A 69,665-nucleotide genomic window follows, 5' to 3' on the forward strand; every position below is an offset into this window, starting at 1 on the left:
AATCACGAATACAGCAGCCGCGTTGTACAGACTCCACCAATATTCAGGGACATCTCCACCGCCACTCAGGGACATCAACACTACTCAAGGACATCTCCACCACTCACAGCAGGGGCAACGGACACCACCGTTGACATTTCACAGACGTGATTGAGATGCTCAGCAGTGATTCAGGTGCATTTTGATGACTCCATGAGAACCGTTCTTGATCTGCTGAAGTAGCAGCGATAATCCTCGTGCCACTTTTTTATTTCGTCCCAGAGCACCCTTCACCGACCGGGTCGTGACAGTGACAGCAGCAGTAGCGACATCGTGGCGCGTCACTGACACGGCTAAACACACATGAGCGGAGATGTAGTGGCGGCTGCAGGCAAAGGGCATCCCTCACATGAACAATAAATCAAGCTACACTCTAGCCCACAGATATGTCGAAGACAAAGATCCCCCGTAAAGATTTAAGACTGTTTTCACAAGTGCGTTTAGCGAGCGCCTTATGAAGGCTGACATGGCATGCGAGGTAGCGTCAGCTAAATGAGTACCAGGCACTAATTTGAGACTGAGTCGATCACTGGTGTTGGCCATGAGCGGAAATTTAACTCCGGTCGCCGGCTTCGTAGCGCAGCAGGCTAACATGGAAAGGGTGCAGCGATGTTGGAATGTTATTTATTTTGTATTATTTCTTATTTGGGGTGGTGGTGTTGGTAGGGGTCAAGGTGTTTATAGAGTTGGCGTTTGTAGGATAGGTAACGTTGATAGGACTGTTGGTAAGAGTGATGGTGTCGGTTGGAGGGGTCGTATTGGTAGGAGTCATTGTGTTGGTAGGATTGATGCTGGTAGGGTTGGTGTTGGTAGTGGTGTTGGTAGGAATAATGGTGTTGGTAGGGTTGGTGTTGATAGGGTTGGCGTTGGTAGGGTTGGTTTTGGTAGGAGTGGTGGTGTTCGTCGCAGTAGTTGCGTTTGGTCAGGGTAGCGGTGTTGGGAGGGGTGGTAGTGTTGGTAGGTGTGCGGATTCTAAAGGTGGTGGAGTTGGTAGGAGTGGTGGAGCAGGCATTGATCCGGGCCATGAAGAGTGGTCTCTTTGCCCTCATGATCACGAGGCGGGACTCACGCTCAGCTGGGGTGATGATGTGGGAAGGAGTGGTGGTGAGGGTAGAGGAAGTGATGTTGGTCAGGGTTGGGTTAGTAGAGGAGGTAGTGTTAGTAGGTGTGTGGTTGGTAGAGGTGGTGGAGTTGGTAGGAGTGGTGGAGTAGGCATTGATCCGGGCCATGAAGAGTGATCTCTTTTCCCTCATGATCATGAGGCTGGACACATGCTCAGCTGGGGTGATGTGGCTGGGAGTGGTAGTGAGGGTAGAGGAGGTAATGTTGGTAGGCGTGGGATTGGTCGAGGTGGTGGAGTTGGTAGGAGCGGGGGAGTTGGTGGTTGAGCTGGTAGGGATAATTGAGCTTATTGTAGTGCAGCGGGCATTGGTGCGGGCCATGATCATGAGGTGACACCACTCACGCTCAACTGGGGTAATGGTGTCGGTCCTGGTGGTGGTGAAGGTGGAGAAGATGTTGTTGGTAGGGTTTGTAGGGGTGGAAGGGGTGGTGGTGTTAGTCAGGATAGTATTGGTAGAGGTGGTGGTATTTGAAAGTGTGATGGTGTTAGTCGAGATAGCAGTGTTGGTCGGGGTGGGGTTTGTCATGGTGGTGTTGGTAGGAATGGTGCTGTTGGTAGGAGTGCTGGTGTTGGTAGGAGTGGTGCTGTTGGTGGGTGCGCTGTTAAGTGTTGGTGAGCTATTCATCATGGAGCAGCCATCCAGCTGAGTCTTGAGGGATCTGTGGGTCCTCTTGATTTTCATGGGGTGGCGCTTGCCCCGAGCCAATTTCCACATGGATCCTCTCATGTGGCGGCTTCGGTAAACTCGTCCACGTTGCGATGACTTCTGTTTAAAACCGGAAACAAAATCAGTATGAGAGGCAAGAGATTGCAGTCTCCTTCTTCCCCTGTTGGTCACATCCACTCAAATATTTTTTGTCACTTGCCATCTGCCACACCACCACCATTGATTGAACACGAGTGTTGTACTTGCCTTTCAGTCGCAAATATCGGACAACTATTTGTAATCCACAGCATGAACAATGTGTGTGCTTGTAATAAATGTGTGCGACTTTGTCGAGGGTGTGAGTGTGATTTTTTTATTTTTTGTTGTTGTAACGTTCTAACCTGCCTCTCCTGGACATCTGTGAAAAATAGCGTAATAGCTCATCGGATTCCTCCAGTATAAATATTATGATTCTGATTTGTGTCATCTATGCATGTGAGATTATGACATTTGCCTGAGTGATCTATATCCATGATGCCTCTCTGGGTGTGGTGTCTCTGTGTGTGTCTGTTGTGGTGTCCTGCTGATTCTCTATGTGACAGTGAAGCCAGCACACTCTCTCTCTCTCTCTTACCAGTTGATTCTTCGGCCAGACTCTTAGGCTGGTAATGGTGATCCCCGCGCTCTCCACGTCGTAAGTGATGGCCACCGGCCCACTGTGCAGCATCTTCATCAAGGTCGTCCACCTTGAGGGAGACGGGTATTCTCCATCTTGCGGAACCGTCATCGAACAGCCTAAAGAGGAAGCTGCTTGAGGTACCATTTCGGCCAAGTTCGACCGAGCCTTTTGTTTCGGGAGGTTGGTGGTGTGGACGGCCATCTCTGGCATGACAGGAGGTCGCGAACGCCACTGTTGAAAACATTGCACAAGTATTTGTAATGTACAGCACGACAACAAGTATCTTTCCCTCTCTTTAGTTCAGCCTTGACTAACAGCTGGATTCTCGGCAATAAACAAAAGTCATTGGTCACGTGCCATGGCCCTGCGTAGTTTGATCCTCTGGTTTTTCCCTCCACATTTAGAAACATTTATTTCGATAATTTAGATTATTTTGCTGCTATGAATGTCCAAATGATGTCACTTTGTTGATCTATCATTTGTGACCAGGTTCCGTCTGAAAAATAAGTTAGTACCTCAATGGGCTTTGTATGATGGAGGTGGTTTAGTTTTATTTGTTTGTGTTTGGGTGATTTGTTAACCTTTCATGTACTTTGCACTATTATCATGTTTTTGTAGTATTTGTTGTTGTAATGTTCTTACCAGCCCCTACTGGACATCTGTGAAAAAGAACTTCATAGCTCATCGGATTCCTCAACCATAAATAAATAGTATTATTCTGACTCTACTGGCTGGGGAAATAGTTGTCCGCACCAGGGCAACTCACCAACGCCGCACATGGACAGCTGAGTCCAGCACATGTCCCAAATGCCACGCTGCCAGTAACAAAAAACACCCTTAAAGTTGCAGTGGATAATATTTAAGCATAACTGAGCAAGGTGTTTGCGACTTTGTCTAGGATGTGTGTGTGGATGTCATATATACTTGTGTGTGTGGTGTATGTGTAGGGGTGTTACGGGAGGGTGAACAAACACACGAGGGGTGGTTATGCCCGCACGCGGAAGGATGCTTACATTCACGTCCACATCGGTTAGCCCTGGGGGGCTGTAACGGCGCTGTGATCTCCCACGGCCCCACCCCTCGTGGGGGAGTTGCTATATAAGGCGGTGAGCCGGTGGGCACGGGGTTCAGTATTCAGCTTAACTAGTGAAGAGTGAAGACTGGCTAGATAGGCCCTGGGACTCCCCTGGATCGCTGTCCTTCTAAGGACCGACCAGTGCAAGCCAGTGGCGTGGCCCCGAGAGCCCAGAGCCGATGCTCTTGTAAGAGCCGGTCTGGTGGCTAAGCGTGCCGTGATCCTAGCTTGGCCAGAGCTGGATCAGCTAGCCTCCCCTAGCTCTCGAGTGGAGGACCTGGGAGTAGGCTAGCCGGGCTAGAGTTAATGGGGTCTCCCTGTTAGACGGGTGAAGGGGCCGTTACCCCTTCGAGTGTTGTATACATTGGCCTGTGCCGAGTGAAACGTTATAATACGTAAGTGTGCCTCCGACTACGTCGTCTACGTCTCATTGAACCTACTACATATGCGAGTGAGATTCTTAATTCTACGCAAGTGATCTGTACGCGTGATACGTCTCTGCGTGTGGTGGCTCTGCGTGTGGTGTCTGTTGCGGTGCCACACTATGGTCTGTGTAATCGTGAAACTGGCACTCACCACTGCATTCTTCAGCAACACTCCGAGGCTGAGGAGGGCAATCCCCGCACTCGCCACCTCGTAGGCAATGGCCACCGGCCCGCTGTGCAGCATCTCCATGAAGGTCTTCCACCCTAAGGGAGCTGGGTCGTTGTCTTCTCCTCCTCCTCCTTGGGGAACCTCCACGCCATGGCTGGGAGAGGAAGCAACTCGAGGCTCGCTCTTGGCTTCGTGATCTGCGAGCCGGTCGCTGATGTGGACAGCCACGGTCGCTTTGGTGAGAGGTAGAGGCTGCCCAGCCTGTGGCGGTTGGACCTCCCAGGTCCCCCCCAGGTTAACCAGCCAGTTCGGGGAGAAATTCTTCTCCTCCGTGGGCCCAGACGTCAGGAACGCGTAGCTCGTCACGAGCAGCGCCACGAGGGTGCGTGAGGTACTGCGCAGCCCATGAGCCTCCATGGTGACTGCTCCAGGAGAGACTCCAGGAGGCTTCGTGCAGAGAGGCGCTCCTCAGCACGCAGCTCGCAGCGTGGCTCCAGAGGCACACTGGGCGGAAGCGGATATGACGTCAAGGCCCGAGGACGGATGTGTGTTGTGTCTCATCTGTGTGTCTGCATGTCTGTGTGTATGTGTGTGCGGTACCGGTCCAGCTCCCGACAAAGGAGTGGCAGCCTCTCCTCCGCAGTGAGCGTTCGAACATTCCACGTGGCCATCCGTAGTGGCTTTTCATAGTTTCTGGAGGAGCCCCGAGGGTGAAGATTTAATCTCCTGGCTCCGCCAATTGGGGTTTGGCCAGGAGATGTCATAGACGCCTGTCCCCCCGGGGCCTCCGGCACAAGCTTATTAGTTACATATTTATGTTAAATTCGTAGTTTCGTGGTAATAAATTGAAGGTGGAGGGTGTACCAGCCCCTCGCACCCGTCCAGAGCCCCCGTTTAGCCACTGTGGTGGTCACAGACGCCATGAGGGTAGAGGCCAATGGGCATTGGCCCTCCCCCCACAGCACTGTACACGACAGTGTTGCCCATTCGGCACCGCGAGGAGGTAGGGGGTTGTTTTGCCGGACAGTGATGGGGCAGTAGTGGAGAGAGTGGAGAGTTTCCCACACCTGGGCAGTGTGCTTATGACCGGCTCCAGTTTAACAGCAGAGGTCTCACTCCGAATCAGTCGAGCGGCAATATCTTTTCATCGGTTGCGTAACACTGTGTGGAAAAAACCTGGTCTGTCGCTCTGCGCGAAGCTTCAGGTCTTCTCGGCCACAGTCATTCCCTCCCTTCTCTACACTTGCGAAACGTGGACCCCCCTAATGGATCATCTTCGCCAGTTGGAAACATTTAGGCTGGCCTGTCTACGATCCATCCTGGGTTTAACCAGGCTGGATTGTGTGAGCTCACAAATCCTTGAAAGATCTGGGCAAAGTCCCATCAGTGAGCTCCTCCGGCAGGCAAGGCTGCGTTGGCTGGGTCATGTAGCCCGCATGCCCAGCTACCGCATGCCTAAACAGCTTTTATTCGGCCAGATCGAGGGGGCTAAACGGGCGCGGCACAGGCTAGAGAAGAGATGGAGTGATGTGGTACAGGAGGACGTGGAGCTGAGTGGACTTGCCGATGACTGATACCAGCAGTGTCAAGATCGGCCTCTGTGGAGGAGGCTCGTGAAGGACGCTACTGGGTAGTTGGAGGCAGTCGCCCTCCAACAACAACGGAGGGCGGAGCAGCGACGCTCACAACAACAAGCGGAGCGCCGTGTGGCTAAAGCACAGCAAGTTGGTACAATAGGGGGCACAGGTGGTGCATTAGCCAGTCATCTCGGTCATCTCAGTCAGTCAACCCATGGCACCTGGGTCTGCCCCGTGACCTCCTGCCAGCGGGCGTTCGACACTTCACGTGGCCTCAAGATGCACATGGCCTGGCACAAGCGTCGTGGTGACATCACCGCCACTTAGTGGCGAATGGCGGTTGTTGTTGTGTGTCTGCACCTGGTCTGTAGTGATTGGAAGGCATGGGCCAGATCAGTTCAATAACAACGGTAGGAGGCTGCTAGATTTTTGTGCAGCCAATGATCTTGTAATTCCCAACATGCAGTTCTGGCATCGGCGCATCCACACAACATCACGGATGCATGCCAGATCCAAACAAGAACATCTGCTGGACTACATAGTGACGGATCAGCGAATGCGAGCCCATGTCCTTGACACCAGTACCTACCGTGGAGCTGATCTGCCCTCTGACCATCAACTAGGCATCTGTAAGATGCGCCTGCCATTCTTCCACTCCGGTGGTGGATGTACACCCAAGACCCCATTCCAACCTAAGGTGGCCTGGTCTCAGTTAGCTGATGAAAGTTGCAAGCGAGAATTTCATCATCGCTTGCGGCTGGGGTTGGCATCGTCCCCCACTCCTCCTGATGTCGAGAGTAAATGGGCGAGGTTTAGGACTGTGACTCATGCAGCTGCAATGGCTGCTTTGGGTACGTGGTCCAGACCTCCCCAGAGACCCTGGCTGACAGAGGAGGTGTTCAGGATGGTTGAGAAAAAGCGACAGGCCCACTCTTATCGTCTACAGCATCCCACATCAGAGAATGAGGAGGCTTACCGCAGCCTTCGCTCGGAGGTTCGGAGAGCCGTGAGGCGCTGCAAGGATGGGTGGTGGTCACGGGTTGCTGAGGAGATGGAGTCTGCCTCAGTGACCCGCAATAACAAATCGCTCTTTAATTCCATTAAAAAAGTAACCTGCAGCGCCACATCTATTACCATCATTAGGGGAAAGAATGGTGATCCAATCTCCGATCCCCAGGAAAAGGTTTGCAGATTTTCTGAGCATTTCTGTGAGGTCCTGGGGGAGGGGAAATCCCTTACCCACGAAAACGTGGGACAAAGTGGGGATGACCCTGCTGAGGCTGCGGTGCCTTAAATATTGGAAGTCACCCCCTGTGAGTGGCTGGCTGAGGTGCCATCGGTTGAGGAAATACTGAAGGCGATCCAGAGTCTGAGACCAGGAAAGGCACCGGGCAGAGATGATCTCCCAAGCAAAATGCTGAGGGAGGGTGGCGTTTGTGCACAGACTGCCCTACATGACATCATAACAACAGTCTGGACCACTGGACGGGTTCCGTAGGACTGGAAAGATGCCCTGGTGGTCCCCCTCTTTAAGAAGGGGGACCGCACAGACTGTAACAACTACAGGGGCATCTCACTCCTCAGTGTGCTGGGAAAGGTCATGGCAAGGATTATTCAACATCGCCTTGCTAGGCACGCTGAGGAGAGGCTTGCGGAGCCCCAACGCGGTTTCATGAAAGGGCGGTCTTTCACAGATGCCATATTTTCTGATCGTCTGCTACAGCAGAGGTGTAGGGAATTCCAACAAGACCTACATCTCTGCTTTATTGATCTGGTCAAGGCCTATGATACCATCAGTAGGCCTGGGCTCTGGGTTGTTCTTCGTGCTTTCATAGTCCCTGACCCTCTGCTCACGATCATTAAGGACCTTCATGATGGTGAGTGGGCCCGGGTAACACTACATGGCTGGGAGTCAGAGCCATTCCCTGTACACCTTGGGGTGCGACAGGGATGTCCTCTGGCTCCCACATTATTTAACATCTATTTTGACCACGTAGTTCGTGAAGCCTTCAATAGCTGTACCGGGGGAATTTCCATTTGGTACAGATATAATGGGAGGCTGATCGATTCCCGGGTGCGGTCAAGGGATTGCTCCCTAATGGTCAACCCCGTTATGTATGCCGATGATTTGGTAATTGCTGCTCATTCAGAGGAGGAGTTAGAGATGCTTCTGCTGAAACTGGAGTGTGTCACTAAGAGGTGGGGCCTTACCATTAGCCCCACCAAAACTAAGCACCTGCCTGGGTATTTTGTACCATCGGACACTCCACCCCCACAACTCTCAATCGGTGATGGGGCAGTTGTGGAGAGAGTGGAAAGTTTCCCATACCTGGGCAGTGTGCTCATGACCGGCTCCGGTTTGCAGCGGAGGTCTCACTCCGAATCAGTCGAGCGGCAATATCTTTTCATCGGTTGCGTAACGCTGCGTGGAAGCTGCCTGGTCTGTCACTCCGCACGAATTTTCATGTCTTATCGGCCAGTCATTCCCTCCCTTCCCTACGCTTGCGAAACGTGGACCACCACCACTAACACCCCCACCACCACTAACACCCCCACCACCACTAATACACAGCTCGGATCCACTCCTGTCGGCTGATCTCCACACGCGATGCTGCTGCTTCTGCTGTTCTCTCCGCGCCTTTCGTCCAAACTTCCAGAGGCAAGTGGGGGGCGGGGCCAGGGGACCACGCGCTTCGTGACGTCACCGCCTATCAACTCCTCCCCCCCATACCCCCTCCCCCCCCATACCCTCTCCCCCCCCATACCCCCTCCCCCCCCATACCCCCTCCCCCCCCCATAACCCCTCCCCCCCCATACCCTCTCCCCCCCCATACCCCCTCCCCCCCCATACCCCCTCCCCCCCATACCCTCTCCCCCCCCATACCCTCTCCCCCCCCATACCCCCCCCCATACCCCCTCCCCCCCCATACCCCCTCCCCCCCATACCCCCTCCCCCGCTGCTACTTCCGCTTCCGCCGGGGCGAGTGGCGCCAACTTCTGAAACGGTTCGCTGTCTGGGCCTCCTCGAGGTCGACTCAGCCTGAAGGTGAGAACCTCGCAGGGCGTGGACGCGTCAGCAGTGGCGGGGGAGAGACAAAGGCGGCCCACAGCCGTGGGCTTCTACACAGCTGCTGGGCTCATGGCATCGGTTCAAGCAGAGCCCGGCTCTGCTGCTGCTGCTGAGGCACTGAAGGTGGAAACCGGCCCAGTGTGGCGCTCGAGTTGAGCCATCGCTGCTGATGAGAGGCTGATGGGATGAGTCAGAGACTTTGTTTTATCTTTGCAAGGAAGGGGTTATCTTCTTGGTTCTTTCGGTAAAGTCACGTAGAAGGGAAGTAATAAAATAATACAAATAAAACATAATAAAATAATTCTCACGACGTTTCGGCCACAACGCAAGCATCCGTCCTCAGGTGAAAACCAGGTCAGACGCTGTCGCCCCGACAGACCTGGTTTTCACCTGAGGACGGCTGCTTGCGTTATGGCCGAAACGTCGTGAGAATTATTTTATTATGTTTTATTTTTATTATTTTATTACTTTCCTTCTACGTGACTTTACCGAAAGAACCAAGAAGATGAATCCCTGCAGTCACGAAAGCTTTAAATAAAAATGTAAGGAAGGGTTTATTGTGAAGGAGGCTAATCGCCTGCTGGCGGAGTAGACCTCCCCTAGACGCCGCTAATTAGGGTATTTGGTCTACTCTTTCACGCTGATCTACACGTGTTAGAGCAAGGTGGGCGTACCCACACTTTACCCCCACGTTGCGGGTGGTTAGCTCGCTGTATTTGCACTCCAGAGGTGTAGGTTCGATTCCATCGCCCGCACATCCACCCACTCGCTTGCCCATTCACCAACTCACCCACTAACCCATCTATTCACCCACCCACAGGGACACGTGGAGACACATGAACACACGGGGACATAGAGCCTTGATACAGTGGTTGTGTAGGTGGTGTTTGAGCATCAACATCAAGGTGGTTGTTGTGGTTATGTTGCTTGTTATGGTTGTGGTGGTTGAGGTGGTTTTGGTTGTGGTGGCTGTGGTTATAGTTGTGGTTGTATCGGTGGTTGTAGTGGAGGTTTTAGTTGTGGTGTAGGTGGTTATGTTGGTTGTTATTGTGCTTTTGGTTGTGATTATAATTGCGGTTGTGGGGGTTATATTTTTTCAGTTTAACACGTAGGCTTTCGCGACCAATATTGTTCATAATCAACGATTTTTGGGTTTAGATCGCGTTATTTATAAATGTGTCGTAACCCTCCACCACCCGACACGGCCAATCAATAATAAAGTGTCACGTTGACAAAAGACAAATAGTTCACTGCTTTAGCCCACCGGTGTGTTGAAGCGTGAAACCACAACATTTACAATTTGAGTACGACGTTTCGCTGGTAATTGCGGTTTTTAAAATTTTATTCAGTATCTCGGCGGTGACAACAAACCGAAAAACAAACCGAAACCCGAGGGGGGCGCCCCCTCACTCGCGCCCTAAAGGTCCCGCTCAGTCACCGACCCATCCTCTGGGCCGGGATCACCCGTGCCACAGCATCAGAGGGGAAGCCTCCCCTTCCAGCCACGCACACCTTCACCCCTGGATGCCGGCGAGGACCTCCCCCCCCCCCCCCCGCCCTAGCCCACCCTGGGCAGCGGCCACTTCCATCGTTCCCTTGCGGCTTCGCGCCCCATTTTCCCTTGGTCCATCTCTACCACCCTTTCCAACAGTCTCCTCGTAGCATAACATGTCTCCAACGGGGACGTCAGGGACCCCTCCAGCCCCTTCTTTCGCGCTTTCCACAGCGCCTCTTTCGTCGCTCCTATTACAGCCCACACCCGGTCCCTGTCCTCCCTCCCCACCCCCCGCAGCTCTCCCCACATGACGTCCCGTGCCGTCACCCTTGATAGAGCGAAACGGGCCAGCAACGGCTTACTCCTCCTCCAGACTTCCTGGGCGAAAGGGCACGCCACCATCACATGCGCCGCAGTTTCATCCGCGTTGCAGCCCCTCGGGCACTTGGGGGTATGCGCCATTTGGCGGCTGTACAAGAAACCCCGCGTCTCCAACCTGTCTCGGACAGCCAGCCATGACAGGTCCCGCTGCTATTTATCCCGTGTCGGACTCCAGCGCGCGCTCCCTCCTCCTGCCTTTGCCCGCCTTCCCCTTAACCGTTTTCCTCCCCTTTGATTTACGGGGCTTTCTCCGGATCAAACGTTCCCCCCCTTCCCCCCACCTCCACCCCGACTCCCCCGAGTCCGGCGCGGATCCTGAAGGGCTCGTGTCTTCCTGGGGACTAGCTCCTATCAGGACTCTGTCCCGCTTCCTTTTCCTCCCCCCCACTTCCTCCCATGCTTCATCCGCCCCTTCCTCCACCCGCTGCCCCACCTCGCCCTCCTCGCCCGTCACCTCTGACCAGTTCCCCAGCGGCGTTCCCGAGTCCTCCATGCCGTCTCCCCTTCCCTCCTCCGCCCCCTCCAGTGGTGGTGGTGCTCCCTCCACGCCGATCCCCCTCCCTCACCCTCCATGCCGTCTCCCCTTCCCTCCTCCGCCCCCTCCAGTGGTGGTGGTGCTCCCTCCCCCGCCGATCCCCCTCCCTCACCCTCCTCGGGGGGCCGCGGTTCCTCCACCTCCCCTTTCCCTTCCCCTTCCCGCTCCCGGCCCGCTTCCCGTCCGGCAGCCTCCGTCGCCTCCTCCACCTGGCCACTCCGCCATGCCCGCGCCCTGTTAGCGTAGGATTCTGGGCAGGTCCTGTACAAATGCCCTCTGCTGCCGCACAGGTTGCAAAGGGCAGGCTCCCCGCACTCCTCCACCGTGTGGTCCAGCGCCCTGCACCTGTAGCAAACGCGTGCCACGCACGCTGCCGCCAGGTGCCCCCCTCCCCCACACCTCCTGCACAGCTTGGGCTGTCCCGCGTACACCACATAGCCCCTGTTTCCGCCGATGTTCAGAGCACTCGGGACATGCTTCAGTGCCCCCCCCTCCGTCTTCAGACGCACCCTCCACTGCCTGGCCCCCGTCCATATCCCCGCCGCATCCAGCACCCTCTTGCAGGCCGACAGGACCACACAGTGCTGCCGCAGCCACACCTCCACGTCCTGATCATGCAACGCTTCATTATAAAGGAACACGGTCACGACCTTCGTCTCCAGGTCCGATAGCAGCCGCGTCCTCATAGACGCCAGCGGCTTCTCCCCCGCCTTCTCCTCGAAACGGGCAAGGTATTTTTGCAGCAGGATGTTGGTGGTGAAGCTCACGTCGAATGCCCTCCCCCCCGGCAGGGCAATCAGGCAGTACAAGTCCTCCACCTCCACCTGCAGCATTCCCAGCACAACCGACCTCACGAAGGTCGTCCTGTCCAGGGTGACCCCCTCTTCCACATCTTCCTTAAACTCGACCCGCACGCAGTTGTGCCTCTTGGCCTGCAACGGGGTCAGGCCCGCCCCAGCTCCACCGCGCCACCTCCCCGCTCCCCCGCCGGGCCTCCCCGCACCCACCGGGCCAACCCCCGCCGTCTTCTCCCTCCACTGCCCCCCTCCCGGCCCCTGGGCTGCGGGCGCCTCTCCTGCCCCTTCCGATCGGGGGTACTCCCACCCCCTCCTCCCGGCGCTCCCCCTCGTTCTCCTCCCCGCTCCTCCCTCCCCGCGCTCTCCAACCCCTCCACCCCCCCCACTCTCTTCCCTTGTTGCGCCTCACCCGACATCACCTCCTCACCAGACGGGCCCGCCCCGCTCCTACGGTCTCTCGCAGCGCCCCAGGCGTCTTCCTCAGGCTGCGCCGTGCGCCGCGACTCCGTCTCCATCTCCACGTGCTCGCTGCAGCTGGGTCACTCGTCCCGCGGCGCCCGTGGCTCACCCACCCTCCAGCAGCAAGGCCACCCCAGACCACCCGGTCTGGGGCCCTCGCACACCCCGGGGTGGCTGGAGAACCCACGGGACACCGCAGCAGTGTATCAGGGAGAACCGGTTCAGGAACGCGTTTCGCTGGTAATTGCATCCAGCATCATCGGGCAATTCGCCAGAATGGTGAGGCTCTGCTGTGTCTCCCGTTCTTATATAGAGCAGCAGCAGTGTGACGTCATCATTAACTCATTAACTCATCAGGTGCAAAGATTTGAGGGGGGGGGGGTTATTGTAATTATATACTTGATTAGTAATAAGGCTATTGTTACGATGCGAGTTGTAGATTAGTAATCATTTGGAATGTGTTCTATTGTGATTATGCTACATTAATAATCAGTTAGTGCTTGTTTCCCTTATAAGGAATTGTAATGCATCTTATTTAATAATACGCTTCCAGGCCGCACTAAGCCTGTAGCTGTCTGAGCGATTAAAGTTATTTCTGTTTCTCTCAATCTCAATGGATTCTCTAATTAGTCTTTGCCAGTAGTAACTAGTTTTACACAACACTTCAACGTTGTCAAAATCAATTGAGTGTCCCTGTTGGCAAGCATGTTCAGCCACTGCTGACAGTTGTGTTTGCGATAGTTTAATATTTCTCTGGTGTTCTTTTAGTCTTATACTAACGTTACGCCCTGTCTGTCCAATATAGCATCTGCCACATACACAATTAATCCGATATACACCTTCTGTTGATAATTTAGGTAATTCGTCTTTAGTGCACGTTACTAGTTGTTGAATTTTGTGTACTGTACCAAATCTTACTGTAATGTTTTGCTTTTGCAAAACACGGGCTAATTTGTCAGTTACTCCTGAGATAAATGGTATTTTTATTGTTTTAATAATCTGATCGCTTTCAGCAGTGTTGCTTTGCGATCGTGATTTGGCATTTAGTGCTCTGTTAATTTGTTGCTATAGTTGTGTACGTGGAGGTTGCGGTGGTTATGTTATGGTTGTTGTGGTTATAGTTGAGGTTGTGATGGTTGTAGTTATAGCTGTGGTGGTTATGTTCTTGTTGTTATACTTGGGTTTGTGGTTATATTTGTGATTGTGGTCAAAGTTGTGATGGTTATGTTATGTTTTTTGGGGTTATAGTTGTGGTGAAGATGGTTATGTTGGCTTTCATGGTTGTTGTATATGTAGGGAGCGGTAGAGTAGCGGTTCGCATGCCATGCCACGGACCCGAGGAAGTTCGATTCCCGCTCACGGCCAACACCAGTGACGATCATCTGAACCAGTCTAGAGCTTCCCCTAGCCAACTGTGCTAACCGGAGATGTGGTTATAGTTGTGGTTATATTATGGTTGTGGTTATAGTTGTTGTCCATAGTTTTAGTGCTGAGAGTTGTGGTTGTAAATATGGTTATAATTGTGGTTATAGTTGTGGGTGTGGTTATAATTGTAGTTGTTGGTTTTGGTTACAGTTGTGGTTATAGTTGTGGTTATGGTTGTGGTTTTATTTGTGGTTATGGTTGTGGCTGTGGTTACATTTGTGATTGAATTTGTGGTTATAGTTGTGGTTGTTGGTTGTGGTGGTGATGCTGGTGCAGGTGGTGGGTTGGAGGCCACGTTCTGTGTCCCCTGCCCATGCGGTTCCAACAGCGATGGCTCCAGCCGGCACTGTCGCCCCTGTGCTATGTGGGTCACATGAACTTGTCTCCCAGCATGCCTTGAAGTCATCATTATAGGAGCCCTCGCCTCCTCCACGCACTCCTCCTATCTCTCCCCTCTCACCTCCACGCACTCTCCTCCTCCACAGACTCCTCCTGCCTCTCACCTCCTCCCCGTGTCTCCCCCTCTCTCTCCCTGTGTCTCCCTCCTCTCTCTCCCCGTGTCTCCCCCCTCTCTCCCCGTGTCTCCCTCCCCTCTCTCCCCGTGTCTCCTTCTTCTCTCTCCCCGTGTCTCACCCACTCAGCCACCCACTCAGCCACTCAATCACTCAGCCAACTGACTCAATCAGCCACTCACTCAACCACTCAGTCACTCAGCCACTGACTCATTTAGCCACTCACTCAACCTCTCACTCACTCAACCACTCACTCACGCAGCCACTCATCCACTAACTCAGCTATTCACTCACTCAGCCACTCACTCAGCCAGTCACTCACTCAGCCACTTACTCACTCAGCCAGTCACTCACTCAGCCACCCACTCAGCCACCCACTCAGCCACCCACTCAGCCACTCACTCAGCCACTCACTCAGCCACTCACTCAGCCACTCATTCAACCACTCACTCACTCAACCACTCACTCAGCTGCTTAGTCACTCTGCTACCCACTCACTCAACCACTCACTCATTTAACTACTCACTAACTCAGCCACTCACTCCCTCAACCACTGACTCAATTACTCACTCAGCCACACTCTCATTCAATCACTCACCTAGCCACCTGCTTATTTGTTTATTTTACCAGCTAAGGCCCATAAGATATATATCTATTTTTCAGACGTGACCTGGCCACATATTATTGCCAAATTAAGTGGCTTTTTACGTGTAAATTTATATCAGCAACTATAAATGTGGAGGGACAAATAGAAGAGCCAGACATAAATTCACACGACAAAGGGGAGAGTGAGAGAAACATGTAAACTCCAAATATACAACAGGCATCAGGGTCGGGATTGTTGTATATATTGTCTTGAAATTTAATAAAAATCAAATGAAACATGTAAAAGGTGTAATTTTTCAAAATTAGGTAATTATGTCAATGTATGCAATGATGCTAATTAGGTGCGGTTTTGTTGTCTAGGGGTATTACTAATCGTGATACTTGTCAGTGATGTGTAGGGTCTGGGTTCATATTTGTCGTGTCACTGGGGTCTAAAATAGGCTGGTAGGGTGGGGTTATAATGGCCAGGTAGGGTGGGGTAAAATGGCCTTGTCAGGAGTCCACCTCCTCCACCACCAGTTCCACCTCAACCTCCTCCACCTCCCACCTCCTCCTCGCAGGAACCCACCCACTCATCCAACCATTCAATCACCCATCCACCTACCCACTCATTCATTCACCCATCCACCCACCAAGTAACTCTACCACCCAACCACCAACTCACTCTAGCACCCACCAAATCACTCTCCCACCAATGACCCATTCGCCTACCCACTCATTCAGGACGTCATGGGACAGACCTAACAGGTGCCATGGGGGTTGACTGCTGTGCCACGCTACGTGCAGGAGGAGGAGCTCATCACTTGAATGTGACATACAGTGACCTCACCACTTGAATGTGACATGCAGTGATCTCATCACTTGAATGCGACATGCAGTGAACTCACCACTTGAATGCGACATGCAGTGATCTCATCACTTTTTTCACTAAAACACTCACTAACTCTCACACTCAATCACTCTCTCATGCACTCACTTTCACTCATTCTCACTCTCTCCTCACTCTTTCACTAGAATACTCACTCTCACTCAATGTCACTCTTTCACTAAAACACTCACTAACTCTTACACTCACTCTCACTCATACTCACTCTCCCATTTACTCTGACGCTTACTCAAATTCACGAACTTTTTCACTCAAGTCTCACCAGTCACACCACAAATCGTTGGGGGGTCACGTGGCCACTCGTTGAGCGGGAGGGGTCTGAGGGTCTGACGCAACAGAGATAGGGCGTGGCCATAGCCGTGGAGGTGTGACGTCACTGCACGCGTGTAGTGAGACGTGCAGAGGAGAAATTGGCAGCAGTAGCAGCAAAAAATTAACCCGTAAAAACAAAGTTTTTCACTATAAATCCTTTATATGCGTGGCATCGTTTTTATTTTATTAATCATTTCTGTTTTTCTTGAGTAAGAGTTTCATTTTTATTACATTGGTATTTTAAATGAAATATAAGGAAAATCGTATATAAGGATTATAAGGTTTTCAGGTTTTGTATGATTGTTTATATTGTACATTTTTGTTGTTTTCTTGAATAATTTTCTGTGTTTAGGGAAAATATATGATTGTGTTAGTGAAATATTTTTTTTCCTAAAAAGTGGAAAATTTTGGAAATTTTTTTCACAAAAATAAATTGTCACGCACAACGAGTCTGTGCAAAATGTCAGCTCGATTGGATCACGGGAAGTGGGTTAAAAAACGACCGAAAGATTTGCACGGTCGTAAGCGCGCAAGCAAGTGAACTTAATATAAAGGATTTAAAAATGGATACGTATTTCCCCCTTTCGTCCCCTCTGCTTTATCAATGTTGATTCCTGTCACCAAAGTACACTGATTTCACACTCTCTTCGATCGGCACAGTACCACCTTCGCTTATCATCGTCATATTCATAAACTTGACGTCTACAAAATGAACAACTTTCTCTCAGCTACCTCAGGTGGGACTCGAACCCACAATCCCTGGCTTAGGAGGCCAGTGCCTTATCCATTAGGCCACTGGGGCTACATGTAGCATGATGAAAACCTGGCTTATATACAGACTTCTTAAATAAACTCGCAATAATAATAGAAATGGATATGTATTTTCCCCTTTTATTCTCTGCTTTATCAATGTTGATAATTGTCACCAAAGTACACTGTTTAAAACTCTTGATTTGAAGCTTTCGTGACTTCAGGAATCCATACTCTTTGGTTCTTTTGGTAAATTCACGTAGGTATAAAATAAAATAAATCACGACGTTTCGGGCTCAACACAAGCGTCTATCATCAACACAAGCATCCATCATCATCATCTGATGATGGACACTATACCGACGTAACTTTACCGAAAGAACCAAAGAGTATAATTGAACACTGTTTTAAAACTCTCTTCTATAGGCACAGCGCCATTTTGGCTTTTCATTATCAGATTCGTTAACTTGACATTTTGATTTTACAAAATGAACAGCTTTTTCTCAGCAACCCCAGGTGGGACTCGAACCCACAATCCCTGGCTTAGGAGGCCAGTGCCTTATCCATTAGGCCACTGGGGCTACATGTAGCATGATTAAAACCTGGCTTATGTACAGACTTCTTAAATAAACTCACAATAAAAAAAATATATATGTTTTTCCCCTTTCGTCCCCTCTGTTTTATTCATGTTGATAAGTGTTTTTTTCCTAAAAAGTGGAACATTTTGGAAAAAAAATTTCACGAAAATAAATTGTCACGCACAACGAGTATGTGCAAAATGTCAGCTCGATTCGATCACGGTAAGTGGGTTAAAAAACGACCGAAAGATTTGCACGGTCGTAAGCGCGCAAGCAAGCAAGCAAGTGAACTTAATATAAAGGATTTAAAAAGAGCCGAGCTCTTGTAATAATAGGTTTTTACCCTTTCAACTGGTACAAAAACTGACACCTTTATACAAGTCATCATGTTTGCAATAACCACAACACAAGCAGTCAAAATACAAGCAAAAAGAAACAACTCTGATGATAATGATATGCACTGTCCTTGAAGTTGATTGGTCCACACCCGAGACAGTTGAAAGGGTAAACACCTATTACTATATTTTGCCACTGGTAAAGAGGTCTCATAGTGTAAATGCTTACCCCGAGCTCTCAATACTCTTGTAGTAATTACTCAGGAGGCTTGACGACGGGATCGGAGGCACACTTATTTATTAACACAACTTGTATACAGTTAGCGAGTATACACAGGACCTAAGGGGTAACGTCCCCTTACTCGGCTAACAGGGAGACACAACATCTAAGCCCCGCTAACCTAAGCCCAAGTCCTCCACTAGGGAGCTAGGGGAGGCTACCTGTCCCAGCCCTGGTCAAGCTGGGATCCGACCCCCTGAGTTCCCAGACCTGCTCGTCAGTCTGGGCTCTCGGGGCCACGCCACCGGCTTGCCCTGGTCGGCCCTGATAAGGACAGCGAGCCAGGGGAGCTCCGGGGCCTATTCTAGCTGGTCTTCCGTCTTCGCTGGTTAAAGCTGATACCTCGACCTCGAGCCCTCCGGCTCACCCCCTCTTATAGTCCGCGGCCCCCCCGGGAGGGGCCCGTGGGGGATGCAGGTGCGGACGTCGGTGTGGCCACCTCCTATGTGTACGGCCCTAACCACGCCCCTTGTGTTTGTTTGCCATCCGCTCCCATACACAATTACACCTCTACATCACCCCCCCCCTGTACAGCTCGCAGCCGTCCCCGGCTGCAACAAAACCAGAATAAAGGTGCATGCCTCCCCAAAACCGTGTGTGCCTCGCGTAAATTTAACAAGAACGATAACAGTCATAACAACAACAACAACAAAACAACAACAGGAACAGGTAGAAGAAGAAAGAGAAAAAAAATAACCCGGCGCACCCTCCCGAATAAATACCCCATTCCGCAAACCCAACATATATACACGCGCTCCGGATGCCCCTCCCCCACTGTCCGCAAGGGCCCCCCAACGGCCGACCTCACAATAGTCTGCGCGTTTTGGCGCGCGTTCTCGCGGCGGGCCCGTCACAAGGGCTCGACCCGGCACGCTCAGTGGTGGTTGGTGACGGTCCGGGTGCAAGAGAGTCTGGCGTCGCTGCCGAGTGACCCCCGACCCCTCCGGGAGGGGTTGGCGGGCGTGGACCCGTCACTCCTGTTGCACCTGGAGATGGAACAGTTGATGTCATGTTAGGCGAGAGCAGCGACGTCGGGGAGTCGGCGGACCCCTCACACGTTTGGCCATGCGTGTGTGTGTGTGAACCACGGGCCGGCGCAATGAACGGTTTCAACCTTGAGGGGTGCACGTACCACCGACGCCTCCCCCATTTGACGCGAACACATTGCGGCCGTAAGACCTGTACGACCTCCACTGGCCCCCGCCACGGCCGTACCAACTTTGACGAGGTTGCCAGTGGCACCTGGGGACAGTGCAACCATGCCCTGTCCCCTGGTTTCCATTTGAACACATGTACCCGCCCCAGCCGAAGCCTCTCGTTCGCCTTCTGGCGGAGTTCAGAATTTTGCACGGCCGCTTCCCGCGCCTCAGACAATTTGCTGATGTTAAATTTAACGTGTTCGGACAAGGTAGACTTCGCCTGAGGCGCCGAGAGCTTCAGCTGGGTCGTCACAGGGGGGTTAGCCTCGCGGCCATACATTAAAAAGAAAGGGGAAAATCCGGTGGCCGCATGGGGAGCCATCCTGTAGGCCTGCAACACACCGGCTATGCGAAGGTCCCAATCTGTCTGGGATTCGGACACCTGTTGGGACAGCATAGACGTGATGGTCCGATGTAGCCGTTCCACCATCCCGTCAGTTTGAGGGTGATACGGGGAGGTCCGAATTTTCTCCGTACCTAAGAGGTCGCACACCTCGCGGAGGAGTTTTCCCGAAAAATTCTTACCCTGGTCAGTAAGCAGCCGTTCCGGAGCACCTTTGTCGAGGACATAGCCCTGGACAAAGGCCTCCGCGATGGCTGCTGCCGACTGGTTGGCCAGGGGCCAGGCCATAGGCCATCTCGTGAAGTATTCGACCCCTGTCAATAAATACCTATTCCCCCTGGGTGTAGCGGGAAATGGCCCGAGTATGTCTAGCGCAACGAGCTCGTTAACCCGGGAAACCTTTATGGACTGCAGCGGAGGGTTGGACCCCCTAGCTGGTGGCTTTCGCTGCGCGCATTGCGTGCACGACCCCAGGAGATCCCCCACGTCCTTTGCCATGCCCGGCCAGAAGAAATCGAGCTGGAGCGTGGCAAAGGTCTTGTGAACCCCCAAGTGCAGAAGCCGCTCATGAACAGCCCATACCACCTTACCCCTCAATGCTGCAGGCACCACGAGCTGCTGGCGGCGGGTTTTTCCGTCCCAGTGCATTAAAAGACCCTGGAACAACCCCCACGAGTCAATGTTCGCCACCCCCTGCCCAACCCCCCCTGCGCGACGGCGCAGAGCGAGGAGGGAGGTGTCCTCCATTTGGAGGCGTCCCCATTCCGCGACCGACAACCCCAGCAACGAATCCCTCCCTTCTTGCTCGATAGGACCCGAAGCCAAAGGCGCATCGGCGGCGGCCACGAGGACCGAATCGGTGGTGACGTTCGGGGGCCTACAACGCCCCGAACCCAGGAGGCAAGCGCACTCCGAAGTGGGTGGCAACCATGACAGGGCGTCAGCGTTCGTGTGGCGGACGCCCTTACGATATGTGGTGACAAAGTCGTAGTCCTGGAGAATCTCCAACCATCGAGACAGCTGGCCCGATGGTTGTTGAACCCGCAGAGCGTACTGTAGGGCCGCATGATCTGTACGGACGGTGAAACGCCGACCGTACAGATATGGGCGGTACTGCTGAATGAAATAAACAATTGCCAATAATTCCCGACGGGTAACGCAGTACCGTTGTTCCGCTGGAGACAGTACCCGACTACCGTAAGCCACCACATGCTCTACGCCCCCAATGAGTTGGGACAGCACGCCCCCGATGCCCGTGTTACTTGCATCTGTATCGAGCAAGAAGGGTTGTGAGAAGTCGGGGTAATTCAACGGCGGAGCCCCCACCAGGGCATTCCGGAGGGCGTGAAAAGCAGCCTCCTCCTCCAGCCCCCAATGAAACCTGACTCCCTTGGACGTCAAGGCATGCAATGGTTTCGCGATCGTAGCGAAGTCAGCCACAAACCGTCGATAGTACGACGCGAACCCAATGAAACTCCTGACCTCTCCCACCGAGGTGGGAGTCGGCCAGGAGCTGACGCATTCCGTTTTGGCGGGATCAGTGGATATCCCCGAGCGCCCAACAATGTGACCCAAATACCGCACCGATTCGCGGAGCAAATGGCACTTCTGCGGTTTAAATTTTAAATTGGCAGCCCGCATTTTGAGAAAAACAGCACGCAGCCTCTGGAGGTGTTCCTCGAAGGATTTGCTAAAGACGATGACATCGTCCAAGTAAATTAAACACGAATCCCATTGTAAGCCTGCCAAGACCAGTTCCATTAACCGCTGAAAAGTTGCCGGCGCAGAATGTAAGCCCATCGGCAAGCGGTTAAATTGGAAGAGACCTTGCGGTGTCCGAAAAGCAGTTTTAGGTTTTGATTCGTCATCCAGAGGAAGCTGCCAGAATCCAGATAGTAAATCGAGGGTGGAAAAGAATCGCGCCCCCGCCAAGGCATCGAGCGACTCATCCATTCGAGGAAGCGGGTACGCATCTGCCACAGAAATTTTGTTCAATCGCCGAAAGTCGACACAAAACCGCAGTGAGCCGTCGTGTTTTTTCACCAAAACGATCGGTGCGCCCCACGGGCTGTTGGAAGGGGAAATGATATCGGCGGCTAGCATGTCATCAACAGCCGATTTGACATGATCCTTTTCGGCGGGACTGAGCCGAAAGGGATTTTGGCGGATTGGCGCGCTGTCACCCGTGTCAATATGGTGTCGCAGCAATTTAGTACAACCAATATCAAATTTGTGTTTACTAAAAACGTCGGCAAATTCTTTCAGGAGAACTCGCAGCTGCGCACGCTGCGTGTCGGACAGATCCACAGATCCCGCGCAAAGTGCATCCAGCCATCCGTCATCACAGTCCGAATGCGGTCGCGACGGAGGATCGGTGGTTACCTGACCCACGAGTGGTTCCTCATAGGGCGCCGGCGTTGCGTGTGCAAGCACGGTCCCTTGAGGAACCACGGCCGTTCGCGATCCTACATTAAGGACTGCAATGAAGGGGTCCCCATCCCCTTTCACCATGGTCTGAGCCGCTAGCAAATCGGGTCCATTGACCCCGGCCCGAGATGGTCCCAACAAGACCCCCCGATCCGCAACCCCTTTAGCAAACGGCCGACGCAACCTAAGAGGGACGAGCATCTGAGCCCCCGGGGGTACGCGCACAGTTTTTGTCACGAGCGCCTGCACGGTGGCAAACGCCCGACGCTCCGTGGTGGGGGAAGACAAAAATGTAACACGTCGGCCCGATGGGAGCTCGATGCACCCCTGGTCAATCAAGATACGGATGGGCATTTTGGCCAAGAAATCCGTCCCCAACAGGCACGGAACCGCGAGTGAGGAGGAAACCAAAACAGGCCCGGATAATTTAATGTCTCCAATGCAAATTTTGGCGCGGATTTGCCCAATAATGCCCAGCGAGCCCCCGTTAGCAGCATAGCATGGCACGTCAACAGGGAGCAAGGGACGACTTTGAACGGGAAGGATGTTATAAATCAAATCAGATATAATGGTCGCCGATGCCCCTGTGTCAATTAAAATCCGCACCTCTACCCCATCAATATGACCGACCACAACCGATGATCCCGCCGACGCAGCAACGACACGATGGGCGAGCTCCGACCACTGACCCGGTTGGAGCGCTCGCCGCATTTCAGAACAATCGCGCGCAGACCTCCTCTGATGGGAGGGCGGTGGCCGCCATGGCATGGCCGGCCACCCCCTTGGCAGCCTTGCGACGCAGGGACCTCAAGCCCCCGTGGATGTGGCGCGCGACCAGCAGGGACGACATCTCTCCGTCGTCTTGAGCCAAGACGGCGATGTCCAGCTCATCGGCGAGTAGCAGCAGCTTTTCAGCCACCATGGCGTCCACTCCCTCCTCGTCCATCCGCGGGAAAGCTGCCTTTGCCAGGGCCAGGAGAGCCGTTCGGAAGGCCAGGGGCGATTCGTTGGCGCCCCGATGCCGATCGTGGAACAGCTGCCTGCAGTCCGAAGGCGGCCCATAGACGGCTGACAGCAGCTGCAGCGCCAGGTGCAGCGTGGCGCGCTTTTCCTTAGGCGCCGAGGTGAGGGTAGCCAGGGCGTCGTCGTCCAGCATCGCCGGCAGCGCGCATAGTGCCTCGGCGTCCGTCCAGTTCGCCATCTCTTGATGAGCAATGAACCGCCTTTTGAAGCCGCCCCAATCTCCAGCCGCTCCCACGAACTCCTTGAGAGGCGGCAGTCGCTGTTGTAAGGCGACGTCCGTGGCTGCGGATCTCGCTCCCTCGTTCCCAGCCGACGTTACAGTGTGGGCGGGCTGTGAGCATGGCATCGCCGGTCGCTCCGTTGTTGACGCGCTGGCCGGCGTTGATGATGTCACGGCTCGTGCTTGGCCCTCAGCAGTCACCTGACGCAGGCCGGCCCCGCCCTCTGCTCGCACTGTAGTGATGGCGGGAAATTTAACCGCGAGCCGCGTCGGGGTGGCGGGAAATGCCGGCGTGCGTCGGCTGCTGCCGTCTTCCCGCGCAGCCCCTCCAGCTCCCAGCCGCGTGATCTCCTCCAACACGGCGGCCGCGGCGTAGAGCAGCTCCGCCAGGCGGGAGTGAGCCAGCCGAAGTCCCTCGGCCGACGCATCCCCCCCCTCCTGTCGTAGCGGCGCGGGTGTACTCGGCCCCGGCTGCTCCGATCCGACCTCGGCCATCTCTGGTGGTGATTCGGCCGCGGTGTCCTCCCTCTCCGACTCCCTGGTACGTGTCGTCCCTCGTGTGTCCATCTTTGGACGTTTTACTTCTGACACCAGATGTAGTAATTACTCAGGAGGCTTGACGACGGGATCGGAGGCACACTTATTTATTAACACAACTTGTATACAGTTAGCGAGTATACACAGGACCTAAGGGGTAACGTCCCCTTACTCGGCTAACAGGGAGACACAACATCTAAGCCCCGCTAACCTAAGCCCAAGTCCTCCACTAGGGAGCTAGGGGAGGCTACCTGTCCCAGCCCTGGTCAAGCTGGGATCCGACCCCCTGAGTTCCCAGACCTGCTCGTCAGTCTGGGCTCTCGGGGCCACGCCACCGGCTTGCCCTGGTCGGCCCTGATAAGGACAGCGAGCCAGGGGAGCTCCGGGGCCTATTCTAGCTGGTCTTCCGTCTTCGCTGGTTAAAGCTGATACCTCGACCTCGAGCCCTCCGGCTCACCCCCTCTTATAGTCCGCGGCCCCCCCGGGAGGGGCCCGTGGGGGATGCAGGTGCGGACGTCGGTGTGGCCACCTCCTATGTGTACGGCCCTAACCACGCCCCTTGTGTTTGTTTGCCATCCGCTCCCATACACAATTACACCTCTACACTCTGATAGTGCACTGTCTTTGAGTTGTACGCCTTTTGGCGTCATCTGGTCCAACACCAATGGAGACTAGGCTCTAAGAAAAGCTGTCTCGGGTGTGGACCAATCAACTTCAAGGACAGTGCATATCATTATCATCAGAGTTGTTTCTTTTTGTTTGCATTTTGACTGCTTGTGTTGTGGTTATTGCAAACATGATGCCTTGTATAAAGGTGTCAGTTTTTGTACCATTTGAAAGGGTAAAAACCTATTACTATATTTTGCCACTGGTAAAGGAGGTCTCATTCTTTACGGGGAGTGGAGACGAGGAGGAGGGAGCACAGTGAGACTCACGCTCACTCACTCCCACACTGTCAGACTCGCTGTTTCACTCTCAAACTCTGTCTCACCCTCACTGTAATCACTCTCACATACTCTCTCATTCACTCACTCATTCTCTGTCACATGCACTCTCTCACTCTCCCACTCACTCTCACACTAACTCACTATCACACTCACTCTCTTACACTCCCGCTCAATAACTCACGAGTATTTACTCTCATGCTCACATTCACTATCTTACTCATACTCATTGTCTCACTCGCTCACTCACATGCACTCTCACACACACTCTTACTCTCCCGATCAATAACTCTTACATGCATTCACATTCACACTCACTAACTCACACTCACTCTCTCACTCACTTTATCATGCTCCCACTCACTCTCATTAACTCCCCCACTCACTCATGCTCACATTCTTTCATGCTCACTCACTCTCTCACTCACTCTGTCTCACTCGCACTTACTTACCATCACACTTACTGTAACTCTCTCATTCACGTTCACACACATTCACTCTAACACTAACTCTCTCACTCTCCCATGCACTCTTACAACATCAATCTCACACTAACTTTCACACTCATTCTCACTTTCACACTCCCTCACACACTGAATCTCACACTCACTAACTCTCAAATTCACTCACATTTACTCTCAATCACTCATGCTCACTCACTAACTCTGACACTCATCTTCACACTATCTCACTCTCAAACTCATGCACTCTCACACTCACTCTCACTATCTCACTAACTCTAAAACTCATGCAGTCTTACACTCACTCTAATACTTACAAACTCTCACACTCACGCTCACTCACTCTCTCATAATCACTTTATACTTCCATGCAATCAGTCACACAGGGTTGGCATCGTACCCACAACTTCCTGCATCCAGGCGAGGGAGATAACATCTTAGTCTACATTATTGGAGGACTAGTCAACTGGTAGACTAATAGTCATCTGGTAGACTAACAGTCCACTGGTAGACTAATAGTCCACTGGTAGACTAACAGTCCACTGGTAGACTAACAGTCCACTGGTAGACTAATGCACAGGGACAAATGCCACTGGGAGTTCCCAATGGCTGGACCACGTAGCAACTTCGCCCCATATTGCCAAAGCCTGGTCTTCCTCACTATGGAACCCAGGGCCCTCAGCGATGTTGGCTCATTGCTCACTTGCTGCACTTTCCCCAAAAGATTGCTGAAGGTTATACCGGGTGACCTGCATCTTTGTCTGTGTGTAGATGGCCAATGCTGAAGAGAAGGTGGGCTCCAGGAGCAGCATGCAATGGAGTGCGCTGCCCACATCGGACAGCATTGCCATCGCCAGTAGTAAAACCCCACGAGGTGATAGATATGATCAGAGATGTCATGGTGGTCACAGTTGAAAACAAAAACAAGCATGTGAATGGCTATGGAATAAAAATGTCGCGAGGCAGGGTGGCACAGCAGGAACACTCCTCGTGCATTTCTCTTTGGAGTCGGGATGATTTCCCCCTGCTCTGCATGGGATTCCTCCGGGTTCGCCATTTTCCTCCCACAGCTAAAGAAAATTATTTAAACATCCCAATGCAAAAAAAAAATTAGTGTTAGTGATTATATGCAGTCCAGGGACTCAGTGGAGCTTTCTTTGGTAAACAAGCATCGTATATTTTATCATCATTTCAGCAGGAAGGGCCAAATAAGTGGCTAGGCTATGTTTCTTGGGTGTCCTACGATCGTATGGATGTTAAACAAGTCTTCATGACAAAAGCGCGGTTTCATACAGTGAGGGAAATAGTATTTGATCACCTGCTGATTTTGTACGTTTGCCCACTGACAAAGAAATGATCAGTCTATAATTTTAATGGTAGGTTTATTTGAATAGTGAGAGAGAGAATAACAACAACAAAATCCAGAAAAACGCATGTCAAAAATGTTACAAATTGATTTGCATTTTAATGAGGGAAATCATTATTTGACCCTCTCTCGATAAGAACGATTTCTGGCTCCCAGGTGTCTTTTATACAGGTAACGAGCTGAGATTAGGAGCACACTCTTAAAGGGAGTGCTCCTAATCTCAGCTTGTTACCTGTATAAAAGACACCTGTTCACAGAAGCAATCAATCAATCAGATTCCAAACTCTCCACCATGGCCAAGACCAAAGAGCTCTCCAAGGATGTCAGGGACAAGATTGTAGACCTACACAAGGCTGGAATGGGCTACAAGACCATCGCCAAGCAGCTTGGTGAGAAGGTGACAACAGTTGGTGCGATTATTCGCAAATGGAAGAAACACAAAAGAACTGTCAATCTCCCTCGGCCTGGGGCTCCATGCAAGATCTCACCTCGTGGAGTTGCAATGATCATGAAAACGGTGAGGAATCAGCCCAGAACTACACGGGAGGATCTTGTCAATGATCTCAAGGCAGCTGGGACCATAGTCACCAAGAAAACAGTTGGTAACACACTACGCAGTGAAGGACTGAAATCCTGCAGCGCTCGCGAGGTCCCCCTGCTCAAGAAAGCACATATACATGCCCGTCTGAAGTTTGCCAATGAACATCTGAATGATTCAGAGGACAACTGGGTGAAAGTGTTGTGGTCAGATGAGACCAAAATGGAGCTCTTAGGCATCAACTCAACTCGCCGTGTTTGGAGGAGGAGGAATGCTGCCTATGACCCCAAGAACATCTCCACCGTCAAATATGGAGGTGGAAACATTATGCTTTGAGGGTGTTTTTCTGCTAAGGTGACAGGACAACTTCACCGCATCAAAGGGATGATGGACGGGGCCATGTACCGTTAAATCTTGGGTGAGAACCTCCTTCCCTCAGCCAGGGAATTGAAAATAGGTCGTGGATGGGTATTCCAGCATGACAATGACCCAAAACACGGCCAAGGCAACAAAGGAGTGGCTCAAGAAGAAGCACATTAAGATCCTGGAGTGGCCTAGCCAGTCTCCAGACCTTAATCCCATAGAAAATTTGTGGAGGGAGCTGAAGGTTCGAGTTGCCAAACGTAAGCCTCGAAACCTTAATGACTTGGAGAAGATCTGCAAAGAGGAGTGGGACAAAATCCCTCCTGAGATGTGTGCAAACCTGGTGGCCAACTACAAGAAACGTCTGACCTCTGTGATTGCCAACAAGGGGTTTGCCACCAAGTACTAAGTCATGTTTTGCAGAGGGGTCATATACTTATTTCCCTCATTAAAATGCAAATCAATTTATAACATTTTTGACATGCGTTTGTCTGGATTTTGTTGTTGTTATTCTGTCTTTCACTGTTCAAATAAACCTACCATTAAAATTATAGACTGATCATTTCTTTGTCAGTGGGCAAACGTACATAATCAGCAGGGGATCAAATACTTTTTTTCCCTCACTGTAGGTGGTGATACCAAATTCGTTATCAGTCTGTTCTTCACATGTTACAGGAATACGGAACTGGTTAAAAATGCAATGAAAAAAAAACACGACCACATTGCTTAGTGAACAAATTAAAGAAACGAAAATGTTTTATTTGACAAAGCAATATTATAATAGGACAATATTAATCATCATTGTTCTTATGTTTGCAGAAATCTTGAAGCTCTTTGGGGATTTCCTGACCCCCACCGAGAGAAGCGAGGTCCTCAACGTGAATAACGTCTGGTATTTCGGAGCCCATAACAAAGGCTTTGGCACTCAAAACCATGGCTACGATGATGTCTACAACCATTATGTCTCGGTACGACTCTCCTCAGGTCACGTAACACGTGGAGAACACACAAAGTCTGCACACTGACAAACACCATAATAATCTGCAGAACAGGCGGACAGCATACCCTACACATTCACACTAACTCTTACACATGCCACACATATATTGCATCCATACTCAGTGACTGAATGAGCAGTGATTGGATCAGTATACTTAGTTGATGTGATTGCACCGCAGGTCGAGCATGAGCATCTCCATTTCCGATATGAGGTGCTGAAAAAGGTGGTCGGACCTTACAGCCAGATCTTCAAATGCCGTGACCACAAGACCAACACCCGAGTGGCTGTGAAGATGTGGAGACAGTCATTCAGGTAAGACTTCACAATGGCTTGCATGGAGAAGGCAGGACAGTAAATCAATTCCATATTCACGTGGGTAGTGTTATGGTGCTCATATGTGTGGGTTTTCTCTGGATTTATGTTTAACTTCTTTCGCGCTGTACGTAGCCCACTGTTAATCGCAGATGCGGTGAAGGACAACTGTCTTTGAGAGTGAGCGACAAACTGTTACAAGGGTCAATTATTGTAATTAATATGAAGCTGTGGATTTCCGCTGTTTAGTGCCGAGGAAGACCACAGCCAGTGGATGGAGTACCACATCTTGCTCCAACTTCAGGGCTGGGCCAATGATGATGTCAACGTTGTCAGAATCCTCGACTTTTTCACCTTCAGGGGTCACAACTGCCTCGTCATGCAGCTCATACCGAAGTACGTACCCTGCTGTCTGAGCAGAGACATGTAAAGCTGGCTGCTCCACTCCATTTTCTTCTCCAGCCTTGCTAATTTTTCGATAGCCACACCGACAACCGTCAGTGTGACGGCAGTGGTAACACTCGTGCATCATTCCAAGAGCTTGGGTTTGATTGCTGACTCGGATAAGTGTCTGTGTGGAGTTTGTTCTCCACTTGTTCTGCATGGAATTTATCCCCATTCTCCGCATTCCTCCAATAGCGAAACACTCGCACATAATTTAATTGGCATCGGCCAAAGTTGCCAGTGCTGAGAAAATACCTTAAAAATAACTCAGTTGGGATTACACATCGGAACAATGTCACCCCGACAGGAGAAACTTGGCAGGACCCTCAGGAAAAAAGTGTTTACATTTAGTGAGGCTTCCATGGATAAACGAGTATAATAATTGTTGATAATTTTAATTGCTTACTCAGCCCTTTAAAGGATGGCACTGACTTTGTGTTGTTGTCTCCTTAACAGAAGACGTCTGTTAAGTGCCATTGATTGCACGGCACCCCAGCACATTGAGATGACAATGGTGAAACTCTTCACCAAGTCCATCCTCAAATTCCTCATTCATCTCCATGCAAAGGGAATCGTGCATGGGGATATCCAGCCGGTGAGTGGACACCAGGTTCCGCACAACTGCAGCATTAATTTGAGTTCCCGTTCGGGGCTCGTCTTCGTAGAACCTATACCCATTGATCAAAGCGTTAATGCATCTGCTCTGTCCAACTGTCAGTAGCTGCGGGTCATGATAACTGTCGTACAGAGGGTTATATATGGGTGAAACTTGAGTTTAAAGTTTTGTTGCTATTAGGGACTCGCACTAGAGAAAAGCAGACATGTCGAAACAAAGCATTGCCCAAATCATGGAGACACAAACCAGTGCAAGTAAAAGGACGCTTTGAAATTAAGCAACTGTGCTTTAACCTGACAGCTGCCCACCTGTTTCCATGCTGCTCATGCGCATGAGAATGCGTTACCAACTTCATGCATGTGCATGCTTCTGCCTAACTAACACTCACAGCTACAAGCTCCGTTCGGCCCTCTTGTAACAATCGTCATACAGGTATGATAAGAGCGCCCTCCTTTATGCCGGGCACCCCAGAGTGCTCTATATGAGATTAGAGATTGGAATAATCTCATCTAAATACATTTGAAAGGGCACCCCAGTGGCATCCGTCAGAAAACATTCTCTTGAGTTGCGATGAATAACCTTGGCAAAAGCGTGTCATCTCAGATTCCTCTTTTAATATTTATTGTGGTATTTTGCTACATGACCAATCTGCTGCAGGCTGAATAGTTGTGCATGCCTGTAATCCAGCACTGTAGAGCCGCAGGTTGGTGGATCACACCAATGGTGTGAAACATCATCTGTGGCCCCTCCTCGTGCCTCGGAGTGGTTCTCTCTCTTCCAGATAGAGTGAATACTGCATGGCATTGGCGTATTACAAGTTGACATTATTTATCATGACCTCTGAATGTGAATATCTTCTGCTGCCTATCGTCTAGAGGAACATGTCGATTAAAGAGCCTGGGGCAGGGACCATCCGGATGATGAGTTTTGAAAACAGCTTTTTGGTGGGACGCCAACGTGAGTCGTGAGTGTGTGGCTGAGTATGAGAATGTGTGTGTATGCAGTTCAAGGAGCGGTAGTGTAGTGGTTAGCACACTGCATTACGAAACTGGTGACCCAGGTGAGAGTGGCGATTTTCTGAACTGGTTGTGAGCCTCCCCTAGGTAGACTCAGTCTCAAATGAGTACCTGGTGTGGTGTGTAAACAATGCCACTCAGGAGACAAAGGCATGGTGCAGGCCACCCACCCCCCTCAAGTGTCGTTTTGGACTTCATAGGTGGTCACTAATTGCACCTGCCCCAACAATGTCTAAGGCTACACGGGGGAACTTTTCTTTGTTTATGCAGTGAGGAACCGTAGTGTTGGGGTTAGTCGACAGCACTACAATCCTGGTGACTGTAGTCAAATTTGCGTTCATGAATATCTGAACCAGTCCTGGGCCTCCCCTAGGTCGACTCAGCCATAAATGAGTACCATGTGTGGTGTCTAGGCACCACCAGTTTAGAAGACAAAGGTGGCTGGGCGTGGTGCTGGCCACCCATCTTCGTGTGTGTTGTTCAGGCCTTCATTAGGTGCTCGCTAAAAGCAAATGCCAGATAAATTTGTTAAAGGCTATATGGGGACGTTTTGTGTGTGTGCACACGTGTTTGCGTCTCTTCACCTGTGTGTGCATGTGTCTAGACCTATGGGTGAGTACATGTGTTTGTATACATGTTTTTTCGTGCCTGTGTGTTGCTGTTAAAGGCTATATTGGTTATGTTTGTATTTTGTAATTCACAGGTTCACAGATTTTTGGTTCCCCCGCGTACCTTGCCCCAGAGGCATACCTGGGCCACATGTCATCTTTCCCGGTTGACATGTGGGGGCTGGGGTGTACAGTGGCCGAGTTGGCTACCGGGCGCATCCTCTTTCCGGCCATCAACAAACACGACCAGCTCCCGTGTTATATGGAGGTATTGCCCACACAGCAGTAACACTGACAATTCCGTTATTGAGTGATCAATTTCATGACCAATTTGCTCTTGAAATCGCGCAACTCAGTCATTGCTTCTAACCATGTTTTTCACTTCTCATCGAGTATTTCCGCATCAAGGGTATTAAAATAATATTCAGAATTGGTATGACCAATTGAACATGCGACAGGAAATACTTCCTTACAATTCCCTGAGCAGACCACTTGAGTCGTCTCTTCTGTGAGAAAGAGGCGTACGACTGCTCGCGACTGGTTGCATGGTTGTCCACACACAAGCTACTGAGTTGCATACAACCGCATGACAGAACCAATTACTCAGGCGTAGACCTGTCAAGGTAACTGTGAGCGGAACGCATAGATTTTTAGAGCTGGTGTTATGACTCGTGATAGATTATTGCATGAGGCCACGGATTGGCCAAATGTAACCCTACACCACCTGCAAATAATTTGAATTGTCAGATGAACGAGCATTTATCGCGCCAATTATTGTTGTTTCATCTCAACTGCTTGTAATGAAGAAAATTCTCACAACCATATAAGCTATTTCAAATGACGCCACGGGACCCATTACCTCCGCTGTGAATGAGGCAGATGGTGCATAGTATTTTGTGGTTTAATACCGCAGTAAAGACCAGGGCAGTCACTGGGATTGATCCGTGAACTTCTGCAACGTGCGGCGTTCGCGGTTTTGCTGGGCCATGCCAATAACACTGCCCCGTGCCTGCATGCGAGAACCATCGGGAGCGGTAGCCGAGTGGTTAGCACCCTGACCGTGTGGTGTTGAATGTTGGACCAGTCCTTGGCCTCTCAAATATCGACTCAGCATTAAATCAATACCTGGAGTGATTTGTAAAATAGTTGCTGTGGTGTGGCCTTGGGTGCTGTGCCATCATCAGTAGGTGCTCACAAACAGAACTTTCCACACAAGTGTGTCAATACTGTATGGGTGATCATTGTCTCTGTATGAATTGTGTGTAGATCCTCGGGATGCCTCCTCAGAATTTGATTGATGACGCGCCTGAGAGAAACAAGTACTTTGGTGAGTGAAGGGGCGTGCGGGGGAATCGCGTTAAGTTTGAGGGGGAGCTGGGTCCGTTAAGAGTTTAGTGGGGCATTACTTTGTATATTCAACTACTTCCACATGTGTTTTGGCAGTCAATATGATTCGTAATGCATTTTTGGGGAAGGGTTAGGCCTCATGGTGATCTGCCCAAATTTGTGTCATTAAGGTTCTCCAACCACCCGACAAAGGCAAGCAAATTAAAGTACCATGAGTGCAAGCGATTAAAGAGACGCCAGTTGTGATTATAATCATAATTATTTTTGTTGAATCACCTGTAATGTGAAGGGTAATGTTCAAAACCACGTTTAACAATGAGATCAGACGTTTTTGGGATGCTGCAGAGGCGAGGAAACGTTACCTCCCTTACCTGCAATGCAGAAGATAGTAGCGTAGATCCCCACCCTGGTTGCTGTACATTGCGGGAACTTATCTTCTCCCTTTTGCCTGGTCGCCTCTTAAAAAGAGGCAATAGTTCAGTGGGCTTTACCTGGTAAAAAACAATGTTTTGCTTGAAAGAGGTTAAATCAAAGTTAAAAGAGCTTTTCTTTTTTACCTCTAGGATCTATCATAGTTAATACTTATTGAATGCACTTGGTATTTGCACTATCATTCTTAGAACGCAAAGCTACCACAAAGGATGGTGCTTGCTGTGTTTCACAGACACCGTCTGCAGTCATTTTTCAGTAGCGGGCGTAACACCAGCATGATAATCTTATGACTTCACAAGGTCTGTAACGTTCCACTTTAAACCAAACAGCGCAAAGCATCGTATGGTTATTACTGAAGTAATTACTGAAGTAATAACCATGGCGGCTTGCAGAATTTGAACCATGAACTTCTGCAACAAGAGGTCAAAGTACTCCCACTGGTCTATGTCATAGCACTATAAGATTGTGTTTCTGCGCTGTGGGTGTACAAGGGTGCTGTGGTTTGTAATGATGTTTTACCTGGTCTGCATCATCCCTGCAGATGGTTCGGGGATGCCTTTGATGTCCGGACAAAGCAGGGTCCCAGGCAGTCACTCCCTCTACCTGGCACTCGGGAGCCAGGACTCGGAGTTCCACGACTTCATTAGCCGCTGCCTGGAGTAAGAACCCCCCCCCCCCCCCACAGAGTGGTTTTTCCCAGTCAGTCACCTGGTAAAAAGAAAAGAGTTTAATAGTTTAGCATCACTGGCGAATGCTCCTCTTTGATCACTAGCTCCACTCTCTATTCTGATTATTCTTTATCTTCCAAGCCATATATCCCATTAGACAACCTTGTCCATAGACTTGCATGTAAAAACATGCACTTGCATAGAGACCCACAGACTCACATACACTTACATGGTCCATACACGTGTAGTGACTCAGTCGGAGACAGGGTTCTTAAGGGACCTTCCTTATTCCACACGTCAGGAAACCACATGTGCCCCGCGTGTCTACGCTATAGTCACACATCCATGTCCTTGACGGCACTACCTAGCTGGAGCAGTCTGCAGGCTGTCTAGCTAGCGGCGTCAAAGGTGGTCGGAGACTGCGGCGACGAAGGTGACGAATGGCGACAGAGCGTGGGGATCCACTTCCAGCAACAGCCCCGAGCTCCTGTCCCGGGCCCCCTTTTATTCCCCTGGCGTGGCCTCGCCCCGCCTCACTACGCCCTCTTTCTCGAACCTACTAGTGGGTTCTCAGGCTTCCAGATCGATTTCTTCCTGGGCTTCTTTTTAGATCTCCCGCTGCTGACGTGTGCACTGCCCCCTGCTGCCAGTACCGCTTTCTTGTCAGCAGCCCGCGTTATTACACTACACGTGTATAGAGAGACCCATAGACTCTCATACACTCACATGGTCCATACCAATACCGTCATTTGCCCCTAAGTGATGGTGATGTGACCATGGCGCTTGTGCCAGGCTAGGTGCACTTTGAGACGTGGAGTGCCGAAGGCTCGCTGACTGTAGGTCATGGGACATACCCAGCGGGTGCCATGGTTTGGCTGATTGAAATGACTGACACATGCACCACTGTACCTCCTACTGTGCCAACTTATTGAATTTTAGCCGCCTGGCGCTCCACTAAGTGTTGTGAGCATCACTCCTCTGCCCTCCGAGGGCGGCTGTCTCCACCTGCCCAGTAGCGTCCTTCATGAGCCTCCTCCAGAGGCCGATCTTAACACTGCAGGTAGCAGTCTTCGGCAAGTCAACTCAGCTCCACATCCTCCCGTACCGCATCAGTCCATCTCTTCTCCAGCCCGTGTCGTGCCAATTTATCCCCCTCGATGCAACCAAACAGAAGCTGCTTGGGTATGCGGTGGCTGGGCATGCGGGCTACATGACCCAGTCAATGCAGCCTTACCTGTCGGAGGAGCTCACTGATGGGAATGTGTCCAAATCTTTCAAGAATTTGTGAGCTCCTCACACAATCCAGCCTGGATAAACCTAGGATGGATCGAAGGAAGGCCAGCCTAAACGTTTATAACAGGCACAGATATTCCTTTAGAGGGGTCCACGTTTCACAAGCATAGAGAAGAGAGGGCATGACTGTGCCCGATAAGATCTGAAGCTTCGTGTGGAGCGACAAACCAGATAGCTTCCACACAGCATTGCTCAGCCGATAAAAAAACGACGCCCAATTGCTGATTCAGTAAGACCTCTGTTGTCGAACCGGAGCTGGTCATAAGCACACTGGCCAGGTATGGGAAACTCTCCACTCTCTCCACAACTGCTCCATGACCAACGGGGAGCTGAGGGGGTGGAGTGTTTGATGGTACAAAATACCCATGCAGGTGCTTAGTGTTGGTGGGGCTGATGGTGAGGCCCCACCTCTGAGTGGCAATCTCCAGGTTCAGCAGTAGTGCTTCCAACTCCTCCTCTGAGTGAGCAGTAATCACCAGATCAGCATACATTACATGATTGACCAATAGCGAGCCATTACTCGACCCCACCCAGTCTCCCATTATCTCTGTACCAGATGGAAATTTCTCTGGTACAGCCATCAAAGGCTCTACAAACTACATGGACGAAAAGATGTTAAATAATGTGGGATGCAGAGGACATCACTTTCGCGCACCCCAAGGTAAACAGGGAATGGCTCTGACTTCTGGCCACGTAGCTTTACCTGAGGTTGGCCACCATCATGAAGGCCCTTAATGTCCACACACTTACATAGAGACCCACAAACTTGCATACACTTACATCAGCCATACATTTACAAATAGACCAATAGACTCACGTGTACTGACATGGTCCTTACACATATAAAGACCCAGACTCATACACTCATATGGTCTCTACAATTATAGAGACCCATAGACTCACATACCCTTACAGAAAAGCCCTTAAAAGGAACATATATCGATATATGTATATCATCTATGTGGAGGGGGCTCGTGAAGGATGCCACTGGGCAACGCCAGGCTACTGGGCAGTTGGAAGCATTGGCCCTCCAATAACAATTGAGGGTGGTGGAACGATGTTCACAATGAGTGGAGCACCAGGGGGACAAATACATCAAGGTGGCACAGTGGGGAGAACAGAAGGTTCATCTGACAGTCATCACCAATAGTGGAGTATTTCTGCTTCTCTTTTTTTTTTTTATATAGTCAGGTCCTGCAATTTTTTAAAATCAGGGCTCTATGACACAATCAGCCACTATTGAGTCATGACATAGCCAACATCGTGGTGTATTCGATTATTGCAACTCACTAGTCTACGGGACGTCTGGAAAAAGCATTAGGAAGCTGCAGCATGTACAACTTTTTTTGCAAGATTCAACCATGTCCGTCCAGTGTTCACGGAGCTGCATTAGATTACATTTGCTGAACGAATACATTTTAAGGTCGCACTCATTACACACAAAGTGCTTACCACAAATGAGTCACAATATCACTGGGAAATTAACTTTTAACTCTAGATTGAAAATTACATCTTTTTATAACTCAGTATTGAATGTAGTTTGTTGTCCTTCACCCGCACCTGCAATTGGCTATGTACGGTGCGAAAGAAGTTTAACATACACACTTAAGTTAATGGATACAGTGAGAGAAAGAAATGCACATAAATCCTTACATCATTATCACCCTTACCACGTGTGCCACATATTTCTGTGTCTCAACAGATGGGATCCAGCTCTGCGGATGACACCAGCAGAGGCACTGGCGCACAGCTGGCTGAGGGATGAGGAAATGCCGAGGGATGAGGAAGTTGCCGAGTCCGTGTGTGCCTCTTGTGGACACATCAATCCACTCAGAGGCATCCGCCAAGGAGGAGACGAGACAGGGGGGTGAGCCCCTGCAGAAAGAGAAGAAGCAGTCACATCTGGTTCGTGCGTACAGGGCCGTATGCTCATTCTTCCGTGGCTTTAAGAAATGCACCGCATGCGACCGTAATGCTCATCCTGGGCGTGTACACATTCCACACACCGTATACACACACGCTCGTCTAAACGAATACATGAGCAACTTCCGGTGCTAGCGTCAATATCAGATCCCATCTACTGAGTTTTCTAACCCCACATAAATACAATAAAACCGCTCTTAACGACGGTAATTGGTTCCATGAATACGGTCATTAAGTAATTTGGTAATAAAGCAAGTACAGTCGACCCTTACACATCGCGGGGATTAGGGGTGCAGGCCCCCCGCGATCTGGAAAACCCGCATAAAATGTTTGGTCCCCTTGGCGAGCGAAGCGAGCACCTCCAGTTACTAAACTTTTTAAGTTATCTCTACATGTTCAGCCTTTGCGTGTCGTCTGATGGCTTTTGCGTTCTTTTAGAAAACTTTAACTTTTTACAAAATGTAACGTAAAAAAATGTATTGTGTATATTTATGGTATTAAAAGATACAATAGATTAATGTTATACAGTACTGTACATATATTTTATGCATTTATGAGTTACTAAACTTTTTGTGTCGTCTGCTGAGCTTCGCATGTCATCTGTGGCTTTCGCAAAACTCCCAAAAACTCCCCAAAAATTCCCATTTAATTTCTTATGCCGACCCCGCGATATATTGAAACCGCGATGGGGAATGCCGTGATGCAGAAGGGTTGACTGTAATTTAGTCATTAAGCAAGCATAGGAAAGACATGTTAAAGGCTTAATTTGTTTCCATAGCATCAAAAGTTACACCTTTTTCACCCAAAAAACGTACTTTATAATGTTTAAAATTTTTATATTAGCAAATAAAGTTACTAACAACATGATAAACACAGAATATTTGAAAGAAACTTGGTTAATTAATTCATTAATATTGCATTGTAATAAAAAATCAACAAAGTTGCATGATAAAGCGAGACAAATACAGCAATACTGTATAGAGTAAAACACAGTCTGCGATGACACGCGAGATGCGTATGTAGGCTGAACAAAGACTGAGGTGCATGGGTAGCATCTAGAAGCGCCTTGCATCGTGATGTTATGCCGAGGCAGCCATACAACCGCTTATTTCTACTCGCACGGCGTAGTTCTGTTCACTCAATCGCGTTATAAAAAGAATGTGTTCCTTAATACATTATTAGCGTGATCAAAACACACGTTATAGCAGAACTGACTGTACACACTATACACTACACACGCTATACACATGGGACTAGCTCATTAGTGTAGTTAGCCCTACGCTGGGCCCTGCCATCCTGGTTTTCATCCGGGCAGTCCTCAGAGGATGACCTCGCCACGGTTTCCAGGACATGGAAGGGCATAGCTGAACCAGCATTTGAGAGCTGAGGTGGCCTGGTGATATAACAGATGAAGCCAAAAAGGGCAAGTACCAAGGCCACCTGTTAACAGTTAAGATTAATCTTATTCATAGTTGTATAATTATCATTGTTGGTTTAAAAGACGTAATAAAAAATCTAATATTGGTAACGTCGACTCAAACTCGTCTGTATGTCATGCAACTCGGAGTTCACATGAGCGGGGGGAGGGGGGTTTGGGTCTGGGCTTCACCGACTCCCCGTTGAGACCCACGGTGGGACTTGTGCCTCCTCGTCATGCATAGAACAGTTCCACTCGATGTGGACGCTGATGCGCAGTGGCTCCGATGAGTCACTATCGGCATGGTCTGATTAAGGGCCCTTGCAATTAATCAACTCAGCCGCCCAACTTGACTACCACTATGACGTGTTTACACACACCACGTGGTGCAGTTTTCTCCTCTGGTCCAACAGTGTCCATTCCCTCTACCACACCTTTAGGCCCCAGGTGCCTCTCAAAAACCTCTATCAGCTACACAATGCAATCATGAAGCCTAGAAGCCTCACGCAACGCCATGAACGTGTGGTTAAGATGGTGATGGCTTTTATGTCCACACGTGGACCTCCAATTAGTACGGTTGGCTACGTATGCTTCAAAAGAAGTTCAACATACATACGTGGGCAGAATCAAACAGCCCTTTATGTTCATGCAGGGCGATGGATACTCACTTTAGTTTGGTAAACTTAGCATTCCACCCACTCCGAAAAGGCAAATACGCACACTCCCACCTCCTCTGATACTCTGTAACACTCAGCTTGCTATCAAGGCCGATGAAGACAAAGCATCAGAGGGCCTCTGGCTCACTTTAACCATTTGTTCTTACAAGTGTTGTGTGGTTAATCTTGACACCCAGAGAATCTTGTAGAACCACACAGAGACAGAGCTTCTGGTAAGGGCTTGCGCCAGTTGTTTTATTAAGGACTTTTCTTCACACACGACTCCGTGTACTGCACGCTCTCTGCCTACAGTCCACACCCCAGGGGAAGGGTACAGGGGCTAGCACTCACACAGGCTACCCTAGCCTGGTGCTAATTTCCCCATACCCTCGGTCCCAACTTCAACTTCCCACGTTCCTGGCTCCCCGTAACACGTCACGGGTCCGACCCTAAATATCCCCGGGAGACATGACGTCACCGTCCCACCCGCCGTGCATGACGTCACTCTCTGAGGTCACTGCACCGGAGGGCGAGCGTGACGTAACGTCATTATTTACTACTCTACACAAGTAAAACTCTGGACCGGTTTTAACATTCAGTGTCTCACCAAGAGTCAGGCTTGCTTGAACCATTTTTTTCAGTTCCAGCAATACTCGGGACCGGTTTTGACTTTCATTGTCTCATCAGCAGCAGATTCACCTTCATCAGGCCCAATCGAGCCTGACTCTGCCGCTGATGAGAACCTGAACGTTCAAACTCGTGTGAAATGTGATTTTCATCGGGCCCCAGGCCCATGGTATAAACCAATGCAGCCTCCAGCTCTTAGCATCCAATCTGCCTCTCTCCTGGCTTCTCTGTGCATGTGCTATGAAAAGAAGGGAAGTCCATTTCCAAAAACGTCGCCTATTGTGCCTATTGTATATTTTAATCCAGTCTAAGCCTCACATGCTACGCTATTATATATGAAATGCTGAGTTAATTGGATGATGACGTTTTCAGATGGAGAGGGGGTAGCTTCCCTCACCTGAAAAGATTGCAGAACACTCAGTGCAAGAGACACAGACACAGAAACACGAAGACACAAACAATAACACGGTGACACAGAGACAAAGACAGAAACAAAGGTACAGAAACATACAGTCAAAGAAACACCGCAAAAAATACGAAGAAACAAAGATACAAACGCTTAAACAGAGACACAAAAACAGACAGAATCACAAAGACAGAAATACAGACAGATGCACAGAGACACAGATACACAGATGTAGTGGAGGTGTATGTCTCCCCCTTTAATTCTACTAACATGGTCCATCCGGCACTCACCCTGGATGCAAACAGGACCCTGCGGGTTGGGCTGGTAGGAATAATACTAATACCGGTACAGGGATATCGACCGCACACACACGCGCACATACACGTACACACGCACACACACACGCACACACACCGCACGCACACACACACGTACACACACATGCACGCACGCACACACACACGTAATGAAGTTGTGTTGCTACGCTTCCAGTTCGCCGTGAATAACGATCCGAAGCCCAATAGCGCCCATTCATCACGCCGCTCGAGTGGGCCGGACACGCACACACGCACGCACACACACACGCACGCACACAGTCACACATATACACACGCGCACGCACACACGCACACACAGACACGCACACACACGCGCATACACACGCACACACACGCACGCAAACACACACGCACACACACACACACGCGCATACACACACTCACACATATACACACACGCACGCACACACGCACCTCTCACCTGCAAGGCAGCGGTCGCCGCTTCTCCTCCCACATCTCTCGTCGCGGCAGCTGTAGCGATGGTGCAAGTTTGTTTTTATCATCAATTCCTCCTCCTCCACCCCTCCCCGCCACTGTTCACCCACCAGAATAAATGAGTTCGCCCATAGTCAGTCGATCAATAATAGGTGGATTATTACATCGCAGCAGGATAAGGGCGTGGGGGGGCGACGGCTTGGGGTTGGCGTTCATCCAGCAGTGGATTTATCACGGCTGCGACCCCGCGTCACCGCGATCCTCGTGTCCTCCCCTAGGTCGACTCAGCCTAAAATGGCACACCGGGATTGGTGGCACAGACGTCTTAGCACACTCACGAAGCCTTCTGCACTAGGCCTCGCGAAGCCTTCTCTGCAGTAGACCTCGCGAAGCCTTCTCTGCAGTAGGCCTCGCGATGCCTTCTCTGCAGTAGGCCTCGCGAAGCTTGCCGCACTAGGCCTCGCGAAGCCTGCCGCACTAGGCCTCGCGAAGCCTGCCGCACTAGGCCTCGCGAAGCCTTCTCTGCAGTAGACCTAGCGAAGCCTTCTGCACTAGGCCTCACGATGCCTTCTCTGCAGTAGGCCTCGCGAAGCCTGCCGCACTAGGCCTCGCGAAGCCTTCTCTGCAGTAGACCTAGCGAAGCCTTCTGCACTAGGCCTTGCGAAGCCTCCTGCAGTAGGCCTCGCGAAGCCTTCTACACTAGGCCTCGCGAAGCCTTCTCTGCAGTAGGCCTCGCGATGCCTTCTCTGCAGTAGGCCTCGCGAAGCCTGCCGCACTAGGCCTCGCGAAGCCTTCTCTGCAGTAGACCTAGCGAAGCCTTCTGCACTAGGCCTCGCGAAGCCTCCTGCAGTAGGCCTCGCGAAGCCTTCTGCACTAGGCCTCGCGAAGCCTTCTCTGCAGTAGACCTAGCGAAGCCTTCTGCACTAGGCCTCGCGAAGCCTTCCCTGCAGTAGGCCTCGCGAAGCCTTCCCTGCAGTAGGCCTCGCGAAGCCTTCTCCGCAGTAGGCCTCGCGATGCCTTTTCCGCAGTAGGCCTCGCAAAGCCTGCCGCACTAGGCCTCGCGAAGCCTGCCGCACTAGGCCTCGTGCCGTGCTTTTCGTGCACAAATAAGGCGATTAAATGTATCTCGTCTCTGTGTTAATAAATGTATCTTGTCTCTGTGTTAAAAAAACGTGCTGCGTTTCAGTAAAGTAAATTTGAAGCGAAGTTTAAAGTTTCGCCGTGATCGCAGGGGAGCGGGCGGCCATCTTGTCGGACAGGGTCATGCCAAGTGTTTGCAGTAGGGGGCGATGTTGATACACGGACGGACGGACGGACACATTCATCTATTGGTGGTCTGGTCCACTTCGTTCCTACCAGTATAACCCCTTTTTATTAACTCCAACACAACCACCACTCAGTCTGATAGTTGGGGCATCCCTAATCCTGATTGGCCAGGCGCATCGGAGTAACAAAGGGAAATAACACAACTAACGATTTACCACAACACGCCCGCACGGTTGTACGTACCTGCCATGCCAGTCCCACAGAGGTCCAGTCTGTGGTTTCTCGCTCTGAAGAACACGAGTAGCCAGGGCACAGCGTGAGCAGAACAGGCCCAGGGTGGAAAGTCATGGATGCGTGTGAGCAGGGGGTGTATGGAATCTGCCAAGGGGAGTCACGATGTCTCAACGCATACGACTGGAAGCACGCAGTGGCTACGAACGCCTGAAAACCTGATATATTCAGCCAAGTGTCTATCGTTATGCTGACAATGCAGCAACGTGATAAGCTGCTTTGTATCTATATTCCTGGGATTCCCCGCTCCATGTCCCACAGGATCATGGTTCCGAGGTTAACAGAGTTAGCCTAATAAACCTAATAAACATTGTACACAGTTACTACGGTTCGTTTTCACACTGGGACTCACTGTCACAAGTTCGATTTGATATCCTGGACCTTGCTGATCACTGTCCTCTGTTGCTCCTATATATCCTGTTACTGGGATCACTATCACTCTGTCTCTCCCCATATCCCTGTGTGTCTCTCTCTGTATCCTGGTGCCTGTGTCTGTTTTTCCATGTCTTCCTGTGCTCTGCGTATCTACCTGGGTCTCTCCATGTCTTCCTGCGTGGCTCTGTCTCCCTGTTTGCTGTCTCTCTGTCTTTGTGTATCTGTATCACAACGTTGATGTGCCTCTCCGTCTCGCTGTCTCAGTGTCTCCCTGTATCACTTTTTCTGTGTGTCTGATGCTATCTCGGTATTTGTCTAACTCTGTATCTGCGTCTTTGTCACTGTCTCTGGGAGGAAGACAGCAACCTTCAACTGGTCTTCCTGTTAAATGAAGTTTCTCAATGGGAAAGCTAATGCGAGGGAAGCTGATCATCACACATTTTTACAAGCCACCAAATGACCTCTGGCCCGATATGCAATGCAGCCTTCAGTGCACCCAACCGTCAACATTGACGACTTCAACAGCCAACACTACATGTGGGGGTATTCTAACAACAACACTGCACAAGGACAACTGTCAGATTGGTTCTCCATGCACGACCTAAACATGGTGTACAATGCAAAGCAGTCCGGCACATTCAGTTTCATCAGCTAGAAAGACTACTCGCCTCATCTTTCTTTCACGAACCACAATAGCAATGACCGACTGCTGATGCGCTCCCGACAAATGCTGCCCATCCTCTCCCAATCCAAATATTGCCCAAGTTGTCACCCAGTTCTACAGAAGGTGAGTGAGTGGAGTTTGTATGATCTCCCCCTGTTCTGCAGAGTGAGATTGAATGAGTAGAGTTTGTATCTTCTCTGTCTGTTATAAAGATTTAGAGTGGAGATTGTATGATCTTCCCTAGTTCTACAGAGTGAGTGGAGTTTATTTTCTCTCCCCATTCTGCAGAATATGATTGAGTTAATGGAGTTTGTATGATTTCCCCCTGTTCTGTCGTAAGAGTGTGTGAGTTGAGTTTGTATATTCTACCCCTGTTCTACAGTGAGTGTAGTTTGTATGATCTCCCCTTGTTCTGCAGTGAGAGTAAGTTAGTGGAGTTTGTATGATGTCTCCCTGTTCTGTAGTGTGAGTGGAGTTTGCAAGTTCTACCCCTGTTCTGCACAATGTGAGTGAAATTTGCATGATCTCCCCCTGTTCTGTAGTGTTAGTGAGTGGAGTTTATATGTTTTCCCCCTGTTCTGCAAAGTGTGAGTGAGTGGATTTTGTACATTCCCCCCCATTCGAATTGGAGTTTGTATGATTTCCCCCTGTTCTGTAGTAAGAACTCGTCATTGTGCCCAGCCATGGGCCGGGGCACAACGCCAATATCCCTGCTTGCCACGGGGCTGGGCACAACACCAATATCCCCTCTTGCCATGGGGCTGGGCACAACGCCAATATCCCCTTTTGCCATGGGGCTGGGCACAACACCAATATCCCCCCTTGCCACGGGGCTGGGCACAACACCAATATCCCCTCTTGCCATGGGGCTGGGCACAACACCAATATCCCCCCTTGCCATGGGGCTGGGCACAACACCAATATCCCGCCTTGCCACGGGGCTGGGCACAACACCAATATCCCCCCTTGCCACGGGGCTGGGCACAAAACCAATATCTCCCCTTGCCACGGGGCTGGGCACAACACCAATAACCCCCCCCCCTTGCCACGGGGCTGGGCACAACATCGATATCCCCTCTTGCCATGGGGCTGGGCACAACACAAATATCCCCTCTTGCCATGGGGCTGGGCACAACACAAATATCCCCTCTTGCCATGGGGCTGGGCAAAACACCAATATCCCCCCTTGCCATGGGGCTGGGCACAACACCAATATCCTCCCTTGCCACGGGGCTGGGCACAACACCAATATCCCCCCTTGCCACGGGGCTGGGCACAACATCAATATCCCCCCTTGCCATGGGGCTGGGCACAACACCAATATCCCCTCTTGCCATGGGGCTGGGCACAACACCAATATCCCCCCTTGTCATGGGGCTGGGCACAACACCAATATCCCCTCTTGCCATGGGGCTGGGCACAACACCAATATCCCCTCTTGCCATGGGGCTGGGCACAACACCAATATCCCTCCTTGCCATGGGGCTGGGCACAACACCAATATCCCCCCCCCCTTGCCACGGAGCTGGGAATAACGCCAATATCCTCCCTTGCCACAGGGTCTGGTTGTAGCTCACACGCCAGGGTGTAGTTTCGGAAGCAGGATCTGCAGGAGCGCGAGTTCATCCCCGCGGCGCCTGTGTTCAGGGATGACGACGACATTCTTCTCACCACATGCTCGCCACGTGCTCTGCTCCAGGCGCGGGCCGGTTTAGACCAGCAGCGAGTGGTGACGCAACTATGGAATGTGGGGGGAAGGGCAGGGTTAAGTTACAATAGTAATTACAATATTAATATTAATACAAAAATAGCCCAGAAATGTGTGTAACGCGCGTGACATCACTCCACATGCCACACCTCCCCCCTTCATTAATAATAAAATAATCATGAGCGGGTGGAGTTTTACACTCAAGCGGAAGAAGGTCGAGTGGAAAGATATTTTTTTCGCAAAGTCGCTTCAAATATAACGTTTCTTTACAGAAAGTGACGGTCAAAAATAAATGTATGCAGCACCGTGCTACATCCGTACGTGACGTTACTTAAAAAAAAGCCCCCCCCCTTCATTAATAATCACGAGCGGGTGGATTTTAACACTCCCGCAGGTCGAGCGGAATTTTCTTTTTAATGAAATTTGCTTCAAATTTGACGTTTCCTTATTGAAAGTTAATCAAATAAATAATTATACGCATCAAAGTGTATTTGGTGTCAATCTTGATTTGAAGCTTTCGTGACTGCAGGGATCCATACTTTTTGGTTCTTTCGGTAAAGTCATGTAGGTATAAAATAAAATAAATCACGACGATTCGGGCGCGACACAAGCGTCCATCATCAGGTGGGAAAGCATGGCTATGTTAATGTGAGAGATTAGCATGATGTTAATGTGAGAAATTAGCTTGTAACTGTAAGATAGGATAGTGGCCTCCTCGACGAGGGCACGGAAGTGGCTATGTTAATGTGAGGGATTAGCATGATGTTAATGTGAGAAATTATCATGTAATTGGAGAAAAGAAGGAGAAGAGCGGCCTTCTCGACGAGGGAGTGCAACCCAACGGGTGCAATGCAAACGGCCTGTGAGTACGAGAGTGCAATACAAAGGACATGTGAGCATGAGTGCAATCCAAAGGCATGAGAGTGCAATGCATGAGAGATCTAAGAGAGGGGCATAGAGAGAGACACAGAAAGTTGGAAATAACAGCTGACATAGGCAGGTAGGATGGAAACATCACAGTCAGTTCAGACTTTACCTGGTTAATAACGTCCTTCCAATGATGCTCCGTTTGTACCCATCCTCTCGCTTGTGTCGGGTATGTAAAGCGCCGCTGGGTCAGATGCCATTGATTACCACACATTTTCAGAGGTTGCTGTTGATTTGATGGGGCCCTAAGCATTGTCTGGGAAGGGATACAGATGTAATAAACGACTGGACCACGATGTCTGGCTCAGTGTCCTTTATTCGGTTCGTGCTGTACACCCACACGGCTGTCTTTACTCTGTAGCTTCTCCACGGTGCTGACTCCAATGTCGGCCCGATCCACAACAGCAGCCCCGCTGCTGTTTCTCTCACACAGCCCCCCTTGGCTGTACTCGCTGCAACTCCTCTCTCTCCACCTCCTGGCAGCCTCGTGCTGTCTCTCTCTCTCCGCAGCTCCTCCTGGCAGCCACACCGCTGCCTCTAACACGCAGCCCTTCTGGCTGTCTCCTCTGCAGCTGCACACCACTCCGCAGCTTCCTCTTGTCTTCGGGGTTGGCTCCCGATAGCCGTCGGTGCCTCCCCCTCTTCTCACCCGCCCGCGTGGCCTCACTCTTTTCCGCTCACACCCCGACTGACTTCCCCTTCCGGTTTACCCGCTTAAGGACCCGAACCTTCCACCCACGTCACATGACTCCACCCCCCGTGACGTCACATCCGGAAGGTCGCTTACGCCCGCATTACACCACCCTCCCCCGTAGAAAAATCCCAGCCGACCTCGGCTGACCAATAGCCAATCGTAATGCGGCGAACCGAGCTTCCCCCCCTAAAGGACACTAAGCATACAATGTAACAGCAAGAACAACAACAACAACGCATTTAACATCAACGAACGTACAAAAAGCATGCAATAAATACAACTGTAAGAAAAAAATAACAAGACAGCAACAATCAACGAAACGTAAGCGATTTGGAACGTGTGCGGGTCGCCGGCCCGTCCCGGACGGTCGGCGGCCCACTCGCAGAACGGGAACGCGATGAAAGTCGAGGAATGACAGGGGGTAATCCCCCTGTCGCAGCTGGAAGTCCATCGCCGTCCCGTGTCCCTAAAGAGTTAGTCTTGGGCTTGTCCTGTGACCGTGCCCGCAGCTGGGTCGGAAGGGCTGCAGGGCTCGAAGGTCCCGCAGACCTGGCAGGCGTCCTCCGAGCAGGGCCCCTCGTCCCCCGCAATGTCACGGCCGGCCTGTCTGGAACAGGTACGACAGGCGCTCTAGCAAGATCAATGGACGCAGGCAGGGGAGAGTCAGCAGCAACAGACCCCGGCAAGGCAACATTGGGGGATGACGCATCATGTAAGGGAGCAACATATGGTTTCAAGCGCGACGTATGCACAACCCAGCGACGAGACCCAATCTGGACGCGTGCTGACTGTGGGTTGGGAACCGCAATGAGGCGTACGGGACCATGCCAGGGTTTGTGCAATTTCGGCGAGGTCCCCGGACGTACCTGTGGACAATGAAGCCAGGCTAGGTCCCCAACCTTCCAAGGGCACTCCCCCTCAGACCGTCGCGCATATCGCTCGTTCCGGGCCTGGGCTTTGGCCGTAGCCACGCGGGCATTCTCCCGCGCCTCCGTGACTCGGCGAACCGTGTCCTGAATGTATTCAGGAAGTGGTTTACGAGGTCCCTTCACCCCAGTTCCCAATTGCACATCCACCGGCGGCACGTTTTCCCGACCATACATAAGGTAAAACGGCGAATATCCTGTAGCCGCATGAGGCGTCATCCTGTACGCCGAAAGCACCCCGGGGATGTGCAGATCCCAATCTGATTGTTGTTCACTCACGGTATGGCAAAGCATGGCAGACAATGTCCTGTTCAGCCGTTCAACCATACCATCCGTCTGCGGATGGTATGGGGATGTCCGTACTTTCTTAGTCCCAAGGCCCGCGCACACTTCCGCCAATAATTTAGAAGAGAAATTCCTGCCCTGGTCCGTGAGGAGTCTCTCAGGCGCCCCCTTATCCATAATATACCCAAGCAAAAAGGCGTCGGTAATGGCCGCGGCCGACTGATCGGGCAACGGCCAGGCCATCGGCCAACGGGAGTGGTACTCAACCCCTACCAGCAAATATTTATTACCCCTCGCCGATGGTGGAAAAGGTCCCAATATGTCCAGTGCCACCAATTCATTGACTCGAGACACCTGAATCGACTGGAGAGGCGGCACGTAAGGATGTTTCGGCGGCTTACGTCGTGCACACGCAGGGCACGCGCGCACGTGCCCTACGACATCTGTCGCCATGCCGTGCCAAAAATAATGACGTTGCAACGTCAACAAGGTCTTCTGCACCCCTAAAAGTAAGAGAGTGTCACAATGGAGGGTTCTAATCAACTCGAATCGCAAGGACGTTGGTACCACCAGGCGCCAACGTTCCTGGAACCCCTCCCGCCACATAAGCAGACCATCTCGGAGAGCGGTTTGCGGCCCCATAGCCGTACTCGGACTCCCATTGTCCCTAGCAGACCGCTTCCGCAAGGACACCAATGACTCATCCATCATCTGTTCCCGGATCCAGACAGACCGCGGCAGATTCAAAACCCCGTCAGCCGGTCCCGGTTCCATCGGAGTGTCCGACTTCTCGACGGCCAACGTAAGCGGCTGAGGGGGGTTTGGAATCGGCGAACACCTATGCGTCCCCGACTCACATTTACAAGGGGCGTGCCGCGGTAATCTGGAAAGTGCGTCAGCGTTCGCATGGCGCACTCCCTTCCGATGTTGAATTTGGAAGGAAAATTCCTGTAGCATGTCCAACCAACGTGCCAACTGTCCGGATGGCTGGTCAATTTTAAGGGCATATTGCAAGGCCGCATGATCCGTACGCACAATAAAAGAACGACCGTAGAGGTATGGTCGAAATTGCCGTAGGAAAAAAACAACCGCCAATAGTTCTCTGCGAGTGACACAGTAGCGGGTTTCCGCAGGAGACAAGACTCGGCTACCATACGCCACGACACGCTCTACACCCCCTTTAGACTGTGATAACACCGCCCCAATACCTGTGTCACTCGCGTCCGTATCTAGAATGAATGGGTGATCGAAATCGGGATAATCCAATGTTGGGGCCGTGGCCAATAGATCACGCAGACTCCGAAAGGCCGCCTCCTCCGGCTGTCCCCAAACAAACTTCCGTCCTTTACCCGTAAGGAGATGCAAGGGCCTCGCAATCGTCGCAAAACCCGGCACAAATCTTCGGTAATACGAGGCAAATCCCAAAAACCGCCGAACATCCCCCACGGTGGCCGGAGTCGGCCAATCCCGGACGCACGCCGTCTTTTCCGGATCCGTGGACACTCCCTCAGCACTCACAATGTGCCCCAAATAGCGGACGGACCGTTGCAGTAGGTGACATTTCTTTGGTTTGAATTTCAATTTGGCAGAACGCATCCTCGTGAACACTGTCTCCAGCCGCGTCAAATGTTCATCAAATGTGCGGCTGAAGACAATAATATCGTCCAAATATATAAGACACGTCTCCCACTGCAACCCCGTCAAAACGAGCTCCATCAATCTTTGAAATGTAGCAGGGGCCGCATTCAATCCCATCGGGAGACAGTTGAATTGAAATAACCCCTGCGGCGTACGGAATGCGGTTTTCTCCCGTGAGGACTCGTCAAGGGGAAGCTGCCAAAATCCCGAAGAGAGGTCCAGTGTGGAAAAGAACTTAGCCCCCGACAATGCGTCGAGGGAGTCATCCATACGCGGCAGGGGGTACGCATCTGCCACCGATATCTTATTCAATTTGCGGAAATCAACACAAAATCGCAATTTGCCATCCTTCTTCTTAACCAAGACGACTGGAGCGCCCCATGGGCTGTTAGATGGCGATATAATGTCCGCAGCCAACATGTCTTCCACTGCCCCCCGTACGTGTTCTCGCTCCGCAGGACTCATCCGATGCGAATTTAATCGAATAGGGGCAGCATCGCCCGTCTCAATGTGATGGTAAAGCAACGAAGTGCGGCCCAAATCCAAATCATCGGAGCTGAACACATCGGAATATGTCAACAACAATTTACGCAGCGCACCACGTTGCTCCATGGACAGGGAAGAATTTCCGTCACATAAATGAGCAACCCAACGATCATCCGAACTCCTTGGCTCGGAAACCCCAGCAACAACTCCCCGGCTATGTGGACAATCATGGGTCGCAAAGGCCGTAGTGGCATGTGCCACAACCGTACCGGCCGGGACACGGACGTTTTCTCCCCCCGCATTAAGCACCTGTAAAAACGGTAATTGATCCGGCCGGACGATGGTCTGTGCCCCCACTAACGCCAACCCGGTTGTTATCGTGGCGGACGGTGACAACAAGACCCCTACTGCTCCTAGCCGATCAGGCAGGGGCTTCCGATACCGCAAGGGTATAAGCATCTGTGTACCAGGTGGGATGTCCACAGATGCGACGGACAGCGCCTGCACTTGTACGGCCGAAGCAGGTCGCCCCCAGGACGACGGCAGAAACGAGATTTGACGGCCCCCCAGCAGTTCAATACAATTCTCATTGATTTTGATCAAAATGGGCATCTTAGCCAAAAAATCGGTGCCTAACAAACAAGGAACCGCCAAAGATCTCGATATCAACACAACACCCGAGGCGACACATCCCCAATAGATATCTTAGCATCCACCTGACCCACGATACCCATGCTACCCCCGTTCGCAGCGACGCACGACCCATAAACCGGACGCACAGCCCCCGGCGGGATGCCCAACAGATGGAAAATGACATCCGAAATAATAGTCGCAGACGCGCCGGAGTCGACCAAAATGCGTACGTCCACCCCTTGTATAGACCCCGGTACAGTGGACGAGCCCGTAGCGGCCGCGACGACTCTCCGTGCCAACTTGCGCCACTGCGTGACCGAGCGACAAGGCCCCGTCGAAGGGTATGCTTTAACCACAACGTTAGGATGGCGCAACGACGGTGATGGGTGAGGTGTAAAGCCTTGCCGAGTGTCTGGTGCGTGCCGACATGCCTGTTTCGGAGGATCTTTAGCCGACTTGACCGGTGCCGAGGCCTCCTGCTGCGGCGGAGCCGGGAAGCGGGCCCAGCAGTCTCTGGCGTAGTGGCCCCTACGCCCGCAGCGGAAACATTCGGCCTCGTTGCGCCGAAGCGCAGGCCTCGCCTCCTGACGGCCCCGTTCTGGTAGCGCCGCGCGCGGTCTCGGCCCGCCGCGTCCCGTCCATGGAGCGGAGGCGGCCGTCAGTTGTTGAGGGCCCCGGTCATCCGGAACATAGACAGCCTGCGCAGGGTTCCACCCCAGCGCATCCCCTTCTTTGACGGGCCCCCCCGTCCACGCCGTCACTTGTTTCCAGCGACGGAGGTTAAATTGCGCATCGAGACACTTAGCAGCCGTCCGGGAAGTTAGCTTCTCATGCCCACACACAGGCATGGGGATCCCTAGATCCCGAGACAGCTCCAACATTTTCCCTAATATGAGAGGCTCGAGCAGGTCCTGTGGCGTCTCAGGATAAGCTGCCATGGCCAGCTCCAGCACCGCACCCCTGAACGCCACGGGCGACTCCTCTGGTGCTCGTTGTCGTTGAGCGAATCGCCGATGCGCATCATCTGGTGGCTCATAAGCATCGGCCATTTCTTGAAAAACACCACATAAAGTTGCCTTCTTATCGGTCGTTATGGAACGGAAGAATCGGACAGATTCGTCGTCCAGGAGAGTCGGCAACACCTCCAAAGCCTCCGCATCGGTCCATCTTGCTGTGCGTACCGCCGCCAAGAAGCGGCAGGCGAACGCGCTCCAGTCCCCACCGACGGAAAATTCTTTAACCGTTGTAAGGTGGCGACTCCGACTCCTCTTCCCGCCGTCTTCCAATGGTGGTGGTTGTGATGGCAAATTCAAAATGGCGTCGGCCCGCGGCGTGGCCAAGATGGCGGTTTGGCGCCACGGAGCGCGCAAAATGGCGGCCTCTTGCCGCGTGGGCAATGGCGGCGGCAGGACAGGCAACGTAGCGGCCCGCGGAGCACCAATTGCATCATCCATCGTCCCTGGCGCGACGAGATGGCATAGATGTGCCAGGACGTCCTTAAGTGCCTCCAGTTGTACCGCCATCGCTTGCCATCGTTGATCCGCGTCTGATGATGTCGACGGACCCGCCACCGCGCCAACATCCTCCACTCCCGTTCCCGTGGTCGCCTCAGCCGGGCTCTCCTCCACCACCCCAACAGGATCCGAGGTTGGAGGGAGTTCGTCGTCGTCGGACGAAGAAGCCGATGCAGGCGCCGGATTAACTTTCTTCCTCACTTGTTTCGACATGCCGTTGCACTTCCGACACCAGTGTAATAAACGACTGGACCACGATGTCTGGCTCAGTGTCCTTTATTCGGTTCGTGCTGTACACCCACACGGCTGTCTTTACTCTGTAGCTTCTCCACGGTGCTGACTCCAATGTCGGCCCGATCCACAACAGCAGCCCCGCTGCTGTTTCTCTCACACAGCCCCCCTTGGCTGTACTCGCTGCAACTCCTCTCTCTCCACCTCCTGGCAGCCTCGTGCTGTCTCTCTCTCTCTCCGCAGCTCCTCCTGGCAGCCACACCGCTGCCTCTAACACGCAGCCCTTCTGGCTGTCTCCTCTGCAGCTGCACACCACTCCGCAGCTTCCTCTTGTCTTCGGGGTTGGCTCCCGATAGCCGTCGGTGCCCCCCCCTCTTCTCACCCGCCCGCGTGGCCTCACTCTTTTCCGCTCACACCCCGACTGACTTCCCCTTCCGGTTTACCCGCTTAAGGACCCGAACCTTCCACCCACGTCACATGACTCCACCCCCCGTGACGTCACATCCGGAAGGTCGCTTACGCCCGCATTACACAGATATACCCTAACTGTGGTGGACTTTGCGACACGATATCCAGAGGCACATCCTCAAAGGTTTTGACACTGGAAGTGGCAGGAGCCCTGGTCGATATTTTTTCTCGGGTTGATGTAGCTGTAGTGAGTTCAAGGAGACGTAGACGACGTAGTTGGAGGCACACTTATTTATTCAACCAAAGGACAGAACACAATACTTGAAGGGGTAATGGCCCCTTCACCCGTCTAACAGGGAGACACCCTTAGCGCTAGCCTGGCTAGTCTGCTTTCAGGTCCTCCACTAGAGAGCTAGGGGAGGCTAGCTGATCCAGCTCTGGCCAAGCTAGGATCTCGGCACCCTTAGCCAACCAGACCGGCTCTTACAAGAGCCATTGGTTCTGGGCTCTCAGGGCCGTGCCGCTGGCTTGCCCTGGTCGGTCCTTAGAAGGACAGCGAGCCAGGGGAGTCCCAGGGCCTATCCTGCTGGTCTTCACTCTTCGCTGGTTTAAGCTGTAATACTCGACCCCAAGCCCACCGGCTCCCCGCCTTATATAGCAACTCCCCCCCGAGGGGTGGGGCCGTGGGGGATCACAGAACCGTCACAGGCCCCCAGGGCTAACCGTTGCGGACGTGGATGTAGGCACCCTTATATGTGCGGGTGCAAACACCTCTTGTGTGTTTGTTTGCCCTCCCGTAACACCCCTACATCACCCCCCCCCTGTACAGCCCGCAGCCGTCCCGGCTGCAACAAAATTCAACAATAAAAGATGAAAACCCCCCAAAACCGTGTGTGCCTCGCATTAATAACAGCAACAACAACACCGAAAAAAAGACAACGTACCCCCAATAAATACCCCATCCCATAAAGAAACCAACATATATACAATACAAGTCTTCCCACCCTGAACGGATTTCCCCCGTGACCACAGCAAGGGCGCACAAGAGGCCGGCCTCACAAAAGTCGGCGCGTTTTGGCGCGCGTTCTTGCAGCGGGACCGTCACAAGGGGCAACCCCGGTCGGCCCAGCAGTGGGTGTCAACAGTTCGGGTGCGAGAGCGTCTGGCTTCGCGGACGAGCGACCCCCCCGGGAGGGGTTGGCGGTTGCGAGCGCGTCAGTCCCGGTGCACCTGGAAGTGGAAGAGTCAGTGGTAAATCAGGCGCATGCAGTGAAGTCGGACTACGGGAGTCAGTGGACACCTGACATGTTCGGCCATGTGTGTGTGGAGTAGGAACATGGGGCACAACGAACGGTTTCAACCGCGAGGGGTGCACGAACCAAAGTCGCTTCCTCCACTGAATACGGACACATTGTCGCCGCAAGACCTGCACCACTTCCACGGGCCCCCTCCACGGCCGCAACAGTTTTGACGAGGTTGCCAGTGGAACTTGGGGACAGTGCAACCACGCTTTGTCGCCCGGTTTCCACCGGTGCACATGTACCCGGCCCAGCTTGAGCCTTTCATTCGCCTTTTGGCGGAGGTCTGAATTTTGGATGGCCGCCTCCCGCGCCTCTGCCAATTTAGAGATGTTGAACTTGACATGGTCGGCTAATTTGGATTTAGCATGCAGCGTGGAGACCCGCAGCTTGTTCGCGACAGGCGGTTCAGCCTCACGACCATGCATTAAGAAGAAGGGCGAAAATCCAGTCGCCGCATGAGGAGCCATCCTGTAGGCTGCCAAAACCCCCGGGATATGAAGGTCCCAATCGGTCTGGGAATTAGACACCTGGTGAGACAGCATGGACGTGATAGTCTGATGTAGACGCTCCACCATCCCATCAGTTTGCGGGTGATATGGGGAGGTACGAATCTTTTATATACCCAGGAGCTCGCACACCTTGTGGAGAAGTTTACCAGATACATTTTTCCCTTGGTCGGTCAGCAGCCGCTCCGGAGTGCCCTTGTCGAGGATGTAGCCCTGGACAAAGGCCTCAGCGATGGCTGCTGCCGACTGGTTGACGAGGGGCCAGGCCATAGGCCATCGCGTAAAATATTCAACGCCAACCAATAGGTACTTATTACCCCTAGGTGTAGTAGGGAATGGACCCAAAATATCAAGTGCGATGAGTTCGTTAACCCGGGTAACCTTAATAGACTGCAGCGGTGGGTTGGACCCCTTTGCTGGTGGCTTCCATTGCGCACACTGAGTACAGGACCCTAGGAGATCATCCACGTCCCTTGCCATGCCCGGCCAAGAAAAATCCAGCTGGAGCATGGCAAGGGTTTTGTGAGTCCCCAGGTGCAGGAGCCGCTCGTGAGCAGCCCACACCACCCTACCCCTCAGTGTGGAAGGCACCACCAGCCTGTGGCGGCGGGATCTCCCATCCCAATGCATCAGGAGACCCTGGTACAACCCCCATGAGTCGATATTCGCCGCACCCAGAACAGATCCCCCTATGCGACGGCGCAACGTGAGGAGGGAAGTGTCCTCCATTTGGAGGCGCCCCCACTCTGCAATTGACAACCCCAGCAAGGAATCCCTCCCCTCTTGCTCAATAGGACCCGCAATTGAAGGTGTATGAGCGGCGGCAGCAAGGACCAAATTAGAGTTCTCATTCGGAGGTCTGCAACGCCCCGAACCCAGGAGGCAAGCGCAATCGGAAGTGGGCGGCAAACGCGACAGAGCATCTGCGTTCGTGTGGCGAACACCCTTCCGATATGTAGTCTCGAAATCGAAATCTTGAAGAATCTCCAACCATCGAGATAATTGTCCCGAAGGCTGTTGAACCTGCAAGGCGTACTGTAATGCCGCATGATCTGTGCGGACGGTGAAGTGGCGACCGTACAGATATGGGCGATATTGTTGAATGAAGAAAACGATTGCCAATAGTTCTCGACGGGTGACACAGTACAGTACCTTTGCTCCGCCGGAGGCAAAACTCTACTGCCATATGCCACAACATTCTCTACGCCCCCAACAACCTGGGAAAGCACACCACCAATGCTCGTGTTGCTTGCGTCCGTATCGCGCAAGAAGGGTTGCGAAAAATCGGGATAACTTAATGGCGGGGCCCCCACTAGGGTATCCAGGAGGGAGTGAAAAGCAGCCTCCTCCTCCTGGCCCCAGTGAAACTTGACCCCCTTCGATGTTAAGGCATGTAAGGGCTTAGCGATCATCGCGAAATCGGCGACAAACCGCCGGTAATACGACGCAAATCCAATGAAATTCCTGACCACCCCCACCGAAGTGGGAGTCGGCCTGGACCTGACACATTGTGTTTTGGCGGGATCTGTGGAAATACCTGACCATCCGACAATGTGACCCAAATACCGCACCGATTCGCGGAGCGTATGACATTTTTGCGGCTTGAATTTCAAATTAGCAGCACGCATCTTGAGAAAAACAGCCCACAACCTCTGGAGGTGTTCCTCGAATGTTTTACTAAAGACGGTGATATCGTCTAGGTAAATCAGACAAGTATCCCATTGCAAGCCAGCAAGAACCAATTCCATTAAGCGCTGGAAGTTGCTGGAGCTGAGTGGAGCCCTATCGGCAAGCGGTTAAATTGGAATAGGCCGTGCGGCGTTCGGAAAGCCGTTTTTGGTTTAGATTCATCATCCAAAGGGAGCTGCCAGAACCCTGACAGCAAATACAATGTGGAGAAGAACCGTGCCCCAGCCAGGGCGTCAAGAGATTCATCCATCTGAGGGAGCGGGTATGCATCGGCCATCGAGATTTTGTTTAGGTGACGAAAATCGACACAGAATCGCAAAGAGCCATCGTGTTTTTTAATTAACACGATGGGTGCACCCTAAGGGCTGGTAGAAGGGGATATAATGTCTGCAGCTAGCATGTCATCTACAGCCGATTTGACATGATCCTTTTCCGCGGGACTCAACCGAAAAGGATTTTGGCGGATTGGCGTGCTGTCACCAGTGTCAATATGGTGTCGCAGTAGTTTAGTACAGCCAATATCATATTTGTGTTGACTAAAACATCGGAAAAATCGCGCAAAAGGGTTCGTAATTTGGCACGCTGTGAGTCGGACAGGTCCGATGATTCCGCACAAAGCACATCCAGCCACCCCTCATCACGGTCCAAATGCAGCTGTGATGGCGGAGCGGTGCTCGCCTGCCCAATGACTGGTTCCTCACAAGGTACCGGCGTTGCGTGTGCAAGCACGGTCCCTTGAGGAACCACAGCTGTTCGCAAGCCAACATTGAGGACTGCGATGAAGGGGTCCTTGTTCCCTTTAACAATCGTCTGGGCCGCTATCAAATCGGGTCCATTGACCCCGGCCCTAGATGGTCCCAACAAAACACCCTGATCCCCAATCCCCTTAGCGAAGGGTCGACGCAGCCAAAGAGGCACGAGCATTTGAGCCCCCGGCGGTACGCGCACCATTCGCGTAACGAGCGCCTGTACCGTCGCAAATGCCATACGCACAGTAGCGGGGGAGGACAGGAACATCATACGTCGGCCCGAAGGGAGTTCGATGCATCCCTGGTCGATCAGTATTCTAATTGGCATTTTGGCCAAAAAGTCCGTCCCCCACAGGCACGGGACTGCCAGAGAGGAGGAGACTAACACTGGCCCAGATAATTTGATGTCCCCAATACAAATTTCTGCGCGGATCGGGCCAATAATGCCCAACGAGCCCCCGTTGGCAGCATAACACGGAACATCAACCTGGAGCAGAGGGCGGCTTTGAACGGGAAAAATTTTGTAAATTAAATCGGACACAATTGTTGCCGATGCTCCCGTATCAACCAAGACCCGTAACTCTACCCCATCGATATGTCCCACAACGACCGATGACCCCGCCGACTCGGCAACAATGCGGTGGGCCAACTCAGACCACTGGCCTGGTTGGAACGCCCTCCCCATCACGGCACAGTTCGACACAACGACAGCCGATTTTCAAAACCCGTTCGTTGCAGCACGTGAGTGAGTAGCAGGTGTGTGCGTAGGCCAAACATGTGGGGTGCCACGACTTGCCGGAGTTCGCTGCGGAGCCTTGGGAAGAGGAGCGTCGTCCGGCCGAAGTGTTGCACCGCGCTGCCGAGGAGCCCGGCATCCAGTTGTAGCACCGTGTGAGCGCCCCAGTCGGCTTGGGCTGATCCTGGTGGCTCGGCCCATCCCGAGCTGGTCGGTCACCGGATCTCCACTCCGTCGGGCGACCCACAGCGCAGACCTTTGCCGATGAGAGGGTGGTTGCAGCCACGGTGTGCCCGGCCGCCGCCTTGCTAGCTTTACGACGTTGGGACAGCAGGTTAGCATGGATGTGCCGTGCTGCCCGCAGGGAACACATCTCCTTGTCGTCCTGCGCCAAGACAACGATGTTCAAATCGTCAGCCAGCAACAAGATTTTCTCCGCCACCATAGCGTCCACTCCCTCTTCATCCATCCGCGGGAAGGCCGTCTTCGCCAGGGCCAGGAGAGCCGTGCGCTACGCCAGGGGCGATTCCTTCGCGCCCGGTTGTCGTTTGTAAAATAGTTGTTTGCAGTCGGAAGGTGGTCCGTAGACTGTAGGCAGGAGTTGAAGCACCGACTGCAGTGTAGCGCGCGCCGATCTCGGCGCCATAGTGAGGGTGGCGAGAGCGTCGCTGTCCAGCGTCGCCGGGAGCGCGCGTAGCACCTCGTCATCCGTCCATCGTGACATTTCTTGGTGGGCGAAGAACCGTCTTTCAAACGCTCCTCAGTCGCCGCCGTCCGCCACAAACTCCTTCAGGACCGGCAACTGCTGCTGGAACGTGGACTCCGCCGCTGAAGATCGCCAGCCGCCATTCCCGCCATCCTGTACAGTATTTGAGGGAATAGCGGACGCCAACGGCGGTCGCACTGCTGGTGACGCGCTGCCGTTGATTGGCGCTCGCCACAGTCGGCCGCTTTTGATGACGCGGCGGCCGCTGAATGGAGGCAGTAGTGATCGGCCCTCGTTGATGATGTGGCGGCCACTGGTTGGTGACCATCGGCCACCTGATGTGCCCGGGCCCCGCCCTCAGCACTCACTGTATTGATGGCGGAAAATTCAACTTCCAGCCCCGTCGATATGGCAGGAACTGGCGTTGAGTGTCGCCCGTCATCGCACCGTGCTGCTCCTCCAACCCCCAGGTGAGTAATTTCCTCTAGCGTGGCGGCTGTCGCGTATAGTAGCTCCGCCAGGCGGGAGTGAGCCACCCGCAGCCCGTCAGCCCGTCAGCCAACGATCCCCACCCGTCCGGCTGCTGTGGTGGTGGTGGACTCGGCAGCGGTTGCACGGGCTCGCCCTCGGCGAGTTCAGGCTCCGAGTCAACCGAGGTGTCTTCCTCTCCAGGTACCCCAGTACGGGTCGTCCATCTTGTATCCATTGGTAACTTTTAGAAGACCACTTCTGACTCCAGTTGTAGTGAGTTCAAGGTGACGTAGACGACGTAGTCGGAGGCACACTTATTTATTCAACCAAAGGGCAGAACACAATACTTGAAAGGGGTAATGGCCCCTTCACCCGTCTAACAGGGAGACATCCTTAGCACTAGCCCAGCTAGTCTGCTCCCAGCTTCTCCACTAGAGAGCTAGGGGAGGCTAGTTGATCCAGCTCTGGCCAAGCTAGGATCTCGGCACCCTTAGCCAACCAGACCGGCTCTTACAAGAACATCGGCTCTGGGCTCTCAGGGCCGTGCCGCTGGCTTGCCCTGGTCGGTCCTAAGAAGGACAACAAGCCAGGGGAGTACCTGGGCCTATCCCTGCTGGTCTTCACTCTTCACTGGTTTAAGCTGTAATACTCGACCCCAAGCCCACCGGCTCCCCGCCTTATATAGCAACTCCCCCCCGAGGGGTGGGGCCGTGGGGGATCACAGCGCCGTCACAGCCCCCCAGGGCTAACCGTTGCGCACGTGGATGTAGGCACGTGGATGTAGGCACCCTTACGCGTGTGGGCGCAAACACCCCTTGTGTGTTTGTTTGCCCTCCCGTAACACCCCTACATAGCCAAGGAGATCTTCAGTGATAGGGAATCGCAGTTCAGGGTTGAAATGATGTTGGAGGTTTGCAGACTTTTGTCTGTAAAACAATTGCATACCACCCCATACAACCCCAAAATGTAACAGGTTGGTAGAGAGATTCAATGGGACACTAAAAGCTATGCTGAGACGAATGGCAAATGAGCAGTCACCTAGCTGGGACAGATATCTGCCTGCGCTGCTCGCCGCATATAGAGACACACTGCATGACGTCATACAACAAGCTAATGTTGAAGTGGATAGGGTCATATGTAGTCACTGATAAAGTTGGATTGGCTGACTACCGAATCAATGTTGAGGGTGAGGAATACTTGTACCATGTCAATATGCAAAAAAGTACGTGGAAATAGCAAACCCAGAGGCGAGAAAGAATGGAAATGTGAGAGGACTTGAAACCGAGGGTGAACCAATTGCAATAGCAATGGCAGGGAACATCCAATTGGCATATGAGGCTGAGAGTGGAGTGGAGTCACAGATTGGCTTGATGCCATTACCAAAGAATAAAGAGGAAAATTCGGCTGATGTTAAAATTAATCCCGAGTTGAGTCTTGAACAGCAGGAAGAAGTGAGGACACTTCTGCTGGCATATCAGGGTATTGCAAACAACCAAACCAGGAAGCACAGACCTAGCAACCTTCCAGTTAAATTTTGATTTAAAGCTTTCGTGACTGCAGGGATTCATATTCTTGGTTCTTTCGGTAAAGTCATGTAGAAGGGAAATAAGATTATTATATTATTTTATTATTTCCCTTCTACGTGACTTTACCAAAAGAACCAAAAATATAACCTTCCATTTGGCAGTAACAGATCGGACACCCACCTTGCCCTGTACCACTCGCGGTAAACGAGCAGGTCGAGTCAGAGATAGCCTCAATGAAAAAAATGTGGGTGATTGAATATTCTAACTTCCAATATGCAAGTGCAGTGGTTTGTGTGGGAAAACCAGGTGGGTCTATATGGTGTTGTGTAGACTATCGTCGACATAATAAAATAGCAGTTAGGGATGCAGAACCTATCTCCAACCAGGAGGTCCTATTTTCACAGTTGACAGGGTCACAGTACTTCACAAGGCTTGATTTAATGAAGGGATACTGGCAAAATCCCATCGACCCAAGCGATCGACGTAAATCGGCCTTCCCAACCTATGATGGCCTATATCAATGGTGGACAATGCCATTTGGGTTGTGGTAAATGCTCCAGCGGCGTTCAGGGGGATGATGAAGCACCTACTGAAGGGAATCCCACAGGCTGTCAACTATATGGATGACATTGTAATCCACACACAACACCTAAAGGAGCTTTAGAGAGTCTTCCATAGACGTACAACAAGGCCAATAAAGTGTGAGGTTGGGATGACAGCAATCGACTGTCGGAGACATGAGTAAGAACGTGACATAGACGAAGCAGCGCCAGTGTACCATGTGTGGTGAGCCAATGGAGCATTGATTTCCCCATGGTGAGATGATGTCACATGGTATAATTATTTCCGAAAGGAAAATATAATGGGGAGGGTGTGGTCCACCTGTACAGAGAAAGGGAGTAATAGAAAATTATAAAAGCGTGCAGCAAACAAGGTGGGAGGGTTGACGGTTAGGGTTAATGGTTAGGGTCAGGGGTTAGGGTTAGAGATTAATATTTCAGGTTATAAATTGGACAAAGTTCTCCCTACAATCAATGGTGAAGCCCAGAAAGAGTTTGTTAAAAACAGAGATTCAGCTGACAATGTCAGGAGTCTGGTCTACCTCAAACGACAACCTGGACACTAACGCCTTTACCTTGGATGGGGAAAAGGTATTTGACAGGGTCAAATATGGGCCTTCCTGTTATGGGTGATGGACGAATTCGGCTTTTTTTCCCTCAACACGTGCAAACTCCTGTATGCTAATCCAACAGCCTCATTAGTTATAAATGTGTAGAGGTGGTACGTGCTGACGGGGAGGATCGTGAGACAGCGCGTAGTGGGTGGCTACATCACGATCCGCAGGCAGGTGTCCACATCGCGGTCCGCATAGGCCCCGCCCCCTGGCGCGGAGGGCTATGTAAGGCGATGCGCAGCAGCGCTCGGGGAGTCGTCAACCAGTGAAGACAGAAGACGGAGCAAGAGATAGGGCCCTGAGACCCCTAGTCCCGCTGCCCTTGTAAGGGCCGGGACTCTGTGCGGCTCAGAGGCGAGACCTTGGGATTCACGGCCTGACGTCCTTGTAAGGGCCGGGCTGTGTGACCCAGAGGTCGAGACCCGTACCCTGGCTAGGACGGGTCCGATAGCCTACCCTAGGAAGCACGTAGCCGAAGGGCCTGGGAACGTAGCCGAGGTAGGCACGCGTAGTATAGGCTGTATCTCGGCTGTACCTGTTACTGTTGTATTAGTGCTAATAAATAAGTGCTGCCCCGTCAACTCGTCTCCCGCTGTAATTGAGATATTACAACTGGCGTCAGAAGTGAAACTGTCTTCAAAATATGGATACTAGGAAGACTAATCGTACTCACGAGCGAGACCGGGAAGACGACCACGACGTACTGGGCCAGCAAGCTTCGGGAGGAGAGGAAGAGGAGATGCCGACACCGCAGCACCTTTCGGGGACGCCCGACGCTCCGCTCGGGTCCGACACCGGACTCCAGGAAGCGCACTCTCGCCTGGCGGAGCTGCTACTTGCCGTGGCTTCCATTTTGGCGGAAATCACCGCATCTGGAGGAGGAAGGACGACGGCGAGCGTGGAGGAGGGAGACCGGGCGTGGGCTTGCGCCAGCACCGCCCCGCACGCCGAAGATTCCCGCCAGAATACGCTTCGCGCCTCGAATATTGAAAATGGCGCCATTTTTACAGATCGTCCGTCGATTGGCGGGAATCGTGACCACCATGTGACCGGGGACCTCCACTCTTCGCCGCCCGCATCATCGGTGCGCGCCAAAAGTCGCCACGAACCACCCATAGACGGGGCCGCCATTTCTCACAACGACGGCGCAGCGCGGGAAAATCATCTATCGGAAGACGACCAGGTGTTTCAACAGCGACTTCCTGCGTTGATGGCCTTCAAAGCTGAGGGGGGTGACTGGGGAGCCTTCCAGCGGAGATTCCTCGCCCATCAAGAAATGTCAGGGTGGTCTGACGCTACGGCGCTACGTGTGCTACCAGCGACGCTGGACGACGACGCGCTCGCGGCCTTCAGATCCACCCCAAGATCGGGCCGCTCCACACTCCAAGCCGTGCTACGCCTCATGGCCAGGGTGTATGGGCCACCCTCGGCCTGCCGCCACCAATTCTACGAGCGACGGAAAGGTGACACGGAAACTCCACTCGCCTACCGCACAGCGCTGCTTGCCCTCGCGGACGCCGCCTTTCCCCGCATGGATGAGGAGGGGAAGGACGCGATGGTGACGGAACAACTACTGGCATTGGCTCAGGACATGGGGGTCCCTATCAACACGGCGGACGAGGTAGACATTTGTTCCTTGCGGGTTGCTACGAGTATCCATGCACACGAGGTCCTGAAACGGAAGCGGACGGTCGTCTGTGCATCAGCCGCGGTTTCAACACCTACCTCGGTGGACGGCGACCCCCAAGTCGTTCTACCTCGGGAAGAGGCCTTCGCCACGGTGAGACCGGGGGACTGGAGGTCTGGAGGTCGTTCGCCCCTGCGATCGGCCCGCAAGCTGGAGCAACCGAAACCTGCAACGTCTCTCGTCATGTGTTACAACTGCGGCCTTCGCGGCCACGTTGCGTCCGGGTGCCAGGCTCCGCGTCAGCGCACCACGGGACCTCGTCTGGACGACGACCAAGGCCCAAAGTCATCCCAGCTACCCCCGGCAAGTCGCGGCACTACACATGCTCGGTTTACATACACGTCGCACGCGGGTCGCCGCTTCGCGGTGGAGGGAACACACATGGGGGCCGGTGATTCAGTTCGGCGAGGGGGGTTTGTACAGGGGCTGGGAGCGGTCCAATGGTCTGAGTTGGCCCACAGGATAGTGGCTGCGTCGGCCGGGTCGTCCGTAGTTACGGGGTTTATAGACGGAGTTGAGGTCCGGGTGCTGGTTGACACGGGCGCGTCGGCAACTATCATTTCAGACCTTATTTATAACATTCTCCCCGTCCAATGTTGACCCCTGCTCCCGGTAGACGTGCCATGTTATGCGGCGAACGGGGGTTCCTTGGGTATTGTCGGGCAGATTCGGGCGACCATTTGCATCGGGGATATTAAATTGACGGGACCTGTTTTGGTCTCTTCTTCCCTGGCGGTTCCATGTTTATTGGGCACAGATTTTTTGGCTAAAATGCCGAGTAAAATTCTCGTCGATCAGGGTTGTATCGAGCTCCCATCGGGTCGCCGTATAACATTTTTATCGAGCCCTACCAAACTGCGCATGGTTTGTGCGACGGTCCAAGCGCTGGCAACCCAGACAGTGCACGTACCCCCGGGATCGCAGATGCTGGTACCCCTTCGGTTACGGAAACCCTTGGGGGTGGATACGGCGTTGGGTCTGTCGAACAAAGCTGTTGGGGGTCTGGACTTGGCGGTGGCTCAGACGATGGTACGGGTGGACAGAGATCCATTCGTCATGGTTTTGAATGCGGGGTCGCGGCCAGCCGTCATTCCACAGGGCACCGTGCTTGCTCACGCGGCGTCGGTGCCCGTGGATGAGCAGCTCATTGCGCATGTTGATTCCACTCCGGGTCCGCATCTTCAATCGGGGGAAGATCAACAGTGGTTGGACTCATTGTGTGCGGGCTCAAGTAACCTGTCCAGTGTGCAATTGGGGGCGCTGCGCGCCCTGCTACTCGAATTTTCTGACGTGTTCAGCAAACATAAATATGATATTGGGTGCACTGACCTGTTACGCCACCACATTGAGACGGGTGATGCGGCCCCAATTCGGCAAAATCCTTTCCGGTTAAGCCCAGCCGAGAAGGAACATGTGCAATCGGCTGTTAATGACATGCTGACCGCCGACATCATTTCGCCCTCATCCAGTCCATGGGGAGCTCCCATCGTGCTTGTTAAAAAGCAGGACGGATCCTTGTGGTTTTGTGTTGATTTCCGCCGCCTTAATAAGATCTCGGTGGCTGACGCGTATCCACTCCCCAGAATGGATGAATCTCTAGATGCCTTAGCGGGGGCACGTTTTTTTTCAACGCTAGACCTGCTATCAGGATTCTGGCAATTGCCCCTCGATGAGGAGTCCAAACCAAAGACCGCCTTCCGGACACCGGTAGGCCTATTTCAGTTTAATCGGTTGCCCATGGGACTTCATTCTGCTCCCGCGATGTTCCAGAGGCTAATGGAATTGGTTTTGTCGGGCCTCCAATGGGATACCTGCATGATTTACCTTGATGACGTCATCGTTTTCAGTCGAACTTTCGAGATCACCTCCAACGGTTGAGGGGGGTGTTCCTCAGAATGCGATCTGCTAAATTAAAGTTTAAACCGGGAAAATGCCACCTACTTCGGGAATCGGTACGGTACTTGGGGCACATTGTGGGCCGTTCGGGGATCTCCACCGATCCCGCTAAGACACACTGTGTCAGTTCATGGCCGACGCCCACTTCAGTTACTGAGGTCCGCAGTTTCATTGGATTTGCCTCCTACTACCGCTGCTTCGTTGAGCACTTTGCCACCATAGCCAAACCCCTGCATGCTTTGACAGCGAAAGGGGTGAGGTTTCGCTGGGGGCCGGAGGAGGAGGCCGCGTTTTGTTCCCTTCGGAATGCCTTGGTGAGTGCTCCACCCTTGTGTTACCCTGATTTCGCCAAACCATTCCTGCTTGACACGGATGCCAGTAACACGGGTATTGGGGGGGTGCTCTCACAGGTGATCGGGGGAGTCGAACGGGTGGTCGCCTACGGTAGCAGGGTTTTGTCGCCAGCGGAACAGCGCTACTGTGTGACCCGTCGCGAGTTGCTAGCTATCGTTTTTTTTATCCAGCAAGTCAGACCGTATCTCTATGGCCGTTATTTTACTGTCCGTACGGACCACGCGGCGCTGCAATACGCGTTGCGTGTTGCCCAACCCTCGGGTCAATTATCACGATGGTTGGAGGTCCTCCAGGACTACCAATTCACGACCACTTACCGTAAGGGATTGCGCCACACCAACGCGGATGCCCTGTCGCGGTTGTCGCCTCGCTCGGAATGTGCATGTCTTCTGGGATCGGCACGTTGTAAACCTCCTGTCGCCGTCCCCGCGGGAGTTTTGTTCGCCGCCGCCGACGCGCCACGGGTCGACGTTTCCGCTGCTCCGACGAGCGGGGACTCGTTACTCGCATTGCCTCTCATTGAGTGGGGCCGACTCCAAATGGCCGACAGCTCCCTTCTCACATTGCGTCGTAAGGCAAAGAGTCCCGAGGGAGGGGAAAAGGGGGCCGGCTCCTGGGTGGTCAAACAGGGCCTCCTTATGAGGTGGGACGGTATGTCCCGGCGACATGCGCTTGTCGTGCCGTCTGCTATGCGGGGTAGAGTCGTTCTGGCCGCTCACGAACGGCTCTTGCATTTGGGAGTTCATAAAATGCTCGCCCTGCTCCAGCGGGACTACTATTGGCCGGGTATGGGGAGTGATGTGGCGAACATACTCAAGGGGTGTGTGGGGTGCACTCAACGAAAACCGCCGCCCATTGTGGCTAATCCACCGCTACAGTCTATTCAAGTCTCGCGCATGAACGAACTCGTTGCGCTGGATATCTTGGGGCCCTTTCCGGTAACGCCTAGGGGTAACAAGTACCTGCTGGTTGGCGTGGAATACTTCACTCGATGGCCCATGGCGTGGCTGCTCGCCAACCAGTCGGCGGCGGCCGTGGCGGACGCTTTTGTCCAGGGCTATGTCTTGGACAAGGGTGCCCCCGAATGCTTGCTGACCGACCAGGGAAAACATTTTTCGGGCGTTTTGTTACGTGAGGTGTGCGACCTTTTGGGTACAAAAAAAGTGCGTACCTCCCTGTACCACCCACAGACTGATGGGATGGTGGAGCGACTCCACAGAACGATTACTTCCATGTTATGCCAACAGGTGTGCGAGGCTCAGGTTGATTGGGACTTGCAGGTCCCTGGTGTCCTCGCCGTGTACAGGATGGCCCCCCACGCGGCGACAGGGTTTTCCCCATTTTATCTCATGTACGGTCGGGAGGCCGATCCGCCCATGGATGCCCAGCTGGGGATTTCCGAACCCCGTGCTAAATCCAAATTGGCCGACCATATCAAATTTAACATTGCCAAGCTGGCCGAGGCGCGGGAAGCGGTAAGGCTAAATTCGAGGTCCCGCCAGATTGCTAACGAGCGGTTGCGTGCACGGAGGGTGTACATGCACGAATGGAAACCGGGCGATAGGGCCTGGCTGCACTGCCCGCATGCGCCGTTGGCTACGTCCCCGAAACTGCTGAGGCCATGGCGGGGACCCGTTGAAGTCGTGCGTGTTGCACGACCCCAGTGCATTCAAATAAAGTGGGGAAAACGCCGTTGGTACGTTCACCCCTCCCGGCTGAAACCTTTCGTGGCGCCACATGGCCTTCCTTCATGTCGTAATGACTGAGCATGTGATGTGGCCGTCGACTCGGGGAGGGGAATGTCTCCGCCTGATCCGCTCCCAGGTGTCTCGGAACTGATGGCTGCTGACCGTCGGCAACCGGATCCCCGAGGCACGCGCGGATCACAGAAGCCTGCTCCATGCCTTCCTGGACTGCCGGAGCCGCCTGACGGTCAAACACGTCCTGTGCCGTACGACGGGCCGGCCAGGCGGACCCGTGCTAGGTCGCGCCGCTTTTCCTGACTGGGGGGGGAGGAGGCAGTCCCGCCGGGTCACCTCGTCACAGCGTTCCCCTTCCGTCCGTTCTAATGTTCCGTTCGAGGGGCGAGCAGGGGTCGAGGGGACATCGCGGTCCGCATAGGCCCCGCCCCCTGGCACGGAGGGCTATGTAAGGCGATGCGCAGCAGCGCTCGGGGAGTCGTCAACCAGTGAAGACAGAAGACGGAGCAAGAGATAGGGCCCTGAGACCCCTAGTCCCGCTGCCCTTGTAAGGGCCGGGACTCTGTGTGGCTCAGAGGCGAGACCTTGGGATTCACGGCCTGACGTCCTTGTAAGGGCCGGGCTGTGACCCAGAGGTCGAGTACCCTGGCTAGGACGGGTCCGATAGCCTCCCCTAGGAAGCACGTAGCCGAAGGGCCTGGGAACGTAGCCGAGTTAGGCACGCGTAGCGTAGGCTGTATCTGTTACTGTTGTATTAGTGTTAATAAATAAGTGCTGCCCCGTCAACTCGTCTCCCGCCGTAATTGAGATATTACAAATGTACCAATGAAGCAGCATCTTCCAACTTTGCACGAAGCAAAGGCACAAGGCAGGATTGCACTCTTTAGACCATTGTTTTTTACTTTGGCCATGGAGGCATTTACAGAGAGTGTTAGGATACGTCAGTGGATGCCAGGAGTAGGATATTGCGCAGTAGAAAATAAAATCAACCTCTACACAGACGATGACCTTTTCATGTTTACAAACACGGAAGTCTCAATCCCCGTTCTTTTGGCCCGAGTTAGGGAGTATGGTGGAGCTTCGCGATACAGTACAAATGTGTAGTGACATCGTTGGATGTGACTGTGTGAAGCCAGCCTGGGAAAGGCACAGCGTGCAATGTATTGACATTGCTGACACCACTTGAATGTGGATGCATTGATAGATGGCACCACGCTCTGCGTGCAGTGCCAGCCCCTACGTGATAGAAGGCAAGAGTGCCGGGCACGGAACGGGTTGCAAGGGGCCATGGCACTCTGGTTTACCCCGGAGGACACGTGACCGGAGGTATCTACCCAGGGACCCCCAAAGGGGGGGCTGGGGTGATCACGTGTCCAGGTGGAGATCCTTCTCGAGGTTTGGAGGTGGGCGTGGCTAGGGGCGGAGCGAGCCCCGCCACGGAGCATATAAGCTGGTTCCCCCAGTGAGACCGGCTGCTGTTGTCATCCTGAAGAATCGACGTTCCACGTCCGACGTCCAAGAAGAGTCATCAACACGTGGACCTGGATCTAGGCTGGGTCCCGTCCATTGTCGATACTACGAGTGTAATTAGTGTAGTTAGCCTGGTGGACCACTGCCATAGGTTGTTATCTGGTGAATGGGCAGTTGCCTCTTCGTGATAGTGTGTTAACGTGTTAATGTTAATAAATGTGTTGCCTCCAAGAGTGCGTCTGCGAGTCAGTTTGAACCCAAATGTAACTAAGTCGAAATTAATGCCCCAATCACCGATATCCTCTAAATCTCCAGAGGCCTGGTTGCCCTTCAAGTGGTCTCCATCTCACATCAAATATCTCAGCGTCATGGTCCCTTCCTCACTGGCATTGCTCTTCCAGTAGAATTCCCTACCTCTCCCTGCTCCAGGAGATTGGTGCCTCTTTAGTGGCATGGGCAGATGTCCCACTCTCTCTTCATGACAGGACACAATATCCTGATTCTCCATAAACTGTTATATCACTTAAGAATGATCGCTTCC

General features: G+C 52.4%; 1 protein-coding gene and 2 non-coding genes across 3 annotated transcripts; 1 reads left to right on the forward strand and 2 right to left on the reverse strand.

The window, feature by feature from the left end:
- The first annotated feature begins 8,701 nt into the window (after positions 1-8,701).
- Positions 8,702-37,752, forward strand: LOC144737764 (dual specificity tyrosine-phosphorylation-regulated kinase 4-like). Its single transcript, XM_078620624.1, has 11 exons — positions 8,702-8,779; positions 26,080-26,182; positions 28,395-28,543; positions 28,754-28,887; positions 29,137-29,283; positions 29,788-29,926; positions 30,823-30,904; positions 31,667-31,839; positions 32,838-32,898; positions 33,892-34,009; positions 37,014-37,752. Exons 2-11 carry the CDS (start codon positions 26,080-26,082, stop codon positions 37,180-37,182), a joined length of 1,275 nt encoding a protein of 424 aa, XP_078476750.1. The 5' UTR covers positions 8,702-8,779; the 3' UTR covers positions 37,183-37,752.
- On the reverse strand, positions 16,941-17,013 carry TRNAR-CCU (transfer RNA arginine (anticodon CCU)). Its single transcript has one exon. It is a non-coding gene; the product is annotated as a tRNA-Arg (tRNA).
- On the reverse strand, positions 17,470-17,542 carry TRNAR-CCU (transfer RNA arginine (anticodon CCU)). Its single transcript has one exon. It is a non-coding gene; the product is annotated as a tRNA-Arg (tRNA).
- Positions 37,753-69,665: the final 31,913 nt, after the last annotated feature.

The sequence above is a fragment of the Lampetra planeri genome, chromosome 73 (genome assembly GCF_965212315.1).
Source record: "Lampetra planeri chromosome 73, kcLamPlan1.2.h2, whole genome shotgun sequence".
In the NCBI taxonomy this organism is placed as follows: domain Eukaryota; kingdom Metazoa; phylum Chordata; class Hyperoartia; order Petromyzontiformes; family Petromyzontidae; genus Lampetra; species Lampetra planeri.

Bases quoted from the DNA above. Each gene is read 5' to 3' on its own strand.
- LOC144737764 (XM_078620624.1), top strand. From the start codon at position 26,080: ATGGCCAATGCTGAAGAGAAGGTGGGCTCCAGGAGCAGCATGCAATGG. The intron at 26,183-28,394 runs GTGATAGATATG...TTATGTTTGCAG, and splicing joins CAGTAGTAAAACCCCACGAG to AAATCTTGAAGCTCTTTGGG. The intron at 34,010-37,013 runs GTAAGAACCCCC...GTGTCTCAACAG, and splicing joins TTCATTAGCCGCTGCCTGGA to ATGGGATCCAGCTCTGCGGA.